This window comes from Schistocerca americana, chromosome 3 (assembly GCF_021461395.2).
Source record: "Schistocerca americana isolate TAMUIC-IGC-003095 chromosome 3, iqSchAmer2.1, whole genome shotgun sequence".
In the NCBI taxonomy this organism is placed as follows: Eukaryota; Metazoa; Arthropoda; class Insecta; order Orthoptera; family Acrididae; genus Schistocerca; species Schistocerca americana.
This window is the reverse complement of record NC_060121.1, coordinates 615,646,986-615,719,074: the sequence shown is the minus strand read 5'-3', so window position 1 is coordinate 615,719,074 and position 72,089 is coordinate 615,646,986. Positions and strand designations below refer to the sequence as shown.

Here is a 72,089-nt window from a genome sequence, read left to right as displayed (position 1 = left end):
GTGGGCAGCCGCTGATCCAGCCACCAGGGCTGTCCAGCGTCCGTCCCTACATGCGGCCGTCTAACTACCAGGACTGTATCCGCCTCCGTCCTTTCCCCGAACTCATTTCAGATTTTCAACAAGAAAGCAAAGGAACGAGGTTATGGTTCTACGTCCCATCGACCGTGTACTCATTGGAGACGGAGAATAAATATGGGGTATTAAGCGAAATTTGCGACTGGATTGAGAATTTATTGATAGGGATGATGCTGCACGTTATCTTGGATGCAGAGTCATCGAAAGGTGTAACTTCCGATGTGCCACAGTAAACTGTGTTGGGACCATCGCTGTTCTATTTGTACATTAATGACCTTGCAGACGATACCATTAGTAACTTGAGGTGTTTCGAACATGACGCAATATCGTCGAAAAAAGCAGCTGCAGAAACATTCTGTCAAATCTTCATAATAATATCGACAAAATTAGTTGCAAATTATTTATTTCAGCTTGATTACGTAAATTCGCGACTAGTTTGTTTTGGCATATGAGCCATTATCAAACGTTCATCTAGATGGACTGGCGTACATAAATCACCTTAGAACGTAAGTTCTTTTAAGTACTGTATTTTTAACATAGGTCACATATTTAGGTTCTATAGGAATTTTCGGGTTGTTTTTGACAGTTGTAAAACGACAAATCGTTCCTATGATGCATCATTGGAACGTTCCGTGACTGTTGTAAAATGACAAGTTGTTCAGACGGTGCATCTTGGCACGTTTCTGTCATTTTACATCAGTCAAAAAATAACCTGAAATTTATGTAGAAAGTCAACTATATGAACAACAGAGTTCCAAAACGGTTTATGGATGTCCTTCTATCTAGATGAACTCTTGATGATTGCACACTTGCCGAAAAAAGCTTTTTGTGAACGTCTGTAATCAACCAGAAATAAACAATTTGGAGCTAATTTTGACAACGTTATAAAGAAGATGTCGTATACGACCTTAGGCAAGTTGTGAGCCCAGCAGAGAAGAAGTTATTTAATTCGGTCAGGTTTTGATAAGATTTCAAAGACATACAAATATTCGTAACTCGCTTCAAATGTTTAGAAACGTAAAACTGTACACTTCAGAAAATAAAAAAAAAACCTGGTGTCATATGACAACAACATCAGTGAGTCACTATTGGAATCGCTCAACTCATACAAATATCCGCGAATAACAATATTTAAGGGTGTGAAATGGAACAGTCACATAGGCTCAGATATAGATCAATCACGTGACAGACTTCGGTTCACTGGCAGTATACTGGGAAAACGCAGTTAGTTTTCAAATAACAGTGCTTAAAAGCACTAGTGCGACCTCTCCTAGAATACTACTAGAGGGTATGGGACACATATTAAATATGACTAACAGGGGATATTGAATGAATACAAATATGGCAGTACATATGATCATATGTTTGTGTGACCCATGGGAAAACGTTACGAGAGGGTGAAAAAGCTTAGTTGGCAAACACTTGAAGACGACGCAGACAGTCCCCTGAAAACCTGCTCTCAAAGTTTCAAGAACCAGTTTTAAGGAATGGAATATATCACCCACCCCCTCTCCCTACTCACGTATCACTACCGTAGGGATAGCGAAGACAAGGACGGATTAAGCAGAGCGCTCGCTGAGTCATTTAAGCAATCATTCTACCTGAGTTCCATATGTAAAATGGAACGGGAAAATGTCCAGATAACTGTGAAACGTCCCCTTTGAACAATTCTACATGACTGTGCTTAAACTGACACACAATATTTTGTTAGCGCAACGCAATCTGACTTTCAAAATTCCCTACAAAAGAATGGCCCTGACTAACATTAAACTATACCTTTCACAAATCACTTACCTCACAAAAATCTTCGCTGCTCAAGCTACTGCAATACAGCGAGCGCCACTACTGCCAGCTAAATAAAAGATTCAAACTATGGAAGGCACTAACTACTGATAGGGATAGTTAGCAAATGAAAGATATTAATAGAGAACAAACAATGTATTTACCTTGATATCATCATATATAAATATAGCAGTTCATGACAAATTTCAAAAGTCCGCCATCTCTCTCCCCACATCCACCACTGCTGGCGGCTCACCTCCAACTGCGCAACGCTACGCGCTGTTCGCAGCCAGCTGCCTAACACTACAATGGCGAGTATTACAACAATGCAAAGCAGCCACAGACTGCACACAGCACAGCCAGTGATTTCATTTTCATACAGAGAGCGCTACGTGTCGGCGGCGTTACCAATATAAGAACCTAAACAGCCTACTTACATAGCCCCCATGCTCCCCACAAAAAATTTTACAAATTGGATTGGGCAGTGGCCAATACAGAATTGAAAATTTTTTTTCATAATTACAATAACAAAGAAATCAAATGCACACACTTATTGATACAATGTTGGTCAAAAGCTAAAATTGTCTCACAGTCCATAAAGACAGTCCTAATCGTACATAACAGGAGAATAGCAGTGTTTTTCTCAAAGTCTGAGCAGTAAAAGAAAATGCACACGGAAGTAGTGGATTTCCATGCAGTCTTGAAGAAGTAGTGTTGTCCTTCCAATGGAAAGACAGTGCTGACTCTCGACATGCAGACAGGTAATGGGCCACAACAGAGCAAACCCACAGCAGAGTCAGTCGAAATTTTGAAGAGTATTGGTAGGTAGGTCATCACAGAACAGACCCACTGTAGTCCTGGTAGAGATTACGGTATTGGTGGGCCACCAGAGGTGCAGACCCACTGTAGTCCTTATAGAAATAATGGTATTGATGGATCATCAAAGATGTAGACCCACTGTAGTCCTTGTAGAGATAATGGTACTGGTGAGTCATCAAAGATGCAGACCCACTGTAGTCCTTCTAGAGATAGCCAGCAGCCATCTGTTGTGACTGTGCAGGTGCACAATCACCATTGAAGAGTCTTGCGGATAATATAGCAAGTCCATAACCACCACTTGTGCACTCACAAAGTTTTTGGAATTGTCCTTAGAACCAGCAATGCTGTTATCCAGTCCCTTGCTGAATCATTAACACACGTGCAAACACTATCAGTCCCTACATCTCACATATTGTCCATATACTATGACCAACAGAAACGTGTGCAGTGAAATGTAACTAACAAGTTAATAATATCATGAACTGGTGACAATTACAATTTTATAACATAAGAATACAATAAAGGTACAAAATACATCATTAAAAACATAACAATATAGATAACATTTGTAGTACAGGCTTTACAAAAGAATAGAAATAGACATATACATCAGTGTTACAGGAATTATGACATGAGTACAAAAATAAAAGATCAGAATCACTTTCGAAACATCAACTTCACACATGAGCATTGAAACAGAACAGAATAAATAATGTGTAAGCATATTTATAAGGTAAATAACATATTATTAATGCCAATTATATTTGAGGATAACAGTATTCCTCATCATAGTGAATGTAGCTTAATATTAAAAGAGGAAAAATTCTATGAAACTACACAGAGACAGGAAGAAAACAACTAAACAAGGGTACACAAACATATAGTGGGATAACACAAAAGGGAAAGGACAGGGTTTGTTTTACTGCAGTATTTTGCATGGAGATCTCCCTTTGTTCATCATTATTCCCAAAAAGTCCTATCTAAGCCTGCTTTCTGTATTCTGTTCATATTTCTTTCAAAATAATTATTTCTGATTGTACAATACTCATTTGGGCCCAAATATAGCTTTCAAAGCATTCTTTCCCTATTCTCCATAGTTAGGTTCTTATATAGTCTACCCCCTCTTAAGCTTTAGCGCAACGCAATCTGACTTTCAAAATTCCCTACAAAAGAATGGCCCTGACTAACATTAAACTATACCTTTCACAAATCACTTACCTCACAAAAATCTTCGCCGCTCAAGCTACTGCAATACAGCGAGCGCCACTACTGCCAGCTAAATAAAAGATTCAAACTATGGAAGGCACTAACTACTGATAGGGATAGTTAGCAAATGAAAGATATTAATAGAGAACAAACAATGTATTTACCTTGATATCATCATATATAAATATAGCAGTTCATGACAAATTTCAAAACTCCGCCATCTCTCTCCCCACATCCACCACTGCTGGCGGCTCACCTCCAACTGCGCAACGCTACGCGCTGTTCGCAGCCAGCTGCCTAACACTACAATGGCGAGTATTACAACAATGCAAAGCAGCCACAGACTGCACACAGCACAGCCAGTGATTTCATTTTCATACAGAGAGCGCTACGTGGCGGCGGCGTTACCAATATGAGAACCTAAACAGCCTACTTACAACTAGCTGGTACAATAGGAAGTACCGTTTGCCTTGCACATCACAGTCCGGATGTAGATGTAAAACGCCGTGATTGTGCAAGAACTGAGACAGAAATGTGAAATGGAACGGGAAAAGGTCCTGAAACCTGGTAAAATAGGATCTACAGTCTGCCTTGTACTTCACAGTCCAGATGTAGACGTAAAGAGCCATGATTGGTGAAGAACTGAGACGGAAATGTTAAATGGAATGGGTGAAGGTCCTGATAACTGGTACAATAGGAACTACCGTCTGCCTTGCACTTCACAGTCCAGATGTACATGTTAAGAGCCGTGGTTGTGCTAGAACTGAGACGAAAATCAATTCTTTCCGAAGCAACGATCCTAGTATTACGTTAGTCGACCTAAGATATCTCTACAAACCTAAATCAGGGCGCCCGACCAATTTAAACGACATTCCTCCCCAAAGCGAGTCACGTGCGTTAACCACTGTCTTAACTGCTTCGGTTTTCAACGTGGAACTTATCGTGTGTCACGCAGCCCAAAGGCTTCTCCGGAAGCGTAATCAACATGTCAACTTATCCTTTATTAATTTTTATCAGCTTAGCGTCCGCTGGTTCTCTCGTGTTTGCGTAGTAATTACAACATAAATAATTTTGTAGACCTTTACTAGACCTACTGAAAGATCAATGTATTAAAGAATCATTTCTTTTTCTATGCAATTCTGACAATGCCGATTTGTCGTGATGTCTGTCAAATAGCTTTCTTTGACTCAGCTCATAAATTCCAACACCTTCTAAACTTCTCATGTTAATTAAGGCCATAAAAGCATGGTCTTTTCCGAATGCACTTCTGACCGTAAACCAATTCGGTAGCTGGAGTCGAACGTCTTTGTTGGTCCTGTCTTTTGAGGTCTCGTGATGATATATCCATCGAAAGTTTCACCCCATAACATATTTCTCCATTTCTAACCGAGAAGCCAAACATCAGTTCTCATAGATCAAGCTTTAAAAATGTTTTAACATGACGGAATATTTTCATAAACATGGGACTTAACATCTATGGGACTTAACATCTATGGTCATCAGTCCCCTAGAACTTAGAACTACTTAAACTTAAGGTCATCACACAACACCCAGTCATCACGAGGCAGAGAAAATCCCTGACCCCGCCGGGAAATGAACCCGGGAACCCGGGCGCGGGAAGCGAGAACGCTACCGCACGACCACGAGCTGCGGACATAAATATTTTGATCCCCTATTTAACCCCCTTCGAGTTGGAATTTCCGAAAACACTGAAACACGTATGTTTTTTAATTTCTGACCGAGAATCCAAACAAAAATTTTAATAGATTTAGCTTTAAAAATAGTTTCATAGCAAAATATTTTCATCCCCTATTTCATCCGCTTAGGGACTAAATTTCCATAAACGATGAAATATGTATTTTTTTTATTTCTAACCGAGAAGTTAAATAGCAGTTTTCATAGATGTACCATTAAAAATGCTGCAGTAGACCTTTAATAATGATTTATCTATAAACCTTTCGCCCATTAGGTGCTGAATTTCCAAACGTGCTGGAATGTGTATTTTTTATTTCTAATCGAGAATCCAAATATGAATTTTCATAACTTTAGCCTTAAAAATGCTTTCATAATGAAATACTTTCATAACACATTTCATCACCTACAGAATGAGATCAACACCCTCGCTGAACTTCAAGTTTCTATCCTTAGTGATTTGGGCTGGCCGATGATGAGGCAGTGAATCGGTTCAAATGGTTCAAATGGCTCTGAGCACTATGGGACTTAACATCTATGGTCATCAGTCCCCTAGAAATTAGAACTACTTAAACCTAACTAACCTAAGAACAGCACACAACACCCAGTCATCACGAGGCAGAGAAAATCCTGACCCCGCCGGGAATCGAACCCGGGAACCCGGGCGTGGGAAGCGAGAACGCTACCGCACGACCACGAGATGCGGGCAGTGAATCGGTCAGGTTATTTCTTTTTATACAGGGTGTTACAAAAAGGTACGGCCAAACTTTCAGGAAACATTCCTCACACACAAATAAAGAAAAGATGTTATGTGGACATGTGTCCGGAAACGCTTAATTTCCATGTTGGAGCTCATTTTAGTTTCGTCAGTATGTACTGTACTTCCCCGATTCACCGCCATGATTTCATACGGGATACTCTACTTGTGCTGCTAGAACATGTGCCTTTACAAGTACGACACAACATGTGGTTCATGCACGATGGAGCTCCTGCACATTTCAGTCGAAGTGTTCGTACGCTTCTCAACAACAGATTCGGTGACCGATGGATTGGTAGAGGTAGACCAATTCCATGGCCTCCACACTCTCCTGACCTCAACCCTCTTGACTTTCATTTATGGGGCATTAGAAAGCTATTGTCTACGCAACCCCGGTACCAAATGTAGAGACTCTTCGTGCTCGTATTGTGGACGGCTGTGATACAATACGCCATTCTCCAGGGCTGCATCAGCACATCAGGGATTCCATGCGACGGAGGGTGGATGCATGTATCCTCGCTAGCGGAGGACATTTTGAACATTTCCTTTAACAAAGTGTTTGAAGTCACGCTGGTTCGTTCTGTTGCTGTGTGTTTCCATTCCATGATTAATGTGATTTAAAAAGAAGTAATAAAATGAGCTCTAACATGGAAAGTAAGCGTTTCCGGACCCATGTCCACATAACATATTCTCTTTCTTTGTGTGTGAGGAATGTTTCCTGAAAGTTTGGCCGTACCTTTTTGTAACACCCTGTATATAGAGGTTTGCTGTTGTTTATACGTACGACCTTCCCCCTAAAAGCTACTAAATGTTTCACCCTTATTAACATTCAAAGTGCATTAACAACATAGTTTCATTCTTCTATAAATAGTTACTGTACAGGCCTAAAACCAAACACTAGATTACACTACTTATCTACTTAAAAGAGGAAAAGGTAATGAAAAAGCTGATCCAGACAAGGAGGAAAGCTACAGGGGAAGGACAGAATTAGACAGAGAAAGTCAACTACAAACCTATAAACCGATGTTAGGCATACCGAAATGATGTTAACAGTAACTGTACTTCACTATTTATGCCACTTTTGTTATTGTCAGTCACACTACTGCCTCGACCCAAAAGGAATAAGCTCTTCGTCATGACGAACCACGCGTTCCGTTCCGCTTAGATGGGAATTCCAAATATTGCTCCCGTTTCTTCCTACGTTGTAGAATATGCTTCCAATGAGTCGATTCGTTGAATAAGGCCTTCTTTGCAAGCTTTTTGCCTTGCATTCGTAAGAGGTGCTCGTGCCAATTACGTCTTTGTTCCGGTATTTTTCCATTAATTTTAGATGTCTTTAATAGGTGTAGCGTGTTTCCTTATTTCATATCTAAAGGTATATCTTGTCGTTTTTCTTACATGTCACATTTCGATTTCACTGTTGACAGATGATGAGCAGCTTCCTCCAATTCAGATTATATAATTGCTGATGTTCCGTACCTCGATTCTCAAATTCTTGTGCCTGGGGACGGGGCCTTAACATCACGATTAACTCAGAAAGTAATAAATATAGCTGAATGAATACAAAAATATGAAGGAAAAATACATAGCACTTATTTTCTTCCGTGATATTCTATTTCTGCTGTTTCAACAAGCTCTCTTATGCTTTCTGCTCAGATCCCAGTTCAGTCATAGAACAGCAACATCTACAGATGTCTAGAATTGTAGAAACAAATAGCGAATCCCCGGCTTCGCACGGGTAACACGAAGTACCTACGGCTGGACAGCTTATATGGCATGGCGATAAAAAATTGTGTACACACACCTCCCTCGTGAATCAGTTTCTCTATTAGTGACAATTGTGTCAAAATCCATACAGCAGTACGGCCTTCACACATAGGCAGAGAAACGCGGCGGGGAACTTCACTTCATCACAGTTCAGTTAATTTGCACGACACATTTGTAATTACAGAGGGTGGTTAGAAACAGTCTGAAATGCTTGTAAGGATGTTGCAGAGTAGTTCTGACTGAGAAATAATTCTCAAGAAAAAAATTCGATACGTTGTGATTTAATTAACATTGAAGTTAGCCAGTAGGGTCGTTGTGAGCAAAGTCGAGCGGCCTGCTAGATACAGTAAGTGTCAATTGTTCTCATGGCTTAGATGACAGCGCACGAGACGGTTCTACCGCTGTCTCAGAGTCGATCCTTACTACTGTTTAATCTCCAATTTTTGTATCACTCTCTTTTTCGGTTTTAGGAAACCAAACGAAAAACACGTCTGGCTTCACAGTCTCTGGCAGGCTACTTGAATTTGTACGCACAACGACCTGATTGGCTAACTTCAATGCTAATTAAATCGAAAACGGTGCAACGAATCAAGTTTTTTTCTTGACAATTATCTCTCATCACAAACTACCCTGCAACAAATGGGTCAAATGGCTCTGAGCACTATGGGACTTCGCTTCTGAGGGCATCAGTCCCCTAGAACTTAGAACTACTTAAACCTAACTAAACTAAAGACATCACACACATCCATGCCCGAGGCAGGATTCGAACCTGCGACCGCAGCGGTCGCGCGGTTCGAGACTGTAGCGCCTAGAACCGCTCGGCCACTTCTGCCGGCTACCCTGCAACATCCTTACAAGCTTTTCAGACTGTTTCTGACCACACTGTGTACACAAATCTTCCTTGTGAGTCAGTCTTTCTGTTAGGGAAAACTGCATCAAAATCCCCACGGTAGTTCCTTAGATTAGCCGTCACATACGTGCAGAAAAAGACAGCGCGGAAATTTGATCCAGTAATAGGTGTAAGAGTACAGATAACAATAAGTATACAAAATGTTTAAATATTGATAGCGATTTGTTTATATCAATCCGTAGTACATCACTTTAGCACAAATTTCAAGAAACAGTAATTCCGAGAGATGCATCATTCGAAATGCATGTCCGATACTATTGATTTACGATCTGTAACAGCAACGAACTCAAACAACTTTCATGACTGTTGTCGTAATGCCTGTAGAAAATATAATCACAGTTACTTTGCTGTTGTACTTATACCATTATATTGCAAATTATTTGTATACGCTTATTCAGCACTTTATTTCTGATCTTATACTAGATGTTTATCACATCAAGACTTCGAGCACCGTCTTAAGTTAACACCTGGACCTTTTGTTGTACTGCTGCTGGTTCTCGCGTCCGTCGGCCGTCGTAATTTAATATATATATTATTATTGTTATTATTATATTTTGATTGTTGCCGACTTACGTGGTGGGCCTTAATAAAAATGATATTTAAGTTGAACAATGTAATAAACTTTTCATATTAATTTCCTCGGCTAGTCAGTTCACTTTAAAGCAAAAGATCTTTAGTTATTAATTAAAATTGCGGCCCACACACGCGCGAGAATATTTTTCTTACCTCCGTTAAGAATTGTATTGTAGCCAGAGTCCTGGCTCTGGGTCTCGGCTATGGTACTGAAAATAAGAATCTTAAAGCTAAGTATTTCTGCAACTTCGTGCGGCTGTGGAGAAAAATTAATATTATGCTAATAGCGGGCGAGTTTTCCGCTTCCGCTAATTTTTCATAAGTTAATATCGCCACGTAATGGCGTCGTTGGCTGCATCGGCCGCTGCGATTGTTGAACTGTAAATTACTTGAATGCAGGTTAATTCAAGGAAGGCGGACATGAAATCGGGATCACCTATTACAAATTAAAAGTGCACAATAATATTAAATCAGTATATTATATGCTTAACTCGTACAAATATGCTTACAAAATGGTTCAAATGGCTCTGAGCACTATGGGACTCAACTGCTGAGGTCATTAGTCCCCTAGAACTTAGAACTAGTTAAACCTAACTAACCTAAGGACATCAGAAACATCCATGCCCGAGGCAGGATTCGAACCTGCGACCGTAGCGGTCTTGCGGTTCGAGACTGCAGCGCCTTTAACCGCACGGCCACTTCGGCCGGCAAATATGCTTACATTCGCCAGCTCTCGCAACATGTCCGTCGACACACAATAAAGACAAGAGAAGAAGTAATAAAGACGACTAAAAAATTAACAAAAGACTGTATCTTGTCACCTCTTTAGATCATTTTGTCATAAATTATTTCTTTGCATTTGAAACTTGGACAGAGAAATTATTATTTTACGGCTACATGAAAACAAAATCTCTTACAAATTATGAATGTCTTCTTTATAAATATTGTCTTTTCGTAAAATGGCACTGGGGACGCTATATGGTCTATAATACCGTGATTTGTATATGGTATTTTAAGAATGCAATATGTTAGTTGTTCTTCTTTGTTACCTACACACATTATGACCTGTGCTTCGTGCATTGTTTCTGTATTCGTATCACCTAGATCTCGAGTGATTTCTACTATAAGCTTCTTCAGTGGCAATATACTTTCCACATTGTACGTGTCTTATAACTATCTGACTATATAGGCTTTAAGTAGTACAACAGATATACACTTACTCTGCTTTTACAGTTTTATAGGAATTTTAATCATCATCATCATCATCATCATCATCATCATTTAAGACTGATTATGCCTTTCAGCGTTCAGTCTGGAGCATAGCCCCCTTATACAGTTCCTCCACGATCCCCTATTCAGTGCTAACATTGGTGCCTCTTCTGATGTTAAACCTATTACTTCAAAATCATTCTTAACCGAATCCAGGTACCTTCTCCTCGGTCTGCCCCGACTCCTTTTACCCTCTACTGCTGAATACATGAGTCTCTTGGGTAACCTTGCTTCTCCCATGCGTGTAACATGACCCCACCATCTAAGCCTGTTCGCCCTGACTGCTACATCTATAGAGGTCACTCCCAGTTTTTCTTTGATTTCCTCATTGTGGACACCCTCCTGCCATTGTTCCCATCTACTAGTACCTGCAATCATCCTAGCTACTTTCATATCCGTAACCTCAACCTTGTTGATAAGGTAACCTGAATCCACCCAGCTTTCGCTCCCATACAACAAAGTTGGTCGAAAGATTGAACGGTGCACAGATAACTTAGTCTTGGTACTGACTTCCTTCTTGCAGAAGAGAGTAGATCGTAGCTGAGCGCTCACTGCATTAGCTTTGCTACACCTCGCTTCCACTTCCTTCATTATGTTGCCATCCTGTGAGAATATGCATCCTAAGTACTTGAAACCGTCCACCTGTTCTAACTTTGTTCCTCCTATTTGGCACTCAATCCGTTTATATTTCTTTCCCACTGACATTACTTTCGTTTTGAAGATGCTAATCTTCATACCATAGTCCTTACATTTCTGATCTAGCTCTGAAATATTACTTTGCAAACTTTCAATCGAATCTGCCATCACAACTAAGTCATCTGCATATGCAAGACTGCTTATTTTGTGTTCACATATCTTAATCTCACCCAGCCAGTCTATTGTTTTCAACATATGATCCATAAATAATATGAACAACAGTGGAGACAGGTTGCAGCCTTGTCTTACCCCAGAAACTACACTGAACCATGAACTCAATTTACCGTCAACTCTAACTGCTGCCTGACTATCCGTGTAAAGACCTTTAATTGCTTTCAAAATTTTGCCTCCTATTCCATAATCTTGTAGAACAGACAATAACTTCCTCCTAGGAACCCGGTCATATGCCTTTTCTAGATCTATAAAGCATAGATACAATTCCCTGTTCCACTCATAACACTTCTCCATTATTTGCCGTAAGCTAAAGATCTGGTCCTGACAGCCTCTAAGAGGCCTAAACCCACACTGATTTTCATCCAATTGGTCCTCAACTAATACTCGCACTTTCCTTTCAACAATACCTGAGAAGATTTTACCCACAACGCTGATTAAAGGGATACCTCTGTAGTTGATACAATCTTTTCTGTTTCCATGTTTAAAGATTGGTGTGATTACTGCTTTTGTCCAGTCTGATGGAATCTGTCCCGACTCCCAGGCCATTTCAATTATCCTGTGTAGCCATTTAAGACCTGACATTCCACTGTATTTGATGAGTTCCGACTTAATTTCATCCACCCCAGCCGCTTTATTGCACTGCAATCTATTGACCATTTTTTCCACTTCCTCAAATGTGATCCTATTTCCATCATCATTCCTATCCCATTCTACCTCGAAATCTGAAACATTACTGATCGCATTTTCACCTACATTGAGCAACTCTTCAAAATATTCCCTCCATCTGCCCAAGGCATCCACAGGATTCACCAGCAGTTTTCCTGACCTGTCCAAAATACTTGTCATTTCCTTCTTACCTCCCTTTCGAAGACTGCTAATTACACTCCAGAATGGTTTTCCAGCAGCTTGACCCATAGTCTCCAACCTGTTTCCAAAGTCTTCCCATGATTTCTTCTTGGATGCTGCAATTATCTGTTTGGCTTTGTTTCTTTCTTCAACATTTCTCTGTCTACCTGGGTTCTGGTATGTAGCCATTTTTGATGCGCCTTCTTTTTCCTTTTACAGGCTGCCTTGACTGTATCATTCCACCAAGCTGTTTGCTTCATCCTACTTTTACACACTACTGTTCCAAGACATTCTTTAGCCACTTCTAGTACTGTGTCCCTGTACCTTGTCCATTCCTTTTCCAATGACTGTACTTGACTACACTCAACTAACTGGTACCTTTCTGAGATCGCTGTTATGTACTTGTGCCTGATTTCCTTATCCTGAAGTTTCTCCACTCTTATCCTCCTACATATGGACCTCCCTCCTGCACTTTCGGCCTCACAATCCCAATTTCACTGCAGATTAAATAATGATCAGTGTCATCAAAGAATCCCCTGAATACACGTGTGTCCCTCACAGCCTTCCTGAATTCCTGATCTGTTATTATATAGTCAATGACAGATCTGGTTCCCCTGCCTTCCCAAGTATACCGGTGAATGTTCTTATGTTTAAAAAAGGAGTTTGTGATTACTAAGCCCATACTGGCACAGAAATCCAAGAGTTGTTTCCCGTTCCTGTTGGCCTCCATATCCTCTCCAAATTTACCCATAACCTTTTCATACCCTTCTGTTCGATTTCCAATCCTGGCGTTAAAATCACCCATGAGCAGAACACTGTCCTTGTCCTTTACTCTAATAACTACATCACTGAGTGCCTCATAAAAACTATCCATCTTATCTTGATCTGTCCCTTCACAATGCGAATATACTGACAGAATCCTAATTTTCTTGCTAGACACTGTCAAATCTATCCACATCAGTCGTTCGTTTACATACCTTATTGCAACTACACTGGGTTCCATTTCTTTCCTGATGTAAAGCCCTACACCCCATTGTGCTATTCCTGCTTTGACTCCTGACAGGTAGACCTTGTATTCTCCCACTACCTCTTCTTTCTCACCCCTTACCCGAATGTCACTAACAGCTAAAACATCCAGCCTCATCTTACTTGCAGCCTCTGCCAGCTCTACCTTCTTCCCAGAGTAGCCCCCATTGATATTAATAGCTCCCCATCTCATTACCATTTGTTTGCCAAGTCGTATCTTAGGAGTCCCTGGTTTGTCAGTTAGAGGTGGGACTCCGTCACCTCCAAAGGTCCGAGGCATTTTGCTCTGATTGTTGCCAGCATCATATTTAAAGTACCAGGGAAGCAGGTTGCTAGCCTTACTTGCCCCGAGTCCCATTGGGTTTTACCCCTAACGGCTGAGGGACTAACCGGTGGATTTGGTAGTCTTTGCCGTATGAGCACAAAGGTGACCACGACTCAGAATATGTCCGAGATGCCCAGCCTTATTCCAAAGTAACTGGTATCCCGACCGTCGGGACCACTTACTTGGCCACTCATACGTTGCCCGTGGTTCATGAACTAGGACATGACTACAGGAACCCACACCATGAACCACTAGGAATTTTAATTCTAAAAAATTTAAAAAAGGGTGTTTGTTATTCTAATACACTCTGGTTCCGACTACTCTTCTTATATATTAGGTCTACAACTTTGCTTCCGTCGTTTTGCAACAGACGGCAGAAGCGACAAGTGGAGTTCAGGTGTTTGGTCATAGGTGTAATACAATAAGGTTAGGCATCTGTAAACATGTCATAAAAATTCTCGATTAAGTACGTCAACTTACGTACCCATTTCTCGCCATTTGCGGAAAGTTTTAATTTTCCGCTTTAACATGAAGAAATCTGCGGCTGTGGCTCTTAAAATGCTGGGTATGACTCAAGGTGAGGTGACTATTAGTGGAAGAACGCGCACAGAATGGTTTCAACGCCTTAAGAACGGTGATTTTGTTGTCGAAGACCGGCATGACGGGGGAAGACAGAACGTTTTCGTAGCTACTGAAACAGACGAAGACAGACACAGGATATAACTATCGAAAGCAATTGATGCATTCGAGCCAGCACTGAAACACAAACGGCCACAATGCAGCAGGTCAGTGCTCGACCCTATGTCACAAAACCCGTCAAAATACACATGGAAACATTGAAACGAGAAGTCCTATCCGTCCCGTCTTATTCTCCATACGTTGCTCTCTGACTACCACCTTTTTCGATCAGTGGTATACACTCTGGCCGACCAGCACTTCCGATCATACGAACACGTGCAAAATTTAATCGATTCATGGGTCCCAACAAAAGACGCCCAGTTTTTCCGCTACGTGATTCGTATGCTATCCGAAAGATGGGCGAATGTAGTGGCAAGCGATGAGAAATACTATGAATCATAATTTTTTTTGTATTTTTTCACAATAAAGCCCCGAACTTCGAAAAAAACGGCGGAAGTAAAGTTGTAGGCCTAATTATAACAACTAAAATGTATATGTTGTATGTAGCTTTTTCCTTATGCTTCTTATGTTACTATCGCATTTCTGTTTGTTTATTACTAGAGTGCCACCTGCCGGTAGTTCGTAACACCTTTGTTTTGGCTTGTTACCTTCAGTTCCTTTATCTGTTCTGTGAAAATGAGATTGTGCAGTAGGGGGTAATATGCACGATATTTTTCTTTAGTCCTGTTTTATTGACATATCACTTTCTGCATGATCCTGGAATGACGTGTCAAGACTTGACACGATATACTGTACATAGGATGGAGGTGTATTGAGAGGTGTTTGCATGAGGTATGTTGTACATTTCCATTTTGTGGAAATATGTACCCCACTTTATTGTATCTGAGCTGATTATGATTGTAAGTTGCCACCTACATGGTTTACAGTTCTGGTGGTAGCAACTTAGATTGGCCAAAACCTGTCATCAGTAATCAAACTATAATTACCGATCTTGGCTTAGCTGTTGCTTATATGTTTTATCAAATAGCTTCGCCAATTTCATGATTTATACGACATGAAATCGAAGTGTGCGCTTACTATTATGGTTGTCTCAGTTAGCACTGCGATTGTGAACACAGGTCTTCAGTTATGCGACCGTGAAAATGGAGTGGAGGGGGGAGGGAGAGACGCCGAACTTCGTTATTAGTTATTTTATGTTAAGAGAGACACTTTCCCATTCTATCTTGCCTTACTCAAGTTCCTGTGATTTGTCTGTTCTGTCTGTGGACAGCGTTGGCTTTGTTGTTGACAGAAATTTGGTCAGCTTTTGAATGGACACTTTTCCCGCTTGGAATGTTTTCTGCAGCCGTTCAGAATGCAAGCCAGTCCACGTGGGGTGGTCCTCAGGCAGAAAATAAGAAAAGTGTTCTATGCTAAAAGCAGCTTGTAATGTTTCAGAACTCCTTACCACTGTCAAGAGTCTTCGCTAATTCAACTATGAAAAGTGAAAATTGCTATATGTAAAAACTAAAAATACAAACCAGTAACTTTTGCTTCAGGGATCGGGGGAGGCAGTCAGTGTCGATTACGTCAGGGAAGCCACGGTTGTTTGTGTAGATAATGCGGTAACGAGGCATCACGACACTACCGCATCATGTCAGTGAGTTAGGCGACGTGCCATGAACAACATACTAAAAATCGTGAAGGTGGGGGGAGGGGGGACGGGGCGAGGTTATAATGTGGGTGAGGAGGTGCTTGTGAAGGCTACTTTTGTAAGTTTTTCTTGAATCATTTGAAAACCGCGGACTCTGACGAAAATTTATCTAATCGCAAAATTAAACTACAGTACATTAAATTTCCTACAAAATGAGCGAGAGAATATCGAAAATCTCGTGCGCCCGGCATGCATCACTACAGTTTTGGTGGATTTTGTAGGACAATTTGTGGTAGTTTCCCCACTTGCTCTATACCACTGTGTTTGCTTGTAAACTATTACATTTCACACCCTGTATATGTGTGTGTGTGTGTGTGTGTGTGTGTGTGTGAGAGAGAGAGAGAGAGAGAGAGTGTGTGTGTGTGTGTGTGTGTGTGTGTACAGGCCCGGGATAATAGTGTGACGGACGGCGCACACGTCGTCTTTCCCCCCGTTAACGGCCTCCGCATGCTGATGGGTATCAGCTTCCTTCTTAGTCATCCTCTTAACGGAGTGACCTCGCTGCAAAAATTCGAGCTGCTCGCAGTTGACGCATTCGCGGCTGTGAAGGGAAGCACTTCTGACCACTTGCACTCATCACACGCTTCTCTCACGCTCTGTTGGACAACCGCGCTAAATTCGGCATATCGTCCCTTCTTGTACGACTTCTTCACCCATTACGCAACTCCTCCTTATAGGGTTACGATGGCAAATACTGGACACTTCTGCAGGAATGATCTGTGTACTAGCAGCTGCCTTTGAATCACTTCACTCGTTTCGAATAATTATACAGACGAAGATGGGAAGTATTACACCGTGAACGTGAAGTACAGTTCCGATATTTATTAATATTTCTGTTGATGTCCATCGCGAACGATTATTAAATGGCTGAACATCATTCCATTTGGAACCGATGTCCATCATCATCAGTATGACTGGGACCCCCACAGCACGAGTACCTTCATGCTGTGTCTTGGAACAACGTCAACAACGTCGTACTAAGGAATTTCTTGTCTGCGTGAAAAACATGCTGTTAATTCATGATAATTGGCTGGCCTGAAATTATACTTCTTCCAACCGTATACTAGACGTGCTCTGTGGGTGCCAAACAAGGGGACCAGACAAGCCAGTAAAGAATCCTACATTCTACTGTGTGAACTGCAGTGTGGGGGTCTTGTATTATGGTGCTGGAAAACGCCATTTGGTATCCTGGTCATGAAAACTATTACAATAGGGTTTAACATCTTGTCACACATCGGAGTGGAGGATACAGGCTCATCCCTTCAGAAATTACCAATGCGCTCGTGTTGTCGTATCCACACCATGATACCACGAGATTGGAGAGATAGGGGCCAAAGAAATGCAGCCACATGCGAATTTTCGTCTGGTCGTCTACGGACACGCTGGTGGCGATCTGAGCGCCATGAACGTCAATGATTCAGATCGCTGAACAGTACAGAATGCCACACAGTGTCCTAGATGTCTCTGGCTCTATACAGCGAAAGTCTCTGTTTGTAGTACGGCGTCGCCGCTAAATGACAGGTGAGAACTCCAAAGCTCAACCCACCATCCCGTAATCTGTTTCCGTCGGTTCGTGGCACCCTCTGTTTGTGATATCTGCACAGATTTCATCTGTTGTTATCCGTATATTCGTCGGAGCCAGCCGAACAGTCCTTCGATATTCTCGTTGTCTTGTCCTTCTGGAAGACCGTGCCTACTCTTGTTGCCATCGCTCTCCCTGCATTTCTTGTACGACGGTCAACTGTCTATGGGATCACTAGACATAAGGCTCCCGTGCCCTCACTATAACGATTCGATCTTTCTCGAAGTACCGAAATTGGCCATAAGCTGCATGTGGAAGTCCTCTGGGCGTGCTGTATTGCGAATACATCTAAAAAGTTCCAGTAATATTGCACCCAATAACGTCCTGATGTACTCATGTCATTCATCCGTAGGAATTGTTTTTTTTCTGTACTTAATACAAGCACACATAATAATAACAATTTAATCGACATGTTCCACGGCATGGAAAGACTGAGTTTCATTTCGGTAGCGTTTTACTTGTGTAACGCGTCCCATTTCAGTCTGCCGTTAAATTAGATCAGTGACAAAAAAATCTCCTCTCCCTCCAATACTGGAACTGAATCTCGCCGTACATCCATAGCGACGAGGGTGTGCTGAAAAGCAATGTTTCAGAATTTCTTATGTGAAAACTCTTAAAAGCTTATTCTTCCTGTATACATATTTATTTCTGAACGCAGTCGCCCTCGCGACGAACACATTTCTCTCAACTTGAGACCAGTTTGTTGATACCGTCACTGTAGAATGTTTGGCTTTGTTGACAGAGGTGCAACCTCAACTCTGGTTGCATCGCTTCATCACCATCAAAGAGAAGTCCTCGAAAATCGTATGTTGCCAAGTCGGGACTGTATGGATAATTGTCGATGACAGTGAATCCAAGGCGTGGGATTGTCGTATCACTGTCATGACGAAGGGGAGGGTGCTCCATGCGTAAACGAACACTTTGAATTGCAAACTCGATAACAGCACGCAATTCCTCATGCACCGACGTAGTTACGTTACGCGCCACCATGTTACACGCAACAATTCGGACCCCTCTAGCGGTAGAGGTATGTAAATATGTAGATATGAAGAATAAAGATCTAGAGTGTTAATTAAGTTTGTTTTGTTTAGAAATATTTAAGAGTTTTCATATAAAAAATTCGGAGGCATTACTTTTCAGCACGCACTAGTAATATTACTATCAGACACTAATTCAGCAACAGTGGGAATATGTGTGGGGCAGAGAGAGTTCAACATCTACATGGATATACTCTACAAATCACATTTAAGTGCCTGGCAGTTGTTTGTATCTTCTTCGCCTGAAGATGCGTATAACAAAATACACATTGAAACTTCCCGGCAGATTAAAATTGTGTGCTGGACCGAGACTCGAACTCGGGACCTTTGCCTTTCGCGGGCAAATGCTCTACCAACTTTTTCTTTAATCTCATTTTATTCGTTTTCGTTCGTTGTATCTGCTCGGGGCAGACGTCGAAAGACACCTGTTTCAGTTCGTTGTTGATCCATTAACTCAGTTTTTTTTTTTTTTTTATTACAGAGGGCAGCTAGCCCTCTGACCGAACAGGCTGAGCTACCGTGCCGGCCAACTGAGCTACCCAAGCACGACTCACGCCCCGTCCTCACAGCTTTACTTCTGCCAGTACCTCGACTCCCACCTTCCAAACTTTACAGAAGCTCTCCTGCGAACCTAGCAAGAGTAAGTGGTAGCGAGGTGGCGCCGCGGGAGGAGGTTCGCAGGAGAGCTTCTGTAAAGTTTGGAAGGTAGGAGACGAGGCAGTGGCAGAAGTAAAGCTGTGAGGACGGGGCGTGAGTCATGCTTGGGTGGCTCAGTTGGTGGAGCACTTGCCCGCGAAAGGCAAAGGTCCCGAGTCCGAGTCTCGGTCTGGCACACAGTTTTAATCTGCCAGGAAGTTTCATATCAGCGCACACTCCGCTGCAGAGTGAAAATCTCATTCGAAAATACACATTGCCACTGGTGACACTCTGCATTTGTAAAAAATGCTAAATACCACCAGGTGTTGGATTTCATGATACACTGTGGTTGTTGCTGGTTACCGCCGGGGAGTAAAGGGATTCTTTAGGCTGATAGTGACAAGTTATGAGACGGTCTAAGAGGAGGAGAAAGAGAAGCGGATTTTAAAAAATTATGAGCTGTACAATGATGTGGCTCAGGACAGAGCGAGAAAGGGTAAAAAGAAGAAAGAGCATCAGGTGACACAAAAGTAGCAGAAAGATAAAAATTTCCCATTTTTAAAAAGTATTGGTAGCTGCGCCATACTGTTGCCGCTATAATTTAACATGATTGCTGGTTCGTGATGGGATACAAATGCGAGATGTATGTTTAGAGCACATAGAGAACTGTTTATGCTTGCCCTACTAGAAACGTATTACTGAACTGGTGAAAAACGAAACTCTTTGGTAGTAACGTTTGTCAGTATTCAAAAAAATCCTGTGCCCTTCTGTACATTTCTCTGGTAACTACTTCGTGCTGCCTTCAGCACTTCCAGACTCAAATTAATTTTACAGTTTTGTTTGCTTTTGAATTATTCGTTACACGATAACTGGTTTCGAACAGTATTATCACCACACTAATATGAAGATGTAAATCTCGCAATTGTCTTGTCTTACGAGATGACAAAATAGAAAGAGGCAGAGTAAAGTAATAATGGCAATTGTTTCGCTTCAGGCTTTAGAAATATGGTATTCTGCTATTTAAGGAAAAGCACTAGATACGCAGCCATGCCACGTACGCGAATTGTTTTACCGAACCTTGGCAGCACGTCACAGCGTTTCAGGCGAGCACACGTCCTGCTGCGAGCCGGCTGGGTGTTTGGCGGCAGCCGGTGCAGCCAGGGGTGTCCGGGCGGGCGTCCTTAACAGTGCCACGCGTTGCCTCCAAGAGGCCAAACAAGCCAGACGGTGGAGTTCTCTAGCAAGACCAAGTGGTAGCGAGGTGGCGCCGCAGGAGGATACTGGCTCAAATTCCCGTCGGCCCACCAGATTACAGTTCTGCCTTATTTCCTAAGCCGCTTCCATGAAATGAGATAACTTTGAATCAGTGCATAATTGTCAGTACTTTAATTAATCTCCAACGCTCTCGTTTCGAATTTACACGTAATCGCTGCTGATGTGAAGCTAGTACGTGCTTCCATCGGCTGCAAACGTTTGGGAGCTATAACGCCACTGTCGTCTGAATAGATCAGATTTGTTTCTGGTGCCACATTTTCAAGGTTGTATATTTCTCGAAAAATTCACATGCCAGAAGGAATCTGTGCGTATTACATTACTGACACGTATTTATTTTGAAATTAAATGCACTGGCATCTCTCTTCTTTCATAATAGATTTTTTAATTTGCATTTAGCATTTTACAATTTTAAAATTATAAGAAGTCAGCCGCTGTTCCAAAGTGTACCCCATGCGTTACTTCAAGCATTTTTCACCGGTTTTCAGTGTCAGAACTGAACATCGATGCCCAGAAATCCGTAACATACTCTTGGAACACGATCAAACAGCAATTACACAGAGGAATTAAGAGTAATGAGGTGTTGCAAGTGGAATACCACCTGATCACATTTGGAACTATAACGAAACTATTCTTATTGACTATCCTAGTGCTGGAAAAATCATCACAAAAATGGAAACTAAGAACCCAAAGAGGATACAAAATTCATCTAGCTGTGAAGCATTCACATCGCTAATGGTGTGTGAAAAGGCAGTAGGGGATATCGTGCCATTTTATGTAAACTAAAAGTCGGAGTAAATTTAGATAACTTGAACCGCAAAAGGTCCTCCAGAGGTCATTACAGTCGAACCACGTCTGGTTGACTTGATGGTTACATGTTACAGGGTTGATTCACATCAGTACGTTCGCCTATTTTGAAGCTCCAGGAAGGTTGGTTGGTTGATTTGGGGGAGAGGACCACGCCAGGAAGAACCAAGGCTACTATTTGTGTGGGAAAACCTTAGTTTCCACATTAATCATGTTATTTATCATTATGCTTAATTTTTGTCTTAGATGTTCATAAACAAATGACTGATGTGTAACCATGATAGAAATTGACTTCTCCCAGTATTTCATACTGAAAATGTATCTGTCTATTGTTTCCCCACGTAACGGGGCAAGACTGGGACACCAGTTGAGAGCATTTATTACAGGTCATTGGTCATAATACAGATAATTGGTAATAATATAGTGACACATCCATATTCAAGAAAAGGAAGGTCAACTATACATACAAACAAAGTTTCAGTGAGTTGGTAAGTGCTGAAAAAAAACTATAAAAGTGTCCCGATGTTACCCCGTTTTACGGTTTGCGTTAATATCGGCACAGTTCCTTCGAAAAGAACGTGACCGATTTCCTTCGTCCATTCTTCTCCAATCCTCGCCTGTGCCCTGTCTATAATGACAGAATCGCCGACGGGACATTAAATCCTAACATTCTTTTTAAATGTATAAGCGCAAGAGCCACTGTAACGAACTTTGCAATGCGTGTACACGTACACGCTATGGAAAGACGAGTTACAGAGAAGATGAAAATAGAAACGTTTGAAATGTGGTGCTTATAGAAGAGCGTTAAAATTGATAATAAGAAATGAAGAGGTTCTCTGCGGAATCATGACCTATTTTTGGCTAAACTGAAGAGAGAATAGAAAAGCATAATAGCTAGCAAGAAGACGTCGTATTCATATTCAGAAGGAGCGAGTTTAAGAACTCCCGTCAAATCACCGGTATTTAAGATTTCTCTAGTTTCCCTACAATACCTGAAACGAACGCTGAGATGATTCCTTCAACTGTCTTACCCAACTAATACCTCTTAAGCTAAAGAGCCGTGTTATTAATTAGATTGGCTGAAGTTAATGGTCTCAACCGAACAGTCAAAGCTAGGCAAATTTTCAATTCCCATTTAAGGGTAGTTATGGTAGACGAGTATTTTCTGATAAAGCTTGAGTATTAAATCTGTTGCATAATTTCATTACCTTCTTTAGACAACAATGCGTACTGCAGAAACTGCAGTACGTAGCCGACTTGAGACACTATAACTGTAGTAGTCAAACTACGGCCAGAGGGTCGCACGTGGCTCGAATCAAGTGTTCGTCGGCCCGCGATTCTCAGCCATATTTCAGAGTAATGTGCATCCAGCAACTAATGGCTGAATGGCAAAACGTCAGCTAACGTTAAGAGCTTCTTAGTTTTCCTGCTCTGTAACAAACAAAAATACTTATAGAGACATTAATATTGTAAGATGTGCTTAATTTAATTGACATTGCGAATTCGGCTGTGAACTAAATAAAGTTGGCCGCTTACGTCAGGAGCAGGGTCGTAAATAGTGCGGCCACTGCAGGGTTAGACGATGTGAGACAGGGATGTTTTATTGTTTGTCTTCCAGTACTGACAACTCACCGACGTGCGCGACGCGTACCGATCGGCTGCTGTGGTATAAATTTCGACAGGGATGTAACACAGATTCGTGATTGCTCCTTACAGTGATGGTTATCTTCAAATCTGGATGAGTGGAAGACACGTAACGTTCAAAACATATAGTAAACATTTATTATCGTGACTCATATTTCAAAGTACATGTAAATACGAGCTACCCAAGCATGACTCACGCCTCGTCCTCACAGCTTACAGCGAAACTTGCAGAACTAGGACTCCTGGAAGAAAGGATATTGCGGAGACGTGGCTTAGCCACAGCCTGGGGAATGTTTCCAGAATGAGACTTTCACTCTGCAGCGGAGTGTGCGCTGATACGAAACTTCCTGGCAGATTACAACTGTGTGCCAGACCGAGACCAGAACTCGGGACCTAGGAGTGTTAGTTCGCGGGAAAGTTTCTGTGAATGTTGGAAAGTAGTAGGCGAGGTACTGGAGGAAATAAAGCTGTGAGTACGGGGCGATATTCGTGCTTGGGTAGCTCAGATGGTAGAGCACTTGCCAGCGAAAGGTACATTTAAATATAATTACAGTTATTATTATTAATCCATTAGTCATCGGTTGACGCAGACAGCGTGACAACATTGCGTCAGGTAATTGTAGTGTCGTAACATTGGGGACGCTGAGAGTGGCAGCAATCCGAAGCAGAACGGTTGCCACGAAGTTTTCCGAATGCTGCCGACTTTCAACGATCAGCATTTTAGGTCGGCGGGCAAATTATCGCGCCCTTGCTACAGATAGTCTATTAGGGCTCATAACATACTAATTTATGTGGGCTAGAAATTAAAAATAAGGTCGGTATCAATGCTGCCCGGCGTGCCGTCCCAAAATGTCAGTATTGACACCTGAGCAAAAACGTTTGACGACCACTACAGTGTTATCATAATGAAATCTAAAGGCCACATAGATGATACGCCAAAACATTATGACCACTGCCCACTGTGACGTTGGATGCCACCTAATGGCGTTGCGGGCACGTGACGCGGTTACAGAAGTATGTAAGCTGAGCAGACGCGGTCGAAGGATCATCCTAGCGGAGATATGAGCTGCAAATGGGGAAATCCACTGAGATAAGCGGCTTTGACAAAGGGCAGATTATTATTAAGCAGAGCCTGCGAACGAGTATCTCGAGAATGGCGAAGCTGGTCGAATGTTCATGTGCTACTGTCGTGAGCATCTACGGAAAGAGATAGGACAGTGAAACTGTCACTAGGCGCTAAATGGTTGGACGTCCGCGACTCTTGGCAGAACGTGCGGTTCGGTGGCTTGTCTGCTCTGTAAAGTAGGATAAGTGGTGATCTGTGGCACCTCTGTCGAAAGAGCACAATGCTGGTGCGCGCAGAAGTCTTTCGGAGCTCACCGTTCACTATACATTATTGAACAGGGAGTTCTGCAGCAGACCACCATGTTAACCCAACGACACGCTACGGTCGCAGGTTCGAATCCTGCCTCGGGCATGGATGTGTGTGATGTCCTTAGGTTAGTTAGGTCTAATTAGTTCTAAGTTCTAGGCGACTGATGCCCTCAGAAGTTAAGTCGCATAGTGCTCAGAACCATTTGAACCATTTTTTAACCCAACGACACCGTCAGCTGCGATTGCAGTGGGCACGGGGGGCCATCGGGATTCGACCGTCGATCAATGGAAACTTGTCGGCTCTTCCGGTGAACCACATTTTTGCTACACTAGATCTCTGGTCGCCTCCACAAACGCCGTCATCGAGGTGAACGTGTAGCGCTCCACGGACGCAGGCTGGTGGGAGCAGTATTAAGCTATGGGAGACATTCTCCTGTGCTGGCGTGGGACCTGTGGAAGTAATGGAAGAGACGCTGACACCTGCGAACGACCAGCATCCCTTCAAGCTTGATTTCTTTCCCGACTGCGATGTCATCTTTCAGCAGTACAATTGTCCGTGACTCGGAGCCAGGACCGTGCTTCAGTGGTTTGAAGTGCATTATAGTGAATTCACGGTGATGTCTCGGCGACTAGATTCGCCTGATGTTGTAACGCAGCTATAATTTCGCAACTTACAAGCACTCATCTACATACTTTACCATCATTTACAACCGGAATTAGGTATCATTTGATAGGTTGTGCATCGTATATATATATATATATATATATATATATATATATATATATATATATATATATATATATATATATATATTTTAAAAAGACTGACATTGTCACGTACACCTTGTAAATAGTTGTTAATGCCTATTGCATGAAAGGTGACGGAGTGACTATTATCAAAACGGCGTAACGAATGATTACCTATACTAGTAGAGGTTGGAACGCCAGTGGAAATGAAATGGCAGGCGTAACTCAAGCCCTGGGTGGGAGAGCCCGCACAGATGTGTTGGTCCTGCTTCACACAGGAAGTGCCAAGACGGACGGTCTGGGCACCTGAGCGCGGAAGCACAATACAGCAGCGGCCGGCTGGTTTTGTAGTGGGACCGGAAGGATAACCAGATAATACTTCAGATACTTTGAAAATCTTGCACGCAGCAGAGAAGAACAAGGAAGCGTTACCTCTGAAATCACAGGCTGGGTTATTTCTGAGGATTTTCACTCTGAGAAGCGTACCATTGTATGAGTACAGGCATTTCCTCGCAAACTTCCAGCGCTGGACGACAAAAGACTAAAATACGGTTGGTCGGCGGTCGGAAGAATCTGTAGAGATGGAGGAATATTCCATCGTTTCGAGAATAGGATTGGCCTTCTGAAGTTACGAAGGAAGGGAGCCGAGTTTTGCTGGGAAGCCAGCGGTGGAGAGAAGAGATCTTCCGTTTTGAGCACCCGAGTTTGACGGTCGCTCAGTATCAGCTTTTGTTGGTACAGACAGACTTACTGTCTTTGCTCTCAGGAGATTTAATAGTTATAACGGTTAGGTACTGTACTATTGCGAACTTATACGATTCTGGACTTTGCCTCCGGGTAGGGAGTCGTCGATGAGTACGTAGCGGTCAATGATTGAGAGCACTTCCTCTGTCTATACTCACTTAGAGACGTTATCTGAATTCCGTCCTTGTGGCTCGGAACTCGCGTTTCTTGTCTGTAGAACACAGAGAGGAGAAGACAGTATTAGATCATACTAGTCAGAGGACCGCCCTCTGCCGTCCTAGTGTTTGAAAGAGTTTTTATTTTGTGGCTGGAGTTCTCCCATAGTCACAGGCGTGTATGAGAACCGCCACTCCGACGCACTGGACGCAGTACGTACGGTGATATTGCTAACTGCTTCGGCTTATTAGGGCTATAAAGCTAAACATCTGTGATTACGTGAATTGTATTTCAACTGAGATTGCACACCACTGTAGATCATCTTTGAAAGTGGTGTCTTCTAGTGTTTGGTACGTAGATGATGTCAGTCGTCTCCTGTTATTTACATTAGATAGCGTAACCATAACAAGAGACAGATTTGGGCAATTGATCACTGACAATAGTCAGGAAATTCATTCGTGTTTCTTTATGTCCATTGGACATTGATGTAATATATAAAGGGGTTTTAATCTACAATAAATGTACAAGCAGAAACAGCATTTATCACTTTATAGTTACTAGTTCCCTTAATCATTCATTTATGTTCATGTTGTAATTTATATGTTAAAGAGCGAGAAGGAGGAGATATCACCATTAAGAGATCCTAAGATCTGCTTCAGGCGGTAGTCAGACAGGGCCAAATCTTCATTCTCGCGTTCAGTATTTCCGTTGCGCACATTCATTTTACACCCGTCTGGAGTAGCATCTTGGAATGTGAATCCTAAGGAACCCTTCTGCGTCGCTATCGGGCGCCATCACCGTGTACGCAATTCAGCAGCCCGTTATTTACGTGAATTACATGATCTGTGCGAAGACATCTAACGCCACATACCTCCACAAACCTATCAACAATCTGTCAGATCCCTGATACGCAGAATCAGTGATGTACTTCGTTCCAAAGACGCACAAACAAGCAACTAAGCATATGGCATATTGTTTTGATTCATCAGCGTATTTTAATTTTTGCTAATGTACAGAGAGCCTCTAGGCAGCTTATAAAGCAGAATTTTTCTCTCTTTTCAAGAAATGTATACCCAGTCACTATACAAACTATCGTGGCATCGATCTCCTAACACTGAAGATATCAGGAACCACATAAGAATGTCAAACAAGCTGTTATTTCTGAGGAACAATGTGGATTTAGATCAGATCGTTCATACACAATGTGTTTGTAATTTAATATGAAAATCCATCCGGCCTTTATTGACTTTCTGAAGGCTTTTGACCGTGTACGCTGTGATAACGTAAGGAAGATTTTGTCTCGATGTGGATACCCTTATCACCTAATACACGTACTGAAAAGTCTTTACAAACATACAATCATTGTAATAAACGCAGGTACGGAGTGGAATGCGACGGAGCAACATCAACCGGTGTACAAGGAGAGGAACGTCTTCCAGCAGCATGAGCAATTTTACTTGGAAAATTGTAAATAATGGTGTGAATTTAATCTGGAAGGTAGAATGAAAGGTCCAGTCAAGCTGTCACCGACAATTTCTGCCTGGAGATTCACCGAAAACCTTACTCATTGACCATGTTGTTGAATGTATTGCGGATGTTCATACTCTCACTGGTAACAGTTGTCGACGTTTAATATTGCTCCCCAGTAAACAGGATGAACTAAGGAAAATTTACTTTGTGAGGAATTGCGACTGCCTTACCCCTCACAAAAATTTACTCGCCTTTGATAACAGTGTGCTTTTGATTTGCGAGCTACTGCTCTGCCGGTTTGTTTCGAAAAGGGCGGATTAGTTCTTACAATGCACCGCGCTACTCGTCGTCACCGATTTGGTCCACATTTATCTTGTATGCTGGGTTTGACAGGAAATGACAGTGACGGAAGTGGGAGCTCCAATCGGCCAGGCGTTTAGGGGAAAAAATGGCATTTTTGGCGCTTGTCGACCGAGGTATGAGCCATTTATGTCAGCGTACTCTCCAGCCAGTGGTTGGTGCCGCAGAAGGAGTACAGAAGGTAGACCGAGAGTCATAGTGTCGAGTTCCTACAAAGAAACATTTTGCGTTGAATGCAAGAATGCAAACGTGCATGCTAAGTGTTGTAGAGGTGGCGGATGTCAGTTTGTGGGATGGGGTTACAGGCATGTTGCTCTTGGTCGGCCAGTACAGTGACGGTTAAGGCCATTTGTGGATGGCGCAGGAATTGTCGTCCGGTGATGTCCCATATGTGCTCGATTAGAGACAGATCTGCTGATCGAGCAGGCCAGGGCAACGTGTCAACATTCTGTAGAGCATGGGTTATCAGAGCGGTATATGGGCTAACGTTATCCTATTGGAAAACACCCCTGGAACGCTGTTCATGGGCGGCAGCACAACAGGTCGAATCACTTGACTGACGTACAAATTTGCAGGCAAGGTGTTCCAACTGTCACACGAAATTGCATCCCAGACCATAAATCCAGGGGTAGGTCCAGTGTGTCTAGCACGCTGGCAGCTTGATTGCACGCCATCAACTGGCATCCTCGTAACCAACATATGGCCACCACTAGCACTGAGGCAGAACCAACTTTCATCAGAAAACACGGCAAACCTCCTCCCTGCCCCCCTCCCTGCCCCAGTGACAGCACTGAAGTTGCAAACGGCGGTGATTTGGAGTCGGTGAAATGCAAACTACTGGTGTTCAGGCCCGGAGTTGTGCTTGAAGTAACCGACTTGTTGTGTTACTGTTGAGCCGTGGCGCGGCTGGCGCCAGTGTTCTCGCACTTACAATGGCATCGCTGCCATCGATTATAGGGTCACCATCTTTGCCTTCCGCGATTCAGGGCGGTGGTCGGGTGGTTAAAGGAGAGAGAAAAGAGACAGCGGAGTGGATATTCGCAGGGTCGGCGGTCGGTCGCTTGTTGAAGTTTACCGTGAGGCCTGTGGTACGACGCCTGTGCGCTATGGGCAGGGTCAGCGAGAGATCCCGGCAGTGGCTTGATGGGACCTCGGGTTTGGTGTCGCGGTGGTGCAATGTTGTGTTTTGGGGCTTTTTTGCTGCGAGGGCATGTATAGGTTCTTGTTACTGGCCACTGAAACTGAGATGTGTCTATGGCGTGACGGAGGAAATGTGTGATGATTGCCGCTGTTGCATGTGAAAACGCTTCGTCTGCCTTGTGTCTGTGCAGGAAATTATGTGAAGTAAATAGCTGATACCACGGCGACATCTTGCCCTCACGCGTTGTTGAATATTTCGGAATTACTGAATGGTGAAGATATCCCAAGTATAAAGAAAATGAAGCCATTTGCGCCATACTAAGGTACTGTTTTATTCTGCTTAAACCTGTGTCAGTTATATGTGCATTTATATGCCCGTCTTTAGTTGCAGAAGTTATAGAAGTGTGTAAACAGAGAGATATGTGGAAAGGGATGTAAAGTTGAAACCCTTCCAATAAGTGAATACACTCGAACTCTGTATTACTAAAGGTGCCTTTCCATACCAGCACCTACCTTGGGTAATAAGTGTTATTCGGAGGTTGTCATGGTACTGTAAGTAATTATTATACACAAAATTGTTTATTCTGATTATATAAAATTGGAGATGTAAGGTCGGTTGTGTGCCGTTGTAAATTACTATTGTCTCCTCTGTGCCGCAGGCTAGCATTGTCAGTGGCTTCAATCATTATTCCTGTCATATTTCAAGTTTTGTAAGACCTATAAACAGGCAAGTCAGACTGAGTATTCTATGAGCTGAAGACTATATTCTATTACGTGGTACCTTAGTTTGTTTTTTTTTTTTTTTTTTTTCCTTTATTGTATTTCAATTCCCCATCGGGGCGGGCTGGCAGCAGCATATGCGCTGCTCTTCAGCCGAAAGACATAGAACAAAACAATATAAGACATTTAAAAACAGCAAAGGAGACAAGAAGGCGAACATAGATATAAAAAGGGAGAACATCATGGAAGGCAATAGACAAAGAAAAAAACGGGGTGACTGTAAAATGGAGATAAAAAACTGTTTAAAAGTAGCACACACAAAAAGCCGCACACTGCGACGATTAAAAGAACACAAGGCACAGTATGACTGGAGCATAAAGGTGTTCCTTAGTTTGTTATAGGTTAGAAGTATTTTACCTGTTATTAATATACTGCTGTTTGCTTTGTCTACAGAGGAGCTAGTTCTGTGATGTAGTCGTTTTATTTTATTAGCTGTTACGCGTTGTGCCTTTTCATGTTAATTGTTTTTAAGGAGCTACAAATGACTCTGTGTACGTTGCATGTAGCTGAAACTAACGTGTTCACGGGGGTCGCGTCCTGACGGGGTTGATAGTGGCCCCTTTTACTACGGCACATCCGGCTATCCTCCTTCAGTACATTTGTCTCGCTTATATCGTTACTTCGTTTGTCGTGTGGAATTAGGGCGTACTGTAATCTCCTTATATGTTGAAGTTAAGTGTCTCCCTTGTCAGGGCGCGAACCTTCGTGGATATAGTCGTATTCTCATCTGTAAAGATTGATAGTGCTATTCATTTGTTCTCGTCACGTGTATGATTATTTATCTTGTTATATTTAATGTCAGTAAAATGTAAGTGTTAGCGAGGTCCGAATTGTGACGTTGTATTCTGCTCTTGTGGAAACAAATTTAAGTGATTTTATTTCTTTTTTAAGTAGCTTTTAGATGCGTACATTTTGCATCCATTTTTGGTGTTTTTATGGCTTCCATGTTAATTAAAATTACAATAAAGGTAAATTTGGCAACGGAGGATTTCGTGTATTTGTTAGTTGCTAAGAGGATCCTAAGTTAAGTGCAGGAACCCTACCAACTGTGATGCCAACTATCACTCAAATTGCTACTGCAGATGCAGAACGATGCCCCAGAGCCATAAGCCGAAAACGATGGTCTTCCCTTTTGGTAGCGCCCCTTGGCCGTGCGAGGCCCAGTATCCTTGAGACCGTACATTCTCGTGACTACGGCCGTCAGCAGTCTAACATTTCTGCCAAGTCTTTCTGCAATATCACAGAACGAACATCCAGGTTCTCGAAGCCCTATTGCACGACTCGTTCGAACTCAGTGAGTTCTTGATAGTGGTGTATTTTTCGCCTTAAACCCAATCTTGACTAACATCAACTCACCACGTCCAGTGTCACAGGTAACTAATGCCCATGACCGTTACAGCCTGTATTTAAAACACACCTGATTTGCATCCTCATAGTGGTGCCACAGGCGCCACTCGTATGCGCGAAATTTTAATAGACGTCATCTTTCAGGTGTAGAAACACACCTACCAACTTTCGTTGATGTCACACAACTCCTTCTTCGTGACGCGATTTTTCTTCTGTCAGTGCATTTATATCCACATTGTCAGTACATCGACAGAATAATATAAGTGGTCTCCCGGCCAACAGCGCCATCAGAGTGTTCTTACAAGGTGGGGGCTTGGAGATCGGGGAGGGTGGGGAAAGAGGGGGGGGGGGCAGTTGGTGGAAGAGACTCGAGTAAACACCTGCAGTCGGTCCGGCCTCTTTGGACTGTGGAACTGTGTGGCAGGCATAAATCTTGGGGATTCTGCCCGCCTCAGCCCGTGACGCGACCGTAGCCCATAAATCCCACTCGACAGAGACAGCCTGGCCTACCCGTCTCTAGGGTTCCTCCACCGCTTTCGCTACGCCTCGCCTCGCCTTGTAGGCGGCATTCGCTTCACCACAACTGGCCGCAGCAGACGCGTTCCACGCCCTCTGCAGACCGCTTTGTGGAACAGTGCAGCTGCCGCAATAAAGCACTGCGCGAGGCGGACTCAGAACGGATAACGACTCTCATTCTTTACAGCAATTTCTCTCTAGAGGTGCTTTCATACCAGATTACTACAGTGGTCTCAAGTTAGGAGTCATGTACACGGTGAGAAACGGAGGATATTTTGCTGAGTCGCCAGAGTGGCCTCTGTCTCCCTCACACCAGACGGTCTATTGTTCTCTTAACCTTCCATGATAATGCTGGAGATACACCGCGTGCAGACACGTGCTTCGGACTCTCTAGAAAACGTTGTTGTTGTTGTGGTCTTCAGTCCTGAGACTGGTTTGATGCAGCTCTCCATGCTACTCTATCCTGTGCAAGCTTCTTCATCTCCCAGTACTTACTGCAACATACGTCCTTCTGAATCTGCTTAGTGTATTCATCTCTTGGACTCCCTCTTTTGATTTTTACCCTCCACACTGCCCTCCAATGCTAAATTTGTGATCCCTTGATGCCTCAGATGATGTCATACCAACTGGTCCCTTCTTGTCAAGTTGTGCCACAAACCCATCTTCTCCCCAATTCTATTCAATACCTCCTGATTAGTTATGTGATCTACCCATCTAATCTTCAGCATTCTTCTGTAGCACCACATTTCGAAAGCTTCTATTCTCTTCTTGTCCACACTATTTATCGTCCATGTTTCACTTCCATACATGGCTACACTCCATACAAATACTTTCAGAATCGACAGGTTCAAATGGCTCTGAGCACTATGGGACTTAACAGCTATGGTCATCAGTCCCCTAGAACTTAGAACTACTTAACCCTAACTAACCTAAGGACATCACACAACACCCAGTCTTCATGAGGCAGAGAAAATCCCTGACCCCGCCGGGAATCGAACCCGGGAACCCGGGCGCGGGAAGTGAGAACGCTACCGCACGACCACGAGCTGCGGACTCAGAAACGACTTCCTGACACTTAAATCTATACTCGATGTTAACAAATTTCTCTTCTTCAGAAACGCTTTTCTTGCCATTGCCAGTGTACATTTTATATCCTCTTTACTTCGACCATCATCAGTTATTTTGCTCCCCAAATAGCAAAACTCCTTTACTACTTTAAGTGTCTCATTTCCTAATCTCATTCCCGCAGCATCACGCTATTTAATTCGACAACATTCCATTATAATCGGTTTGCTTTTGTTGATGTTCATCTTATATCCTCCTTTCAAGACACTGTCCATTCCATTCAACTGCTCTTCCAAGTCCTTTGCTGTCTCTGACAGATTTACAATGTCATCGGCGAACCTCAAAGTTTTTATTTCTTCTCTACTCCGAATTTTTCTTTTGTTTCCTTTACTGCTTGCTCACGTTGTATAGTTGGAAAACTGTCGCTATCACTTCTTTGAGTAATACTTGTAGTTTGCTGCATGTCGCTCTTAGTCAACTTCGTAACGATTAAGTAGCCTCATCATGCCTAAACTAACGCGAAAATTGGCGTAAAATTTTCTACGTGCGTGACCACCTCCTATGTTGGAAGTCTATGTGCTCTAATCACTCACAGAGGGCATGTGGCTGTAGTAGCAGAGGAGGATGTACAAGGGTGTCAGTTGGACGCGGGAAACTGTGTAGTCGTTGTCGTAATATGGAAATGGAGCACTTTATCACATGTCCAATTGGACATGACGGTCGCTTTCGGGCGAAGAGTGGAGGCATTTCCGAAACGTCTATGTTTGTAAATTGTTCTCATGGCGCCGTTGTTAAAGGTCACCGTGCCTGGCAAAAAGGCGCTATCCAAAACCGCCGCCGAGGCAACTGTGGGTCACCGTCGGCCATAGATAACAGGGGCGAACGACATCTGCAGAGGTGTGTACGGGCGAACAGACGTGCGATTGTTGAGCAACTGACGGCCCGAATCAACCAATGGGCTACCAACTGAGTCTCCTCAACGATCATTCATCGAACGTTGCTCCGTATGGGCCTCCACAGCAGGCGTCTTGTTCATGCACCCATGCTGACTGCTGTTCATCGGCGACGAAGGCTGGAATTTGCACGTCAGTACCGCAACTGAACGGCCACTGAATGTCGACAATTGGACTTTTCAGAGGAATCACGTTTTATGCTCCATGAGACAGATGGCCGTTGGCGCGTACGGTGTGAAACGTCTGGAAGCAAACATCTTGCTACAATCGTTGGAAGGGCCCAGGCTGGAGGGTATTCCCTGTGTGATCTCGTCATTCTGGAAGGCACAACGGATCAAAACAAGTATGCATTTATTCTCGCGGGCCGTCAGCACCCTTAGATGCAGTCTGTTATTCCTCGGAACAATGCAACGTACCACACAGCTCCCAGCGTACGTGCGTAGTTAAACGAGCACCGGGATGAGTTCACCATACTTCCCTGGCACCAAAATTTCCGGATTTAAACCCAGTCTGTGGAACCCCCTCGATCGAGTAGTTCGCGCCATGGAACCAGAGTCGGCATGGCTCCACATCCCTGTCGGTATCTTCCAGAACCTCACCGACTCTTTTCCCTGCAGGTCTTGCAGCGGTCTGAGCGGTCTGCGCTGCAAAAGATGATTATTCAGGCTTTTGACAGGTGGTCACATTAACGTCACTGGACACTACACAAGTAAATTAAACTCACATGTTTCTGTAGATGATCTGTACACCAAGACGGAATGAGTCAGTGACGCCGTTGGCATCGCTCATTTCTAACAATATCTTCTTTTTCCCCTTATTTGTTCAGTTTGATCTTAGCCAGTGCAAATCGGAAGTCATGCTCTAACTTTGTTCAGTTCCTCACTTTTCTTTTCATTGCTACCATAATCTAAAATCGACCTTCAGGTATAAAATTTGTGCCAAAGGAAGTCTGTCTTTTACTGACAATAAGGGATACCAGCTGCCAACTTTTCACCAAAATTTTCCCAGTCCTGTTGAGAGATGGCATGAGCCCCCTCTCATATTTCTATTTTACGATTTTCCTCTCTAATTGCATGCGGTGAAAAGTTGCTATTCCTTCACACGCGGACTTCCCGCGCAGCGTCTCTCGTCACCCGGGTGGTCCGGTGACAGGCGGGCCCTGCTGATCTTGAAAGGGTAAGCCGACAGGTGTGAGGGAGTCGAGTGCATGCTTTCCAGAAGCCGACATTGTAGAATAGCGGCGGAGACACGCTCGCAGGGGCCTGAAGTAGCGGATGGGCTAGAGGTTCCGTTACTTCGCAGAAACTTAGCGAAAACACTTTCTGGCGGGCTACCAGCGAGGCGTGGGAATGACTTGTGTACCCAGGCATTTTTGGCGGGCAAATTCCCGCGCTTTCTGCAAAATCGTAACTGTGATTGGGTTGCTCAGGGCATAGCTCCGTGACGTAGCAAAATCAGCGCAGAAATTGGCGCCAAGAATCTCCATTGGTGGAATGGTACTGCTCCAGCAATAGAGTGGAATTTTCCGCCGGTTTTCGAGTTGCTCATTGGAACGGTTAACCATGGCCACTGTCGTGGGGGCGGGAATGTTCTGTGTTCGGTTTGTACAGGTGCTCTTGTGGGGAGTCGGCTCTCGCCTTTCGGTCGGAGTAGGTTACAAGACAGCTCTCGCTGCTCTGGTCAGCCTGCCTTCCGTTGGCTGTCTAATATACTTTTATTTAATTGTAACTGTTTGACGAAGTTGCTGAAGTTTCGACTTCAACGTAACTTTCCGAGTACAGTTGGCAATTGAGCGTTATGCTTACAAGAGGCCTATGTTGTTTGTCTTGAGCAGTTTTGGCTAAAGTTGACTGTATCGGAGTTACTGTGTGACTTCGCTTGTTAAAATCAATCACTGTACCGACAGTGATTGTGTGGCGAGCCTTCTTCGTCTCCTTCAGAGGCGCATTTATATTGCTAGGAAGTCTTTAGTCAGGAACAACCAGGTCAGGATAATTTGTTTCGGGCTATACTCGCGACATTATCATCCCCACGACGGGACGTCGAAGCAACCAGCCATCGCCTCCGGTATGCCATATCGTGTCCGTGCAGTTAAGAAGACAGCTTGGTAATGTACGTCTGCAGCACCAGCAAAGCAGGCAATTTTGCTAGGTGATAATCCGAGCTCAGCAGAGCGCGCCTGTTTGTCTTTTCTAACTTTGATCTGTCTTGGGTGTTCATTGTCTGAGTTCTCACTAATGTAGCAGCAATTAATGCTGGGTTGGCTGTGTGTCTCTCTTAAGACTTGAGTTGCAAGGAATTGGCTCCACATACCACTTCGTCATAAATGTCACAATCTAGTTTAGGGACAACTTCACCTTCACATCATTTATTTGAGTATCCAATTTGAGCCAATTTGATGTATTGTAAATGTTTCATGTGTTTTTGTTTATTATTTTGAGTTATAATAAATCATATTGTTATTTTGGACAGAACTTGCATTCTGTTAATCGGTAGAGCAACCCTATCATTTCTCACTATGTTAATGAAACTTTCCTTTATTTAACTTATTTATCAAATGAAATTATTGCAGGTGCCAAACTCTTTTCTACTCCACTTGCAGGGTCGATTACAGTCAGTTTGTGTTTCTTTTTAATCCATGTGCAACAGCAAAAGTCGGAGTTAGAATAGCGGGGGGGGGGGGGGGGGGGGGGGCTTAGAGCATCATTTACATATGTAGATTCTAGAAGAATTTAGTGTTAAATACACTGCTAGCCCCGGCACCTCGCACTTTTACATCAAAACCTATTTTTCTGTCCGTTGTTTTTACAGTGTCCAAGATACTGAACTTTCGCTAGAATTATGCTACCTGAAAATGTTCTTTAATTCACTCAAAATTGTCTTAGATCCGGTGTATTTATATTAGCAGCTCTCAAAATTAGGGAAGCAGTTTCTAATAGAATTTAGTTTGATAGTTAGACGTGCCATACCATCCTCATTAGCCGAGGGTGTTAACACACGCCTGTGCTGTGGCGCTCCACTCTGAGGTAATCAGGTTCGAATCCTGCTGGTGGAAAATCTCCACTGCCACTATCTAGCTGCGAAGGGAGAACGGGTCGTGCAGTAGACTTTCTGACTACCAGCCTTTGCGCCGATGTCCTGGATTAAATTCCAAACCTCTCCGAAGAGGGCGATGTGACACTGTTGATGCTGATGCCTCCGTTGGCGGCCCACTTGGTGTTCTTCGCGGGAAGCAGACTATGTGCCGGCACCGAATGTCACCCTCTCCCTTCCTTTCATTGAAAACGGTATAAACCCAACACTACAATACACAATCACTCATCACAGTCGCCCACACGCCACAGGAACGCAATTGACACGTCATAACAGATAGGGGAAGGCAACGTCATACCACCACAACTAGGACTTTGCCAAGAGCGGCGATGCAATATTTCGGCATCTGCTCCCCTACGTTGATTCCTTCTGTATGCTGATACGGGGCTGCTTTGATTTTCTGTGCTGATGTACTTCATATGTGAATGAAAATTTTTCACTGCTAGCGTCGAGCATCATTGTCATCTATGGAAACATCAAACGGTCCACAGCTTCTGCACTGTACTCGTAGAGATCCAACCTTATCTTCTGCTGTTAAAATATTTGCCATATTTCATTGCAAGCCGAAGTTAACCGTGTTTATTCCTTCACAGAAACCCACACGTTTTACCACTTTGGAAGCAAATAAATTATCTAGAATGAGATTTTCACTCTGCAGCGGAGTGTGCGCTGATATGAAACTTCCTGGCAGATTAAAACTGTGTGCCCGACCGAGACTCGAACTCGGGACCTTTGCCTTTCGCGGGCAAGTGCTCTACCAACTGAGCTACCGAAGCACGACTCACGCCCGGTACTCACAGCTTTACTTCTGCCAGTACCTCGTCTCCTACCTTCCAAACTTTACCGAAGCTCTCCTGCGAACCTTGCAGAACTAGCACTCCTGAAAGAAAGGATATTGCGGAGACATGGCTTAGCCACAGCCTGGGGGATGTTTCCAGAATGAGATTTTCACTCTGCAGCGGAGTGTGCGCTGATATGAAACTTCCTGGCAGATTAAAACTGTGTGCCCGACCGAGACTCGAACTCGGGACCTTTGCCTTTCGCGGGCAAGTGCTCTACCAACTGAGCTACCGAAGCACGACTCACGCCCGGTACTCACAGCTTTACTTCTGCCAGTACCTCGTCTCCTACCTTCCAAACTTTGGAAGGTAGGAGACGAGGTACTGGCAGAAGTAAAGCTGTGAGTACCGGGCGTGAGTCGTGCTTCGGTAGCTCAGTTGGTAGAGCACTTGCCCGCGAAAGGCAAAGGTCCCGAGTTCGAGTCTCGGTCGGGCACACAGTTTTAATCTGCCAGGAAGTTTCAAATAAATTATCTGTTACGTTGGCTTGGTCGGCTAGCGAACAACTGATTGATCAAGCATAAAGCGGCAGGCGAGAACTTAATTCACCGTATCACTGAAGGTACTGTACCGAACGACCAGCCCCTTTTCAGTCGAACTACAAATGCCTTCGTTCTAACATTCGTTTCACATGTTGTGATGCCTGTCACATCGCGTCACTCGCTAATGTTCGTATTTGAAAATTTAAGCTTTTTATTAGTTACATATTTAATAAGCAGTAGAGATGATGTTTTATTTGACTGAACTGCAATGGAAACCTCTGTGATTTCAGTTATTAAGCACGTTCAGCTTATTGTCCTCAGGAGATTACGATCAAACTAGGAACTGAGGCGATTACTCTCAAGCTAGGAACTTACATCTACATCTAACTCCATACTCAGCAAACCACCACGAAGCACATGGCTGAGGGTACTTCTCATTATTTAACGTGTTAGTTTTTCTTCTTTTTTCATTCTTGTATGGAGAAAGATTGCTTAGACGTCTCTTTCCATGGTATAATTACTCTAATAATGCCCTCGTTGTCTCTATCGAAGCAATACGTAGGGGTTGCAGTAAGATTCTAGATACTGGTCTTTCAGCGACTACCTTCAACCTTCTCCCGAATTCAAATTCTTCAGGACTCGGTAACTCTCTCCAATGGCTCAAATACGTGACAGCTGCCGGTCTTTGTTTACGTTCAATATGGGTCCAAAACACATGAGCGATATTCTAGAATGAGTCACATGTGTGTTCTATAAGCAATCTCCTTTGGAGACTGATCGCGTTTTTCCAGAAGTCCGCCACTTGTTTTGACTACAACTGAACTTTTATGATCATTCCACTTCATATTCCTACGAACTGTTACACCCAGGCAGCTGTATGAGTTGACCGATTCCAGTTGCGACTCATTGATATTATAATCGGAGGATACTATGTTCTTACATTTTGTCAAGGGTATAGTCTTACATTCCTGAACATTTAAAGCAAGATATGACCGACTACTTGTGCAATTTTATTCACACAGCACGTTATAGAATATTGCATCATCTTAAAAAAATGAAATAGCCACACTGACTGAAGCGTCACATAGTATACTGCTCTTTGCTTCTGAGCGCCATACCTCTACCCACCTTGTTACTTGCGGATCACTTTTGTACACGTGAGACATGAGTTGTTCCGGCGTATGCAATGTTCAGATAACTTACCGGAAAGAGGAAACCAGGTGACATCGTTGACAACCGCCGGTATTTCGACAGGAGACCACCCTGCAACAACAAAGCACCGTACAATAGAATTTAAAATCCCGGTTTTGAGAGCAATTCCGGACGCACACACACATGCACGCACTGTAAACACTAGCGCCGTCACACAACCAAAGAAGACGACAGACGTCAGAAGTTATCGATAGCGAAAACTAATAACCAACGAATAAGGTAATATTAACTCTGTCAATCTATTTTCTGACAAGGGAGAGAACAGGATTCTACACAGAATTAAAAAAACTCCATCTCTGCTTGCAAGGTTACTTGCTAATTTAATTTCAACTGTTTACTTAATAACACTACCCCAATAAAATGGCTCTGAGCACTATGAGACTTAACATCTGTGGTCATTAGTCCCCTAGAACTTAGAACTACTTAAACCTAACTAACCTAAGGACATCACACACATCCATGCCCGAGGCAGGATTCGAACCTGCGACCGTAGCAGTCGCGCGGTTCCGGACTGAGCGCCTAGAACCGCTAGATCACCGCAATAGCTGGAAGTGCATGCATAAATCTCCCTATCGTTATATTCCTTAGAATTACTGTGGCAAGACATTGTTTTGCAATAGCAGATTTGCTTGGCTGTTGTAAAGGTGAGCGACACTTATGCTCGGTATGACGTGCCAGAACTCCAAGGAATACCGTGAGCATACTTATTACGCAAACGAAGATCGTAATATACGGGAGTTAAAAGGACCTTATCTTCGACAGCGGTCGAGAAACTAATTTCAAATCATATTTCCGCGAAGTACGACCAATCCTATTGGAAATGCTCCCTGCCTTAGGCTAAAAGACCATTGAGTTTGGTGCCACCTTGGTACTACACTCACCCAGTGCAACGTTCGTCGATAGCGCAACGCACGTCTGATCTGTGTTTCACTAGAACCATTCCGACGAAAGAACACATCAAGATGGGCTAACTCAGCTGATACTCTCAGGGATCGAGATGGCGTGGGCCCTGTGAACCAAGGTAGGGAGTCCCCATTCACCCTGAGATAGATGGTGATAACTGTCAACTTGTAGACACAAGTCAGTATGAGTAAGCGTCCTCTGAACGGCATGTCCATCGTACCATCAGCTTTTCTTCTGACCAACACCTCAAAGAAGCAAATGCAGCCATCTTTTTCACCTCCGTTTTGAAACATTCGGGTGAACTGAATTCAGGTGTTCTACAAAGTTGTTCTAATTCTCACTGCCACAGAGCCGAATAACAAAAGTATCGTCTACACACTGGAAAAAAATACGCAACTTTCAAAACCACCTCAGAACCTCAAAAGCCTCCATACCCAAGGCATGTTCCTCGAAGTATTTGAATGAGCCTGACATCCTATTAAGTTTTGTTGTGCTCTCTCTTCACTCACATTGCTCCGTCTGATTCGTTACGATTCCTTGAGGTTAGGATTGGTGTTGAACTAACGAAACTATTTCGGCATGTGTTGACTTCGTATTGCTTTTTATTTAATTATGCTACGAGCAGGCAGATGTACTTGCGGTAGGAAGCCATTGTCACCTATTATTGCCAATTTGTGTCCCTGATCACTAGTCAAAGACGCCACCATCAGACCACGGGTTCATTTTATCTAATTGTTTTTAATAGACTTCAAACTCAGTATTGTTTGGGTTTTACTTTTTTTCAACTAAAGGTCGATTAGTTTAATTTTTTCAGGTTAAGCGTATCTTTAAGCAAATTTTCATTGCTTTGCCCTCTTGTCGGCACGATGGAACTGAGAGATAACTAACTAGAGCCGATGTAAAGTGAAATTATTTTCACTTTTTTAGATGAAGCTAAATATGGCATTTTCCAAATATTGATTTAAATGGATTGTTTTCTTAACAACCTGAATAGTGATAGATTTATAACACTGTTTGAATCCCTTACGACATTTTTTTTCGCCTTTATGCACATTTTTTAAGGAAATACAAATAGCTTAAAAGGTATCTGTAACATTAAAATATTGTAGCAGTGCTACCCTATACTGCGTTCGTTTTCTCCACAGCTCCTTCAGTTTGATTTTATTCAGGTGCCTTTATACTATGATAGTAGTGTGGGTATGTTAGCCACAATACATAACATGCATATCAAAATGCTGAATAAGAATAATTTATTTACTGCTTGTAAATATACACACAACATTAACGCGCTCACTGTGCAAGAAGGGAATGTGCCCAGTACCACAGAGAGACTGTCTTACCAGGTACATTTATAAGCGTGCAATAATTCACTAATTCGTTTTTCATAGCGTGTTAGTTCGACAAATACATCAAATGAACCAAGAAGACTTAAGATTTCACAAGAAGAAAAGACCAAGGTGACGACTTCATGGACGAAGCGTACCCGATAGATAACACGTTGGAGCAATGTGGATGCATGTGACTGAGGACTTTAATACAAGGTTAAGACAGGATGCCTTTATCCAGTAGTGGAGGTCAAAAATCAAATAATGACGATTTCTTGGTACTTAGTCTGTCACGTAAAAATCTGTACAGAGAAATTCGATAAACGTAGAAAGCTAATTTTCAACATTTTTCATTACTTAAATGACTTGATTTGCATATTTCATACTTATAGCTACTAATCGAACACGTTAGAAAGTTGGTGTAGCAATGGCATACTAGGATTGTGAGGATAAAGACGTACTTTAAATACATTACATTCCACTATCTCTCAATTAATGAGTGTGTGAAACATTTGGAAGATAAAAATCATACCAGACAACGGGTGTAACCATTTTCCTGAAAGATAATGAGTTTATTTTTATAGATAGAATTTTGTTTTTGTTCTTAACTCGGTGTACTTACCACATTCTTTGCTTAAGTTGAGATCTTTGCTTGTCATGATATAAGTGGTATCTTTGCTTAGTGGCTAACTGTTTAGACGAAAATGTTACATGTAAAGCACATGGTTGAACTTGCAAGATCTATGTGACTGAAGCTGCAACAGACATGAAGAATATTTTGAAATATTTGTGTGCCACCCTTGATTGAGTAATATGTGCATGATGTTTACGGTTAAGTATTCTTTGCCCCTGCTCGAAATACTTAAGGTCGAAAACTAGAGAAAACGCATTTCACTGGAACGTTCAAGTGCATTCAATTCATTCGCTTTATATATATTCAGCTGCGTGCACATTAACACGTTTTTCTATATTACGGAAGTCATCCATAAAGGATCTAAAGTGGCTCTAACTACTAGAGTGCTGATGAATGTAATACTATAAGAAAAGAAATGTAGCTGTTGCAACATGGGCATGATAGCCCGAAATGGGTCATGGTGGTGAAACAAAGTATCTTAAATGTATTTGTGGCTGGCTGAGTTCTCCATCCCTACTCGATCAATGAATAAATAGCCAGTAAATGCAATAACATCCATCGCCCATAAAATAACATCAAAACAGATTTTGCTTGACAGTAGTACGTATTTCGATGAAATGTATCTCTTGATGCTTGTAAGAGCAAGAGCACAAACAGGCGTCGAGACTGAGAATTTAAAATATGTTCCCATGCCGGGAATCGAACCCGGGCCTGCTGGGTGAAAGCCAGCTATCCTAGCCACTAGACCACATGGGAGACGGGCAGGGAATGTAGTGGGAATGAATATATAGTTAAAAGATTTTAGAACTCATTTATTTGTAACTGTATAGGTAAATGATTTATCAATATCAATATTTAAGCTTCAATTACTAAGTGAAAATTAACTCTCCTTTTCTCGACAACGATCTTCAAATACACTCTTGTAGTTTCATAAAATGCAGTGATATGTTGTAGATCACTGATCTCGAAAACCCTCTTCAAATTTACTCTTGCACTTTCAGAAAATGCAGTTACGTGTCGTAGATTAGTGAGCACCCTTTGTGTGAAGAGTAAAAAAAAAGGTTTATCTGCATTTTCATCTTATGTGTCGCTTCTTTCGTTGCTCAGTAATCTCTTATTATTCTAGATCTTCTCACCAATAGATATATTGTTAGTTATTTTGCGGACAAAGCTAAGCCACAATGGCAGCGGGTCGGCAAGGAAGCTCTGCTCGAGTTTTGGTGGAAGCCCGACGAATGCGAACAGACAGAGCCGCCGACCCTCGGGAGGGTTTCCGCTATGTGGGCTGCCTTCTCGAGCCGTCGACAGTTCCATGAAAATAAAATTACCTCATCGGTTACGTTTTACATGGCCAGCCCCGGATCTACGATATTTCCGAAGCGGGGCAAAAACTGGGTAGTGGCGCCCCCTCACTCCGCCTCGAGCATTTGTGATAGAACCTCAAAAATTTAAAAAAAATTAAAATCAAGTTTTCAAAAATACATACATTTTGTACCGCACATCACTCTGAAGTGTTTGATACGTAAAACATATATTTACGAGGAAATGGAAGACATGTTATTTAGTCTTAAGTGTGCCAAGGAGCAGTGCCACGCCTCTTCACACACCTTCTATAACATGTCCCCGTATTTTTTGCTCTGTGGAATTCAAACGTGCATATTTTTTAATGGAAGCCATCATGCCTCTATTCAGGGCAGTGGAAACTAAAATGTCCTGTGGTGTGTCTCCTGGTCCCAGTCGGCCGGTTTGTCATCCTACCCTCTATTTTTTTTTTTAATCACAATTTTGTGACCGGGGGTATAAGAATTCCTCAGAAAATCTGCACTCCTTATTGCCTATTAGGTAATAACTTTCTCTTTTGTGTGACATAAAATTAAATACAGGAAACAGAAAAGCAGTAAAGACAGAGATACAAGCAAGACAGTACACATTTTTTCAGTCCTTACGTCCAGCATTTTTTTCTCTCTAGTCTCGCTTCAGCTTTACATGGCGGCGTGCTTTCCTTTCTCCGAAAGGAGACGAAAAGTCGTCAAACGTTTAGCTGCATGAGAAGTCAAAATGTCGTTGTCTAATACTGAAAAAGCTGTTAATACATACAGTACGCAAGACTGGTGTGTTTTCTCGATTTGATTACGTCATTTTGTCACTGGCTGCTAGATAAAACGAAACAGGTCTTTCTAATATTGCAGCAGTTGTAACACACGCGAAACGACCGAGACTGTTTTGGCACAAATGGTCATTTTTATCTACCTCACTTACGTAAGTATCGCGACATAATGTAATTCACGAATTACATTACGTTGCGATACTTACATAAGTGAGGTAGATAAAAAACAAGCAAAAAGGTATATGTTAGGAATAGTTTCATGTTTCGTTCATGTGCTCCAGTTCTCAAGTGTGAGATCGAAAAGTAATAGTATCACGAAATTTTTACACAAATTTGGAATCGTCATATTTTTTCGCATAATTTGTGTGATGTTCACATTTCTTCTATTTCCTCGTTCTGACAAACAATCTTGTCATCACTAATTTTGTAACTATTACTGCCATTGTCGAAACTTATTCTCCGGCTAACTTCACTAACCCTGCCATAATCACCACTTTAGTTACACCGCGTTTATTCTCCGGGTAGGCGTCATTACGTATTCACACAACGTGTTTTCCGCGCTATTCCAAGAACAGAAACAGAATTTAAGCGGCTGCTAATCGGGGACTGTACAACTGGCCCTAAGTAATGTAGCGATCTGCAAAAATTTTCTGTCAGAATTTTCTTGAATACTCTGAGAAGATAATATGTAATGTTTCTTATCCGTTAGTCGTTTGTTTCGAATCTGGTAGTTTGAATCTGTGGATTTCGCTAATAATTATAACAACACTTATCATTCGCACACCAAATAAAACACGTAAACAAACAGCAATTAGCATTCACCCGTTCGGGTTTATTCTGCTCAGCTCATATAGCCCCGTCCCCTTTTGCCTGAGGGGAAGTTTTTCTTTTTTATTTATTTCTAGATGTGGCGGGGATCCCCCAGGCAGAGACGTCGCGTACACCATGCACGCATTCAAAAATCAACAGATTCATTTAGAAAGCAACTTAGAATGTGTTCAAAAATCAGCAGGGTCGTTTTTCAAAATCATATGAGCAGTCGATAGACCAATGTGCGCTGGATGTTAGAATATGTACATGGCGCCCCCCTGAAATTGCTGCCCGCGACAGATACCGGTTTGCTCCCCCCCCCCCCCCCCCCTCTCCCCCTAGATACGGGCCTGATGTATCTACTGCGCGGCACTGGAAACACTTCTTTATTGAATATTTTAACAAACTTAGACATTTTATTATCTACGCCTATGAACATCAACACAAACACCCAAGGGCGTCCGCAAAATTTATTGCAAAAGGGTGGGAGTTTGCGAGTTTGGGAATGTGTCATGCCCAAGTCAGCTATTCGTCCCATAAAAAAGGGGACAATCCCCACTTTTTTGTTTTTAACTTGCGTTTCCAATAATTTTTGTTGGGACGCGAATAGATCCCGTGTTTTCTTAACACTGTCTTGCTAAATGAATCTCCGAACTATTTTCGCCATTTCTTCTTGTGAGAAATGCTGGATCGGTGCTTATCTCACTAACTCTTGTCACTGTTTAGCACGTTCTGCGAGCAAGGAAGACAAAGTTTGCTTAGTGTAGTATTGACAGTTCATGTGGTATATTGTTGTTTGCGTGAACGAAGTTATTATGCCTACATGCAAATGCAGCTTTCCTGCCAACTTAAAGAAAAAGAAGAGACAAAGTATAGCTGTGATGTTCACTGTAAAATTAGCTATGTCATATATCCACTAGCAAATGGTGGGGGATACCTGATATTTTTCAACACGATGAAGCTAACAAATATAAAGTCGCTTCTGCTGTTCTTGTTGCAACAACTTCTAAAATGAATGAATTCTTCGCAAAAATAAATAAATAAAAATAAAAAGGTATAAGTTTGTTTCACACATCCTGAGAAATTATGCTTGGAGTGTTTCCATGAAACCTTTATTTAAAAATGTAAAATATTGTCAGAGTACACATGCTTTATTAAAGGGCCATTAGGAAATCAAATCTCTGATGTTCAGTGTCACATAGCTTTTGCATTAGTTGTAATAATGAAAAGACAATATTATATCTTTAAATACTGACCTGGTACTGCAAAAAGGTGGGAATTTAAGGAGAAGGGACCTGGATAAACTGACTAAACCAGAGGTTGTACAGAGTTTCAGGGAGAGCATAAGGGAACAACTGACAGGGATGGGCGAAAGAAATATAGTAAAAGAAAAATGGGTAGCTCTGAGGGCTGAAGTAGTGACGGCAGCAGAGGATCATGTAGGTAAAAAGACGAGGGCTAGTAGAAATCCTTGGGTAACAGAAGAAATATTGAATTTAACCGATGAAAGGAGAAAATATAAAAATGCAGTAAATGAAGCAGGCAAAAAGGAATACAAACGTCTCAAAAATGAGATCTACAGGAAGTGCAAAATGGCTAAGCAGGGATGGCTAGAGGACAAGTGTAAAGATGTAGAGGCTTATCTCACTAGGGGCAAGATAGATACTGCCTAGAGGAAAATTAAAGAGACCTTTGGAGAAAAGAGAGCCACCTATATGAATATCAAGAGCTCAGATGCAAACCCAGTTCTACGCAAAGAAGGGAAAGCAGAAAGGTGGAGGGAGTACACAGAGGGTCTATACAAGGGCGATGTACTTGAAGACAATATTATGGAAATGGAAGAGGATGTAGATGAAGATGAAATTGGAGATACGATACTGCGTGAAAAGTTTGACAGAGCACTGAAAGACCTGAGTCGAAACAAGACCCCGGGAGTAGACAACATTCCATTAGAACTACTGACGGCCTTGGGAGAGCCAGCCCTGACAAAACTCTACCATCTGGTGAGCAAGATGTAGGAGACAGGCGAAATACCCTCAGACTTCAAGAATATAATAATTTCAATCCCAAAGAAAGCAGGTGTTGACAGGTCAGTTTAATAAATCACAGCTGCAAAATACTAACACGAATTCTTTACAAACGAATGGAAAAACTGGTAGAAGCCGACCTCGGGGAAGATCAGTTTGGATTCCGTAGAAATGTTGGAACACGTGAAGCAATTCTGACCTTACGACTTACCTTAGAAGAAAGACTAAGGAAAGGCAAACCATGGTTCTAGCATTTGGAGACTTAGGGAAAGCTTTTGACAATGTTCACTGGAATACTCTCTTTCAAATTCTAAAGGTGGCAAGGGTAAAACACAGGGAGCGAAAGGCTATTTACAATTTGTACAGAATCCAGATGGCAGTTATAAGAGTCGAGGGGCACGAAAGGGAAGCAGTGGTTGGGAAGGGAGGGTTGTAGCCTCTCCCCGATGTTATTCAATCTGTATATTGAGCAAGCAGTAACGGAAACAAAAGCAAAATTCGGAGTAGGTATTAAAATCCACGGAGAAGAAATAAAAACTTTGAGGTTCGCCGATGACATTGTAATTCTGTCAGAGACAGCAAAGGACTTGGAAGAGCAGTTGAACGGAATGGACAGTGTCTTGAAAGAAGGATATAAGATGAACATCAACATCAACATAAGCAAAACGAGGATAATTGAATGTAGCGGAATCAAGTCGGGTGATGCTGAGGGAATTAGATTAGGAAATGAGACACTTAAAATAATAAAGGAGTTTTGCTATTTGGGGAGCAAAATAACTGATTAGAGAGGATATAAAATGTAGACAGGCAATGGCGAGGAAAGCGTTTCGGAAGAAGAGAAATTTGTTAAGATCGAGTATAGATTTAAGTGTCAGGAAGTCGTTTCTGGAAGTGAAACGTGGACGACAAATAGTTTGGAGAAGAAGAAAATAGAAGATTTCGAAATGTGGTGCTACAGAAGAATCCTGAAGATTAGATGGATAGATCACATAACTAATGAGGAGGTATTGAATAGAATTGGGGAGAAAAGGAGTTTGTGGCACAACTTGACAAGAAGAAGAGACCAGTTGGTAGGATATGTTCTGAGGCATCAGGGGATTACAAATTTAGCATTGGAGGGCAGCGTGGAGGGTAAAAATCGTATAGGGAGACTAAGAGATGAATACACTAAGCAGATCCAGAAGGATGTAGGTTGCAGTAGGTACTGGGAGATGAAGAAGCTTGCCCAGGATAGAGTAGCGCCCGCATCTCGTGGTCGTGTGGTAGCGTTCTCGCTTCACACGCCCGGGTTCCCGGGTTCGATTCCCGGCGGGGTTAGGGATTTTCTCTGCCTCGTGATGGCTGGGTGTTGTGTGCTGTCCTTAGGTTAGTTAGGTTTAAGTAGTTCTAAGTTCTAGGGGACTTATGACCACGGCAGTTGAGTCCCATAGTGCTCAGAGCCATTTGAACCATTTTTGATAGAGTAGCATGGAGAGCTGCATCAAACCAGTCTCAGGACTGATGACCACAACAACAACAACAACAACTCGCCGTAGTTACTATAAGACATTTCATTAAAGTCCTATCTATCTAGTGAGAACCACACATGCTGCATCTACATTTACACTCTGAGAACCACTGTGGAGTGCATGGCAGAGAGTAAGTCCAACTGTATCAGTTATTAGCACTTTCTCTTGTTCCATTCACATAGGTATCGCGAGAAAAATGATTGTTTGGTTGCCTTTGTTTGTACTATAGGTAATCTAAGCTTATCGCAAAATCCCTATGGGATCGATAAGTAGGGAGATGTATATTTTAGAGTCATCGATTAAAGCCTGTTCTTGAAAACTTTCGTCAGTAGACTTTCTCGGGGTAGTTACTATAATGTTGAAGAGTCTGGCAGTTCAGTTCTTTCAGCATCTCAGTGACACTCGCCCCAAGGTCAAACAAACCTGTGACTATTCATGCTAGACGGGTCTGGTATGGGTCCCACGCATTTGAGCAATATTCTAAGATGAGTCGCACGTGTTATTTTTAAGCAAGCTCCTTTGTAGGCTGACTGCATTTCCCCAGTATTCTACCAATAAAGCGAAGTCTGCTGCCTGCTTTGTCCACGACTGAGCCGATGTGATCGTTCCACTTTATGTCCCTACTAGGTGTTACATCCAAGAATTTGTCTGAGTTTACGGATTCCAGTTGTGAGTCACTAATATTATACTCATAGTCTACTTCTACATCTGTAGATGGCTCTCCATCCAAGATAACATGTAGTGTCTTCCCTACCAAGAAATCCTCAATTTCGTCTGATACCCCATATTGCCGTAGTTTTTATAATAAGCGCAGATGTGTTACTGAATCCTATAGTTTTCGGGAATCGAGAAATACTGCATCTACCTAACTGCCTTGATCCATGGCTTTCAGGATATATTGGGAATAAAGTGCGAGTTGGGTTTCACATGATCTATATCTTCGAAATCCGTGCTGGTTGATATGGAGGAGGTCGCTCTGTTCGAGATGCCTCATTGTGTTGTAGTTATGCGTTTTAATTAGCATAAAGATAGAAACAACAACTGTATTTACAGAACTCTATGATGTCAAGGTCAGTTGTAAGAAAACCAAAGCTGAAGCCACTGTTAATAACTTAGTAGCTTCTTCGTGCAAACAACTTCTTAAAGGAGATTTGACAAAGTAAACTTTTTAAGTTTATTCGTTGATAACACTAATTACAAACCAACAAAGTTCTTTCCAGTATTAGTAAAATATTTCGTGTCAGAAAGTGGGTTTCATCAAAAATATTGGGATTCGCATCTGTTGAAAATAAAACTTGTAATCTAATATCTAAAAATGACAGACGGTTTTGCATAGTCACTGCCTAAAATCAAACTTTGTGTGTTTACCTACTGACAATACGAACTGATTAAACAGAGGTGGCAGACAAAATATTTTTCTGAATTACAAGCAAGACTCGGTAGGAATTATCTTTTAAGTGTTGGGTGCGTGACACTTATTATCCACAGCACTACGGAGGCAATCGCTGGGAAGCTGCCAGTTGAGACAGAGAATATCATTTGTAAAATTTAGAGGTATTTTCATATTTATACTGTAAGGGTGGAAAGACTCAAAGAGTACTGTGATTTTGTAAACGTCCAATACCGTCAATTGCTAGGATACATCAGTACAAAATGGTTTGCATTGCTTCCTGCTCTTGGAAGAATTTTGAATTTATTTCCTGCTCTAAAGCCATATTTCCTTTTTGAATCAGTTTGCCCTATTAGCTTTGCAATTTGTTTTCACCAATGAGGAAACTGAGTTATGTTTGTGGTTTGGTATAGTTGCTGAAAATTAGGTGGACTGATAAGGTAAGGAATGAGGAGGTTCTACGCAGAATCGGAGAGGAAAGGAATATGTGGAAACACTGATAAGGAGAAGGGACAGGATGATAGGACATCTGCTAAGACATGAGGGAATGACTTCCATGGTACTAGAGGGAGCTGTAGAGGGCGAAAACTGTAGAGGAAGACAGAGATTGGAATACGTCAAGCAAATAATTGAGGACGTAGGTTGCAAGTGCTACTCTGAGATGAAGAGGTTAGCACAGGAAAGGAATTCGTAGCGGGCCGCATCAAACCAGTCAGTAGACTGATGACCAAAAAAAAAAGTTGCTGTATCGGCCGTTATCCGGTCGGCCGCACTTTCAAATACACACGCTGCGTTTCCACCTGCCGCCACCGCGGCACGTGAGCGCTGCCACGAACAAATACGCCGCTGTCAATGAGATGCAGGCTTCCCCTCTGCGGTGCTCCAGCGGCCCGTGTAAGTTCGGACACTCATGTAATGAGCCCATTTAGTTTGTAACATTTGTAACAATTACAGACTTTCTTAGCGGCCAGGGCTCGACGTCCTCTGAATAGACCGTGTATTGAAGAGTGACTGATTTATAGATCTTTTGTATCTGCAAGTATTTCTACATTCAAATATACTGTTCATGAGTGACGCAGCAAAAACAGCAACAGAGTTACGTAATTTTTTGTTTTATTATTTGATATCAGATGTGAAATAAATTAATATCTGACTGTTATCAGTTATTGACTGTGGAATCATATATTGACGTGTTGTCTGCGGTCTAAAGTTGGTAGTCATCGGAAAAAAGTTAATACCGATTACCAGCTTTTGATTTCATTCGACGCGGCTACTCCCATCACTTAGGCCTACTCACAAAGGACGCATATGCTATTGTTACATTTCAGAGACATGCCATGCAATAAGCAAAGCATCTTTTGGGAATAGGCCTATGAAGGCCACTTACAAGTTTTTGCAAAATATTATTGAAGATATGGAGTCGTGTTTGCAGTCACCTAAGATGGCACGCTAAGGCCTGCCCTAGGGCCCATTCTGGCTCTCACTGGCCTGCATATCTGGTTACATAAAGCATAAAAACAACTGTTTGTAGTATAGAAAAAAGTGATAAGTCTAGAAATTTTTCAATAATTATGAACGACACGTTTTAAAAGAAGGATTTTTTTGAAAAATCTAGAAAAAATTAAAACTTTCGTGTCAAATCGACACCATCGTTCATACAACGGAGTATGACCTAGTTAAAAACGTGTGTATTTATGTTTCAAAGATCATATCTTACTTTTCAGACGACTGAAGATTTTACACAAAAGCCTTGTTGCAGTTGAAACAAACACTCCTACTGAATAAGACAGTTCTTCGGCAGCCAGTCCAGCGAACTGCAGTGTAAAACTGAATTGTCTCTATGCACTGGTATGGACCCAGCAACATCCTATATGTGGAATCGACAGTTCTTTTACAACAGTGTTCTCCAAATGTACGGAATTGGATTGATTTAAGGTCAGCTGAAAACCCAACTCCACCTAAGGATATGCATTTCTCGTGAGCGATGTGACAAACCAAAACTGTGGCAAACCAACGTATTTAACGTCGAGGTCACCTCCGTTATGATACAATTACCTAAACCTGCGATACAGCTGAGTCGTAGACAATTATTTCTGAAAATGCACGGGAATTCTGTGATGTGTAAATGCCCGTACTCTCAAGAATCATGGGCGGGAGGAAGTGATCGTTCTCGCCCTCCGCCACTTGCAGACGCCAAAGAAAACACCTATGATCACTACTAGAAGAGAATGTGTGAACAAGAACGAAACATTCAGTTCTTGATACAAGTAACAACATATACGTTGAACTGTCATGTCCATAAGTAAGGAAGGCTTTTTCCCTCAACGTTATTCAAACAATTTTGAAATCTCGCTTTTGGAACATAGCTTACATAGAGGAAGTCGTCAGACACGGTTCACTGGTAGCACAGACATACTTATAAAACAGTTAGTTTAAATGCAGCATATCGTCTAAATAGACCAGATCCGTACACGAGGATTCGTGGAACTTCGGAAGAAATAACCATGAAAAGTCTACAGATAAAAGCACTACATGGTCCCAACGTATTAAGAAAATTTCGATGTTCTTCACCACCAACAGGAATATTTGTTTCAAATAATAATTTCTCAAACAGCAAATGTCCTTGTTTCCATTGCCACATGACGACGCCATTTTCTGTAGTTACATTTGACTGTTTTTAACATACTGTTTTTAAACTTGTGGAAGAAATGTCATTATAAATAAAAAGATAAGAAGTATCTTCATCTCTGGTTATCACGTAGAGCTACGTTCTGGCAACCCTGCAAGAATAGTTCATAAAAGAAAGAAGAAAAATAAAAACACTAGTGCACAATCTCTTCGGAAAATCAGTCCAAATTTAGGCATTAATAGCTGTGTCCGGTAAAGTACACAAGTCAACTGTACAATGACAAGTAAGGCATTTGGTTTTTAAAACGTCACTATATACTACTACACAGTGTTCATATGTGAGCACACTTTTTGACGAAACGCGAAGCAAAAAGAATTTGATTAGCGTAAGAAAGCTAGCTGTACCACGAGGTATAAAAATTTAAGACCTTTAGGTCACAAAAATAGGTATTATAATTGAAATGCGTATTGTTGTTATACAAATTACAGCTGTTATCGGCATATCCATCTTTATTAAATAAGAGGAGAGGTTCACAGCAGAAAGGAATGTCACAAATTTCAACACAACCGTCAGCTGTAGTTTCGAGGATACACTTCGTCATTATCAAGCCCTAGAACTGGTGTAAAAGCAGCCACATTAGTAACATGACATCAGAAGCAAACTGGTACCTAGAATTAAAATATATAATACACATTTATTCTACTGTTTGAAAATGTTCTGTATACAACCTTAATAAGCGTATTTTAAAATATTGTAAGAAAACAAACATATATACTGCGTGTAACATCATGTTGTACTCTATGTCAGTTCTGCTACGCACATAGTCACCTATAACAAAATTCAATCACCGTACAAACAGAGTATCGTGAAAATAGAAATGAGTACCTATATACAATTAAGACCCATTACAGGACCAATCATGTTCGTACTTGCAAGGCTAAAACAATAAACGATGTATTTAAAAATACGTTGTTAAAGACATCACACAAATAAATTATCACTAATCTTGGGCATGATCGTGTATACAACACTATTAAAAACATAATCTAATGGTATGAGGCACATATCTCTGTAAAACTGGTCCATGTAACAAACAGCAATAAAAATGAAAGCGCATTTTCAGATATAGTACAGAAGTTAAAACAAAATACCTAAATATAGAGAACAAAACCAATCATAAGCCTGTAGAAGCTTGTCTGAAGCCAAGACAGGAAGAAGAGGACCGACTAATGGAAATAGAACCATTCATCAAATCTGTCATTCTGCCGGTTCGTGAGATATAAGTGGATCATGTAGGCGTGACCTTATTACTAAAGTGTCAACACTACAGGAACATAGTAACGTATGAACTCTACAGTGTGAAAATCCCCATTAATATGTACTAATGAAAACATGTATGAGTGTACAACATATACAAGTCGTAAAATGTGATCGGGTCTAATCAGGTAAACCAATAAAAAAACACATAAGTATACGAAGTACACAAGCCACAAAACGGGATGTAGTCTTATCAGGTAATAAGTAATTACAATTAACATCCTGTACCAACATACCAGCTCTTGCAGTAAGCAACCACACATAGTGAGACCGCGACCAGAAGTACGGAAAACGAGTGTGTCAGAGAGGAAGTAAACAAAATCTCCAAGGACGTCGACTTAAACTAGTCGGCTGAATCTGTGTATGTATAGCATCAGCTGACAGTATAGAAACATGTCTATAGAAGACTGTGCTGTATCAAATGCGGAACTAAATAAGTGTCAAACAGGCATAACGTGACGACGAAACCGCGCGTGATGTGTAACATTTCCATGCAAAAATATGTACACACGGAAAGACTGCCTGGTGTAATGGAATAGCCGCCAAAACACTGAAAAATTCATCACAAATGATCAGTGCACAGTACTCCAGGCACGCACCAATGGTCTTACATCGAGATATTACCCCAGCGAACTGCAATACGTAACTGACATAGCAGTTGATGCGGACAGTAACATGTATGAAAACCACAAAGTCCTATCTCAGATACTATTTACCTAAGTACACATCATTAGAAATGGTTCAAATGGCTCTGAGCACTATGGGACTCAACTGCTGAGGTCATTAGTCCCCTAGAACTTAGAAGTAGTTAAACCTAACTAACCTAAGGACATCACAAACATCCATGCCCGAGGCAGGATTCGAACCTGCGACCGTAGCGGTCTTGCGGTTCCAGACTGCAGCGCCTTTAACCGCACGGCCACTTCGGCCGGCCATCATTAGATGTTCTATCCTTTTCTGGTGGTACTTTGCACATTATACTAATCATACTGAAGAAAAATTATTTTCTCTTTATCACAATATGCAGAGTTATGTGGAATAATAGCATCTGCGGTAGAAGGCTTTCTGTAAATGTAAAAGTAATGGACCCCTTCCTTATTAGTGAGGGTGACGTCCATAAAACTGATTCTACATTGTTGTTCCATCTTGTGCCTGAAGCTAATGTTATGGTCTAAATTATTGACTACATGTAAAATATCATGTAAACAGTCCTCATTCAACAATATTATCGTATCATCAACATACCTGTAACAGTACAGGATGTGTCCAGTAAAAGTGGGCTGTTGTTGAAACAGGTTGGTAATCAAATAATTAACAAAAATGTTTGCCAGGGTGCCAGACAAACAACGACATGGTCAACCCATTGTTATGTCTGCACACGTGGCCATCAAAAGAAAAGTAATTGTACATTAGTATCAATTCCAGTGTCTCCAACGTATCGATTTCACCTAATATCATTGTTGTGACTTGGCAAGACAGCCAAGCCACTATGATTGGTAGCCGAAAGGCACGCGTTTAAGCTCACGCAGGCTGGCGTGAGGTCTGGAACAGTTAAAGGAGTTGAGTCTAGTAAAAATAATACGTAGCTGCTGGAATACTTAACTTTAATCCATAATTGGTGAACATCGGTCTGACGCTACATGCATCACAAGATAAATAGCAAATGATACTGGCGCCTTGCTAGGTCGTAGCAAATGACGTAGCTGATGGCTATGCTAACTATCGTCTCGGCAAATGAGAGCGTAATTTGTCAGTGAACCATCTCTAGCAAAGTCGGCTGTACAACTGGGGCGAGTGCTAGGACGTGTCTCTAGACCTGCCGTGTGGCGGCGCTCGGTCTGCAATCACTGACAGTGGCGACACGCGGGTCCGTCGTATACTCGCGGACCGCGGCCGATTTAAAGGCTACCACCTAGCAAGTGTGGTGTCTGGCGGTGACACCACAATCATGTTCCTATTTCTTATGAAGCTGGGACGTTTGTATACAAATTCAGTATATCTGACGACATCCATATACCATATTGGGATGTTACTGGCCTTTATCTTATCTATCAAATTATATGTATTTTGTACTGAATAATGTTGTTCAAACATATAGCTGTTGGTCAAAATTTCATTCAACCTAATTCCCATCTTACATGCTGGGCTTCCTATATAATTAGCCGTCAGAATAATAGGACGATTATCTTTATGGATATTTGGTTCTGCCCATAGGAATGGTGAATGTGAGTTCATGACAGTAAATTTATTTGCTGTTTTTCTCATCAAATAGAAAATTCCCTACTTTTGGTTTACCTTTTTCCTGTTTAGGACTGGATCAGGCAAAAGATAGATTAAAAATAATGAATTTTATTTGATGAGATACACTGTAAAAAAGTCAGTATCTTGAACCCACATGCACCACTCTTTTGGGCACAATGAGGTTTTAGGACTACTGGAATTGGTACTAACGTACAAATACTTTTCTTTCACTGGCCATGTGTACGAACAGAACGATGGGCTGACCATGGATTGCTGTTTGCCTGGTACCATGGCTAACATTTTTATTAATTATCTAAAGACTAACCTGTTTCAGCAACAACCTAAGGTTACTAGGCACATCCTGTAATATTTCAGGTATGTTGATGTATCTATAATATTGTACAATGAGGAGTATTTACATGATATTTTACACGCATTCAGTAATTTGCACCATTTAATTAGCTTCACCCACGAGACGGACCAACAAGGTAGACTAATTTTTTTGGATGTCATTCTGATTAATAAGGAAGGGGTTCATTACCTTGACATTTACAGAAAACCAACTTCTACAGATCCTTAAACTTCCTGGCAGATTAAAACTGTGTGCCGGACCGAGACTCGAACTCGGGACCTTTGCCTTTCGCGGGCAAGTGCTCTACCAACTGAGCTACCCAAGCACGACTCATGCCCCGTCCTGACAGCTTTACTTCTGCCAGTACCTCGTCTCCTACCTTCCAATCTTTAGAGAAGCTCTCCTACGAACCTTGCAGAACTAGCACTCCTGAAAGAAAGGATATTGCGGAGACATGGCTTAGCCACAGCCTGGGGATGTTTGTAGAATGAAATTTTCACTCTACAACGGAGTGTGCGCTGATACGAAACTTCCTTAAAACTGTGCAGGAGAGCTTCTGTAAAGTTTGGAAGGTAGGAGACGAGGTACTGGCAGAAGTAAAGCTGAGCTTGGGTAGCTCAGTTGGTAGAGCACTTGCCCGCGAAAGGCAAAGGTCCCGAGTTCGAGTCTCGGTCCGGCACGCAGTTTTAATCTGCCAGGAAGTTTCATATCAGCGCACACTCCGCTGTAGAGTGAAAATTTCATTCTACAGATCCTGTTTTTCCCTATAATTCAGCACATTGTGACAAGGATAAAAAAAAATTGTTCTTCAGTACGATTAGTAGAATGTACAAAGCGTCACTGAAAGAGGGTAGAAGAGAAAATGAAATTTTAGTCTTTAAAGCTGTAGCTGTTAATAACGGGTATACCCCAGAGATGGCAGACCAGATGTACAGAACTGTAATGAATAGGCGATCAGATTTTATGAACGATATTACTTTTGTGCAAGAAGTACAAAAGAGAATAATATTTTCCTGCATAGTTTGACCGCGTGAGATCTTTACCAAACCGACGCAGATCTTGAGGAAGTGGAATGTATATGTCGGTTGCCAAAACAGAAATAACGTAGCTAATGTACATCACTCTGGTGACCAATATGACACATTTGTAGAGTAACTTGTGTACAGGATTTCATGTAGTGATTGTGATCGAATGTAAATGGGGCATAGTGGCATGGCGTTTAGAGAGAGGCACAATAAGCATGTAGCACTAAACGCCGTTGAGTTTGCATCCTACACACCGAGAACACCATAGTGACCAGCACTGAAGGGAGTCTAGAGATCTTGTACATTCTAGATAAAGGAGGAACTATGACTGTCCTCAAGAGATTGAAAATCTATCTTGGTACCCTCAAAAATCCAGAGAAGTTGTTAAAAGAGCAGACGGAATATAAGAATAACATATTTTTCGACCAAATTAGACAACTATTATGGTATGTATTTTGTTATATTCCATTACATCGGACAGTCTTTCGCGTTGATGTATTTTTGCATGGGAATGTTATATGTCACACACGGTTTCGTTGTCACGTAATTTCTGTTTGATACTTAGTTCCGCATTTCATACAGCACAGACCTCTATGGGTATGTTTTTATAATGTCAGCTTTTGCTATACGTATATACACTGTATAGGCAAAGAAACTCGTACATCAGCGTAATATCGTGTAGGAACCCCACCAGCCCGTAGAAGTGCCGCAACACGACGTAGCGTTGACTCGACAAATGTCTACCCGTCAATATATATATATATATATATATATATATATATATATATATATATATATATATATATATATATATATATATATTAATTGTAGGTACTATGTTGCTGCTAATGTCATGCTGTTGTTAATGCAGCTGCTTTTGCATCACTTTTAGGGCCTGATGATCACGGAATATGTTGTCGAAACCGGTTGCCAATTAATTGATAATGAAATTACAGCTGACGGTAATATTGAAAATTGTAATACAACTATTATGTCCCATTAGTGAGGATGGTAGTGTTGAAAGACATGTGTACCTAATGTAATCGTGAGTCACTTTGTCATGACTGTAGAAAGGGGTTCCGTTGCGTGGCTCATCAGATAGTTCCTGTACAGGTGTAATGCATCTCATCAAAGCATTATCCGCGCAGCGTTCTAATCACCGGAGTGGCCATTGCAGTTCCATTGTAGGGTGGTTATTTAGTGTTCGCATGAAGCTTGAGGCACAAAGAAGGATCACAACAACCTTTGATGTCCTGCACAATTCCTGAAGTGACATGGAATATAGTGAAGATTTTCGTAAGTATATCAGGAGTATTCTGTATCACACAGCTTCTATTTTTTTACTTGGTACCCCCTTCTGTAGCCGAGGACGCTGCGCTGGCGCACGCTTGGAGGTGATACTTGTCTCGGAAATAGCCGGTAGCAATCCTGATGGGAAAAGAAATTTTTACCGCTAGTACACTATCCAATCCAAGGGCCTCTGGACAATCCTATGTAATTCGGAATTCACCACTAGTTGCCACAGGAGACAGACCCGATATTATAAAAGGGGAGAGAAATATTACACTGATCGGCCACAGCATCATGACCACCGACCTATTATGGGCTGCAAACTCGTCCAGGTGATAGAAGCGTCACCTGGTGAGGAACGACTGCTAGTATCACTGAGCGTGCTGTCTGTGTAGATTGGGGAAGGCATGCGATCTATCTGAGTTTGACCGTGGGCAGATTGTGATGGCTCGGAGGCTCGGCATGAGCATTTCAGAAACTGCACGACTGGTCGGGTATGTCGAGGAGTGCTGTGGTGAGTGTCTTTAGCACCTGGTGAAACCACGTCCAGGGTCTTTGTGTTGAGTGGCCACTCCTCACCACAGATGTCGGACGTCGTAGGTTGGACAAAAAAGGGTTCAAATGGCTCTGAGTACTATGCGACTTAACTTCTGAGGTCATCAGTCACCTAGAACTTAGAACTAATTAAACCTAACTAACCTAAGGACATCACACACATCCATGCCCGAGGCAGGATTCGAACCTGCGACAGTAGCGGTCGCTCGGTTCCAGACTATAGCGCCTAGAACCGCACGGCCACTCAGGCCGGCTAGGTTGGACAGACTGGTGAAACAGGACAGGTGGCGGACTGTAGCGAAGCTAACATCAAACTTCAACGCTCGCACAGTACAAGCGTATCTGAACACACAGTGCACTGAACACTCCTAACCGACGGTCCTCCGTAGCCGACGACCCATGCATGTGCCAATGTCAACACCAAGACATCGGCAACTACGAGTGAAACTGGCAAGTGGCTTTCGGCGTTAAACATTGGAACAGTGGCAGAGCGTTGCATGGTCTGATGAATCCCTATACCTTACTCATCATGCAGATGGGAGGGTGCGTATCCGTCGTTTTCAAGGGAAACAGCTCATTCACACCTGTAGTGTGGAACAGAGACAAGCTGGCGGCGGCTCCATTACGCTCTGGGGAGCATTCACGTGGGCATCGTTCGTCCAGTGGGGCACTAAGGCACGATAACGGCCAAGGATTATCGTACACTGCTTGCAGACCTAGTATACCCCTTCATCACGATCATGTTTCCCGACGTCAGTGGCATTTTTCAGCATGATAATGCGTCATTCACAAGGCCAGGACTGTGATAGAGTGGTTCGAGGGACACAGCAGCAAGTTCCAGTTGATGTGCTGGCTCCCCAACTCCCCAGATCTGAACCCGATCGAAAACATCTGGGATGCAATTGAACGTGGCGTCCGAGCTATTCGCCCCCCTCGCCGGACATGAGAACTGGGTGAACTGTGTGTGCAGATACGGTGGCTGCTTCCTCCAGCAACTTACCAAGGTCTCATTGCTTCCATGCCACTACGTGTCGCCAGTACTATCCCTCCCGAAGGTGCATATACTGGCTGTTAGGTAAGTGATCATAATGGTCTGTCTGGTCAGTGTATGTTGTCAGTAGGGAGGCAGTAACAGCAAAATGCGTCGATAGCAGAGCTCAGTGACTTCGAACATACACTACTGATTGGATGTTTCCTGAGTAACAAATTCATCAGGGACATTTCAGCCCTTCTGAAGCTACACGTATCAACTGTTGGTGTAATTATGAAGTGGAATTGCGAAGAAACATCCACAGCTAAATTGAGACCAGGTACACCTCACGTACTGACCCATAGGCCCTGTCGAGTATTGCAGAGGGTAATTGTAACTAATCACCCAAAGGCGGCAGATGGAATCACTCGTGAGATGCAGTGCTACCAGCAGTCCAGCTAGCGTGATGACTGTGTGTAAGCCATAATGAGTAAAAACGAATAAAGTACGACGGTCGAGGAGCTCCTCGTGAACAACACATTTGTACAGTGAGTGCTAATTGGCGCTTGAAACGGTGTAAAGTGCGACGCCACTGGACCGTGGATAACTGGAAACGAGTAATTTGGAGTGATGAATCACGCTCTAGCCTTCGGCAATGAGATGGAAGTGTTTGGCGAATGCCTGGAGAACGTTTCGTGCCATCATGTGCAACGCCACCAGTGAAGTGCGGAGGAAGTGGTATTACGACATGGGGCTGTTTTGCGTGGTTATGGTATAGTCACCCTGTCGCGCATAAGAGAACCAAAAATGCGGAAGAATATGAAGACGTTTAATAGCATTTTCTACTGCGTACTGTAGAGGAACATTTAGGAGACGATACCTAACTGTTTTTATCAGCATGCCAATACACCCTGTCATGAATCAGCATCCGTATAGCAATGGTTTGTGGACAACCATTGACGAAATGGACCGACCTTTCCAGAGTCCCGACCTGAACTCGGAGTAAAACCTTTGGGGTGAGGTAGAACGTCCAGACCCCAGCATCCAACATCACTATCCTCTCGAGTTTCGGCTCTTGAGGAAGATTTGGCTGCCATTCCTCCACGGACATTCACACGCCTTACTGAAAGTGTCCACAGCAGAGACGAAACCGTCATAAAGGTGAAGGATAGACACATCGAATATTAATGTCCTCCAATACATGTCAGAATACTTTTGATCAGATGGTGTAGATGGCCGGCAAGGGACGAGAAGTGGTGGCGTTAACACCATGGGTTCCACCAATGTCCTGGATTGCTTTCCATTGCCGTTCGCAATGCCTCGTGAGGACACGTGATTCTGTTGCGAACTATCCATCACTCGAATGGGGTCATCAAGCCTGGCGATATTGTCTGGTGCTATTCGACAGGAGTAGGCTTTGGTGCTATTCGAGACGAGTAGGATATGTGCTGACTCCATTTTCATCCCCTCTTCCCTCTCAACAGCATAGAACACAAATATGACACCACGTAATACACACAACTACACTCAACAAACATATTAAGACAAAACTCGCATGCACCGCGAGGACAAAACCCACCGCGTGCTGAGAAAGACCGTCCTTGTTGAGTGCTGCAGCTGAACCAATCCCCCGTGATCCCCCAGCCAACAGCCAACGAAGCCGCACGAATCTTTCTTTCGTTTTTGGAATGCGCGCAGTTCAAATTCATGCGTTGATGTTAATATATTCTTCAGCATACCCAAGTACATTGCTTAAATTTTTCATCGTCTTGTTTTATGAAGCTTAGAATATCTTGCTTGCTCGAGTTGCGAGCCATATGCAAGTACACTCTGATGGGGCTGACACTTTGGTGCCTCCCTCTCCTAGAGAAATTTCCTCGATCGAAGAGTGCGTTTCAGGTAGAAAGAAAGACACCCTCAGGCCTCGAAAACTAATACCATCGGGGTTGAAAAACGAAGAGTTAAACAAATAAGACTCACAAAAATTATACAGCAGAAGCTTGATACAGTTAAGTAGAAGTGATGTTGGCTAGCTAAGGGCCCAAGTTGTTCACATGCACGTACTCACGAATGGGAGTTCCCTAGAAGGATGTTGCCGTCTCAAAAAAGCAACACTCAGGATCGGATAAACGAAATATGGGACATCGTGAGACCTGTTTTTCTTTCTCCTTTACAAGAAACCTGTCCAGTATGGGAGATCCTACCAGCAGCTATTCTACCGCCGATATAAGCCTCTGCTTCACTGAAACAAGCAGACCCTCTCGCCCACACAGACAGTGTTGCGTTAATCTACAGAAATGATCAGCTCCGACTGCTGAACATTTTACCGTATAGGTGATTTATCGTCTCGAACGCCTCCCCCACCTGCCGCCCTTTCTCACGTAAAGTTTCACCAGTGTAAGTTTTTGCTACTAATTGCGGTACCTGTAAAATGTAAACTTTCATTCCGGTAATGTCACAATTAATAAAATGGCCATTATGCCATGGTCGAGTGGATTTACTTTAAAACCGTACATTTCGTTGCCATTTGCGGAAGACATTTTTAAGGGGAATCATAGCTTTTTTGAATCGCGATTTGCACCCTGGCTCGCTACTGACTACAGCAAAATTCCGCTTCCGCGAGCATCCTCTCAGTGGCTTGACGTCACATGTTTCGAATACGCCCTGAACTAACTGGCCGTTGTCGCCTGCCGTCGTCCGCTATTGCTATCATCCCATGGTGGAAGACTGGTACACATCTTACTCAGCACTGAGATCCAAATGTCAATCAATTTCACGCCCTCCTCCTTTCTACTGAAGTTCCTGGGTGTTTTAAATCTCTATGGGCTCTTTTTTTTTATTTCAAACGTCTAATTCCTTAGGGTCAAATTGTCGAGCAAATCTCCAAGGTCATGGAACGTGCCAGTACATGATATTGCAACGTGAAAGTAATAAAAGATAAAATAAAATGTTTATGAACCCAAAAAAGACACGCCATAAGTTTATGCAAATACAATCAACAATATAAAACAGGAATCAGCTCAATTTTTTCAAGGAATTCCTCGACAGAATAGAAGGAATGACCACTGATAAATTCTTGAGTTTAGATTTGAAAGCGCGTCGATTATTGCTAAGATTTTTGAGTACTTGTGGTAAGTTACTGAAAATGGATGCTGCAGTATACTGCACCCCTTTCTGCGCAAGAGTAAAGGAAGTGTTAGCAAAATGCAGATTGGATTTCAGCCTAGTATTAACTAAGTGAAAGCTGCTAATTCTTGGGAATAAGCTGATATTGTTAACAAGAAACGACAGTAAAAAAATATGTATATGAGACTCTAATTTCTAAATACCTAGACTAATGATCAGGGGTCGACAAGAGGTTCGTGAACTTACACCACTGATTGCCGGAACCAGCCGTTTCTGAGCCAGAAATATCGTTTAAGAATGGGAAGAGTTACCCCAAAATATAACACCATACGTCACAGTCGAATGAAAATAAGCACTGTAAACTACTTCTCGTGTCTAGCTATCTCTTACTTCAGATATCGTTCGAATAGCAAAAATGGCTCATTAAGTCTTTGAACAAGATCCTGAACGTGGGATTTCAACGACAGTTTACTACCTATCCGAACATTTAGAAATTTGAACTGTTCAGTGTTACTAATCACATGACCATTCTGTGAATTTAAAATGTCGGGTTTTGTTGAACTGTGTGTTAGAAACTGTAGAAACTGAATTTTACTGTGATTTTTCGTTAGTTTATTTTCTACAAGTCATGAGCTATGTCATGAACTGCACTATTTGGAACAGAGTTGCACCAAACATCCTTTACTACCAAGCTAGTGTCATCAGCAAACAGAAATATTTTAGAATTACCCCTAATACTAGAGGGCATATCATTTATATAAATAAGGAACAGGAGTGGCCCCAGCACTGATCCCTGGGGTACCCTCCGTTTGACCATGCCCCACTCGGATCCCATATAACAGTCATTCTCAACACTGTGAATAATGACCTTTTGCTGTCTGTCGTTAAACTAAAAGGTGAACCAATTTTGATCTACTCCCTGTATTCCATAATGGTCCAACTTCTGGAGTAATATTTTGTGATCAACACACTCAAACGCTTTATTTAAATCAAAAGAGATACCTAGCTTTCAAAACCTTTTGTTTAATCCATCCAACACCTTACAGAGAAAAGAGAATATAGCATTTTCTGTTGTTAAACCGCTTCTAAAACCGAACTGTACACTTGACAGCAAATTATGTGCAATAAAATGATTAATTATCCTTACATACATACAGCCTTTTCAGTGACTTTAGCAAGCACTGATGGCCTAGAAATAGGTCTAAAACTGTCTAAATTATCCCTTTCTCTCTTTTTATAAAGCGGTTTTGCTTCTGAGTACTTTAATCGTTCAGGAAACTGACCATTCTTAAAGGAAAACTCAGAAATATGGCTAAGTACAGGGCCAACATGTGCAGTGCAGTACTTCAATATTCTTCCAGTCCTTAGTGTTCAGTGATTTCATTTTTGACTCAGTCTCCTTCTTGTCAGTATCACAGAGGAGTATTTCAGGCAGCAATCTCGGACAGGCATTTTCCAAGAGAGTTATATGATTCCCTGTAGAAACTAACCTGCTAAATACTGTACATATGTCTGACTTACCAGTAACAGAAACATTTTTACTGATATTGTCGACCTTGCACTGTTGACCAGACAGTTCCTTCACAACTGACCATAACTTTTTAATTTTATCCTGTGAATTATTCTATTTGCGGACCACATACTCTTTGTCTTCCTAATAACCTTTTTAAGCACCTTACAATACTGTTTGTAATGGGTTACTGTAGCTTGATTGTGACTTCCTCTAACATCCTGATACAATTCCCACTTCGTTCTACACGATATCCTTATCACACTAGTCGGCCACCCAGGCTGCTTTTACTGCTAGTAACCTGTTTAGAACGTTCTAATGTAAAGCAGATTTCAAAGAGCATGAGAAATGTTTTAAGGAAAACGCTGTATTTGTCATCTATGTTATCGGCACTGTAGACATCCTGCCACTCTTGTTCCTTAACGAGGTTTAAAAAACTCTCTGTTGCCGTTGGATTAGCTTTTCTAGGTAGTTTGTAATTATATATAACATTTGTTTGAGTACAAAAACCTTTTAGTGTTAAAATTTGTGCATCGTGGTCTGAAAGGCCATTTACCCTTTTACTAACAGAATCTAGTAATGAAAAATGAAGAAAAACATTGTCTATGGCTGTGCTACTGTTCCCCTGCACCCTGGCTGGAAAAAGCACGATCTCCATCGGATCGTATGAATTTAGGAGATTTTGCAACATCCTTATTCTTGCACACTCACATACAACATTAATACTGAAGTTACCACATGTAACTAATTTTTGGTACTTCCTGTAAAGTGAAGCAAGAATCCTCTCTAGCTTGAGCATAAATGCTCTGAACTCAGAATTAGGTCGACCTATAAACAACAACAATTAGAAGTTTAGTTTAACTAAATTCAACTGCCCCTGCATAACATTCAAATAGCTGATCAGTGCAGCGCCGTGATACGTCTACGGACTCAAATGGAATGCTGTTTTTTTGCATAAATGACCACTACCCCACACCGCAAAGAACTCCCTGAAAAGCAGCAACCAGTCTACCGTGGTAAAGGAAGCCTCTGAACTGTCAGATTACTTAAGTGGTCCTCCGATATACCAATAATGTCAGAGTTAACATCTATAAGCAGTTCACTAACTTTATTTCAAACACTTCTTGTATTTTGACGAAATACGCTAATTCCTTCTCTGCTTGGATACCTAACCTCCTCTTAAGGTGACTACTTTGTTAGAGCGACTTCCCTTAAGCAAGGGCACCTATCAGCTGACTTCAATCTGAAAAAGGTGCAGTTTTAACTCCAACTACTACAGGAATTTTTCCATGAGAGATCCCACCACCGCCCACCACACTGTCACCTAAAAGCTTTGCCAGTCTCCCCTTCTCAAACCTATTTACGTGCAGGCCATGCCTAGTGAAACCCGAGCTACTGACAGACTCAGCTGGGACTACTGCAATGTGAGCCATGCCCTCTGCAATCAGCGCCCTCCCCAGCCCCATGTTAATACACCTTACAGCAGCGTTTAGATGAGGTCGATCATGACGCTGAAACAGTTTGCACGAACTGCACATTAGTGCCGCCAGTTTAAGTAGCTATCTTTACCAGGTCACCACATACATGACACTCCCCGTCCCTATCAAGACTATTCGCTGCTCCGGCCACAGTCACTACCTGATCCTCTTTCGTAAAATTCCTTCATAACTCCCCTATGTTAACAGTCACCTGGGCAAACCCTGCACTAGGCTTCACAATGCTGGTGATCTAGTACTTACACCCCAACACTTCCTGCAACTGCTGGCCCACATCTCTACCGTGCGAACTACCTAGCAGCAGAACATTATTCTTGGCAACTGACTTACGCTTCCTAACTGCTGAGAACTGCTGCATGTTTGTTAGACCTACATCTACAAGATGCTCCCCTTCACTCAACTCTGACAGTTGGTCAAATTTACGACATGTAAGTGAAGTACAACAGTATGAATATATTCTCCTCCTAGCTGCCTTCTTACCAACTCCCATTTCCCATTCCCCGGAGCCCTTCTCCCTCCTCAACCTATCTAGTTTCTACTTAGTGTCTTCTAATTGCACGACAAGGGCACAGATCCTGCTCCTTTATCAACTTATTTCTGCTATATATTCTGCGTTTTCAGAAGAGTACCTCGCTAGCATGCCCACTGGCTTCCCCACAGCATTCCACCCCAATGATAAGACTTTGAACAAATCTCAAACCGTAACCCACTATTCACAAACCTACGAAAAAGCCCACACTTCTTACTCATGGCAAAATTTTTACAGTTACTGAAAAAACTAAACGTTTACGTTACCTAAGTTCAGTTACAACAGTATAACTATTTAAAGAACCAACAACAATGATCTCGAAATTCTCTTTTTACTAAGAAAGGAACTGCTTTTATTGATACTACTAAACCACAACTGATCCCAATACCAGCAAAACTTCACACAGTTTGCCTAAATACAAAAATTCAAGCGACTATTGGAACACTCAACGAAATTAAACACAGTGAATGAAAATTTTACTGAAATATTTCACTAAAAACAATAAGAAACGCCAGCTGAAAACTGCAATACGAAATTTAATAAATGACTTAAAATGCACAAACAACTCTAAAAACACACAGTGGGTGAAAGTTTCCGAAAGTTTATTAAACCGATATTTAGCCAGAAACAACACAAGACATCGTGGAAAACTACTAAATTTAGTAATTGAATAACAATGCACGAATAACTGCGTCAGAACTTACGAACCGCTACAGCTGCAACCACAGGCCGCACAATGTAAACAAACACACTTCTCAGACTTCGATGAACGACGTAAGCACAGTCACGAATAACAGACCACTCGAATCAAAAAATGCTTCAAATGGCTCTGAGCACTATGGGACTTAACATCTGTGGTCATCAGTCCCCTAGAACTTAGAACTACTTAAACCTAACTAACCTAAGGACATCACACACATCCATGCCCGAGGCAGGATTCGAACCTGCGACCGTAGCGTTCACGCGGTTCCAGACTGAAGCGCCTTTAACCGCACGGCCACACCGGCCGGCTCCACTCGAATCAATAACACAAAAAGAACGACTGAGATGAATGAAAATCCACTAGTAAGTTACTTATACAGCAAATATTATCACCAGTAAACTTTAAAATGTAACTATACAAAATATTGGTGAGGATTTGAACAACAGCATTCCAGCGCATGCGACGTCACACCAAAGACGTATAGCCTTTCATGGTACACGCTTGTGGATGCTAGTACTTGAGTCATATCAAAATGAATTTGTTGGTTGGTTGGTTTGGGGAAGGAGACCAGACAGCGTGGTCATTGGTCTCATCGGAATAGGGAAGGATTGGGGAGGAAGTCAGCCGTGCCCTTTCAGAGAAACCATCCCGGCATTTGCCTGGAGTGATTTAGGGAAATCACGGAAAACCTAAATCAGGATGGCCGGAAGCGGGATTGAACCGTCGTCCTTCCGAATGCGAGTCCAGTGTCTAACCACTGCGCCACCTCGCTCGGTTGAATTTGGTGGTCTCCTGGCTATAAAGTATGTTCCGCAACAGCTGATCTGTCAGTCACTCCTCCTGTGTGATTGTCATTGTGCTCTTTTAGTCGACTTTTTGACAGTTCGTTCTGCAGTACTCACGTACACCTCTCCACAACTACACGGAGTTCCATAATTCCAGTTTTTTCCAGCGGTTGGCGAGCATCCTTGACTGATTTTAGGTAACCTTGCATCTTCCTTGTGTGTGTGTGGATGACCGCGATGTTCCGCTTTTTCAAGATTTTTCCTACATGGTCAGTCACGTTCCTAATGAACGGCAGGAAAACCTTCGATTTAATTGGCGCTTGAGCATCGCTATGATTTCTACGCGGTGGTCGTAACTCTCTTTTCACCTCAGCGAACGAAAACCATTCTGGCCGGCCGTTGTGGCCGAGAGGTTCTAGGCGCTTTAGTCCGGAACCGCGCTGCTGCTACGGTCGCAGGTTCGAATCCTGCCTCGGGCATGGATGTGTGTGATGTCCTTAGGTTAGTTGGGTTTAAGTAGCTCTAAGTCTAGGGGACTGATGTTAAGTCCCGTAGTGCTTAGAGCCATTTGAACCATTTGAAAACGATTCTTGAGCAATGCACTGGTGAGATGTTTTAGTTCTGCGTCAAGCAGCTCTGGTTCGAAGATTTTTCTTGGTCTATTTTTTATGAAGCCTTGCTTTTGTTGTGGACGATGGTTCGAATGCTGGTGTAGATAGCGGTCTGTGTGCATGAGTTTTTGGTAAACCGCGTGCCCCAAGCCTTAAATGTCGGGGTTTAAAGAGAAATCCATCCGACCACGGTATAATAGCCCGGAACAGTTTATTAATTGTTAATTGTGGTACGTACTGTGTACAAATCCTGCGCCCCTCTCAGCTTGGTGCTCATCATGGCTACTCCTGTCGCTTATGCCTCAAACCGACCCTGAAAGTGACTGGAGACGACATATTGATTGAACTCCGAAGGAGAGGATCCCAAGAAGACTGCCGTACTAAAGCCCTAAAGGAAGAAGATGCCTGGAAAGACCAAGGAAACGACGCTCATGCATGTTTTGAAGCCAGAACAGACAGCGTAGCCTAATCAATGGAGTTCAGAAGAAAGAATTCGTCCATGTGTCTCTTTTTTTTCAATTTTCAGAAACGAGAGACTTCACTCCATGAGTCGCGTTGTACTATCAATGTGTAGCTTGGCACCACATGTTTTAGCAACTATCTGCCAGCATCACATGTCCATGTATTAATTATATATTATTTGTATAGCAGAATTACAGAATAATATATTATTAGTGTAACGTCCCATTAAAAAAATCATAAATTACTATGCTGGTAAACTTCTACGTTATTGGATAGAGAGACAGCTGAGTAAAACTGAACGTACTCAGACATTTCTCTCTTTACTTATTCTCATCATTAATAAACTGACACACAATACTTTTAGCGCAACGCAATCTGACTTTAAACAATCCCTACAAAAGAATGGCCCTGACTAACAATAACCTATACCTCTCATGAATCACTCGCCTCACAAAAATCTTCGTTACTCGAACTACTGCAATACAGCCGGCCCCAATACTGCCAGCTAAATAAAAGATTCTAACTACGGAAGGCACTAACTACTGTTAGGCATAGTTAGATTTTGATAGAGAACAATCAATGTATTTGCCTTAATAATGTTCAGAAGTCATCATATATATATCAGTTCATGATATCCAGTCTTACAAATTTTCTCTTTCTGACGGACACACGTCCATATCGTCCGCTCTCAAAACTCTGGCATCTCTGTCCCCACATCCACCACTGCTGGCGGCTCACCTCCAACTGCGCAACGCCACGCGCTTTTCACATCCAACTGCCCAACACTACAATAGCAAATATTCCAACAATGCCAACCAGCCACAGACTGCACAGAGATCAGTCAGTGATTTACCAACATAAAAACCTAAACAGCCTACTTACATTAGTAGAGGGGCATCTGATACTGACATCATATCGCCAAACGTGTTGTGCCAAAAAACATGCAGGGAGTATAACGTCATTGAAGCATAAAAATGTTTTGCTTGTATGAGGGATGATCGAAATGTTTCCGTTCGAAGGCCTCATAGAACAGAATCGGTAGGCCAATCAGATAAAATCGCCTTGAGCTCTGAGGCAATCATCCCGCTGACGCACTAGGTGGAAGATACCCGTTTAGTGTAACACCGAGTCATTCTGCGTGTATAAATCCGTGACTGCCTGCTGCACATCCTCGTCAACCCTTCGAGGCCTTTTTTAACTGACAGAAGGCGCTATAACCGCATCGTAGGCGATCAGGACTATGGGATGGGTGCTCGAATATCTCCCACGTGAGTTGGCGTAACTTCTAAGCTACGACATCTGTGATATGGGGACGAGCGTAATCATGAAGCAGCAGCAGCTCTTGACGCCCGAAATTCCACAACGGTGGTTTTCGACGGACATGCTGGTTCATACACATTCTTCATTCCTCAATGGATGTCTAGCAGTATCTGCCCTTCAGCCGCCAAGAAAAGAATAACGGCACGTACTTCCGGTTTGGACGCATTGGATAATAATGTCACCATGGTTCACGTTTCCGCATTTGCAGCACGGATGACGGAAAGGCACGAATGCCACAATAATCCCTTGCCCACATGTCGGTGCTTATACACCCGCATCGGAGTCGCACTGCGTTGCGTAAACGCTGCAGCGAAGTCCTCCAACGAGAAGTATATGATCGCTCTTTGAAAATAACCACCAGAATTTTCAGAATGCTTCAAATGGCTCTGAGCACTATGGGACTTAACTTCGCGCGCGCGCGGTTCCAGACGGTAGCGCCTAGAACCGCTTTTTTTCTCATTTTGTTCTATATTGTTCGTTGAATTTGTTCGTGGCAGACATCCGATGACACTCGTTCAGGTTCGTTAATCCGTTCACTCAGTTGTTTTATTACAGAGGGTAATTAAACCCTCTGACCGAACACGCTGAGCTACCGTGCCGGCGTCGGCCACCGTGGACGGCCTAGAATTTTCGCTGACGATACTCTTGTCGAAAAGAAAGAACCGTCCCTAAATGCCGAAAGACAGAAAAAAATGTCCACTTTGTGTAATGAACACCAGCTGCCCTTAAATCTTGATAATTGCAAGATAATGTCTATAAGAAAGAGAAAGAATATTATTGCAAAATGAATAGTGAACATCTTCAGCACTTCACGCCGTAGAAGTATTAAGGGATAATACGAAGGAGCAATAGGAAATGGGTCGAGCACATAGAATCAGTATTATTCTACGCAGTGCAGTGCATCTGTGACGAAAGTTCCATAGAAAACGCTAGTGCGTACAATTCCAGAGTACTATTGT

The 72,089-nt window shown here is 42.4% G+C and overlaps 1 non-coding gene across 1 annotated transcript; it reads right to left on the bottom strand.

Annotated features, from left to right (window-relative positions):
- Positions 1-43,051: 43,051 nt before the first annotated feature.
- On the bottom strand, positions 43,052-43,123 carry Trnae-uuc. Its single transcript has one exon. It is a non-coding gene; the product is annotated as a tRNA-Glu (tRNA).
- Between the last annotated feature and the right edge of the window lie 28,966 nt (positions 43,124-72,089).